This window comes from Cavia porcellus, unplaced genomic scaffold, assembly GCF_034190915.1.
Source record: "Cavia porcellus strain 051 isolate PalLab524CR breed Dunkin Hartley unplaced genomic scaffold, mCavPor4.1 scaffold_25, whole genome shotgun sequence".
Classification (NCBI taxonomy): domain Eukaryota; kingdom Metazoa; phylum Chordata; class Mammalia; order Rodentia; family Caviidae; genus Cavia; species Cavia porcellus.
Window position 1 is genome coordinate 27,416,836 of NW_026947508.1, and position 72,089 is coordinate 27,488,924.

Here is a 72,089-nt window from a genome sequence, read left to right on the forward strand (position 1 = left end):
GCTCCAAAATCTTGACCTGCAGTAATAAATACATGTCCTTCAGGAAACTGAGTCTGTCTACATTCATAGAGAAAAATTGTAGAATCATAAGAAGTGAAAATGGGAAAGACCAGAGAAGTTTTCTTCAAGCTTTCATGTGGAAAATCTAATATGGAAATCTGAGCTGTAAACAGCCACCACCGCCAGTCCTTCGCCCTCTGCCCCTTCACAGACCTGTCACTTCTTCATTGGTACAGTGTCTCCATCGCCCTGTGTCGGTTACGGTCCCATTTACCTTTCGAATACTTCATCATTGCACATATTTTTTTTCTTTTTGGTGTTGGGAATGGAACTCAGGACTTTGCACCTGGGAAGCAAGTGCTGTGCTGCTGAGCGCTGTCTCCAACCATTTACTTTCCTTTTGTGTTCTCTATTGAGCTGTGTTTAATCTGCTGCTATATCCACTCACTGCATTCTTAATTTTGCTGCCATATTTCTCTATCATAGAATTTCTATTTAGTTATTCCAGATATCTGTCAAAATTGTCCAAGTTATCTTTCTTTCTTTCTTTCTTTCTTTCTTTCTTTCTTTCTTTCTTTTTTTTGCCCGAGGATCACACTCACGACCTCTTGCTTCCCAAGCAGGCAATTAAGCCACTAAGCTAAACCCCTGGCTCTCTGTTTCATTTCTTTAAATAAAGAAAAATTGTAGTTTGTACCTGGTAACATCAAAAGGAGTTTTTTTTTCGAACTTTTTCAGAGTTTATGTATCTGCTGTTTCTCATTGTTTTTTAAAATTTTATTTTAAAGAGGGTTAAACTAAACATAGCAAAACAGAGCAAAGATCAGAAGAAAATAATGTAAGGGACACAGATTTCAAAGCAAGACGACAGGAGATCATCACTGTCTATCATATTGTCTCTTGACACAAGTAGTTGTCCATATCTTGTGTGAACAAGATGAATTCATACAAAACAAAATAGTATTAAACTGATCAGAACCAGACAATTTCTCATGGTTTATTTTTATTTTATTCTATTTTATTTATTGTCTTTTTTGAGACTGGGTCTTACTATGCTGTTCAGGCTGGCCTTGAGTTCACTTTATAGCCCAGGCTGGTCTCAAACTTGCAACAATCTTCCTGCCTCAGTTTCCCGAGTGCTGGGATTATAGGCATGTGCCACCATACCTGGCCTCATGGTTTCTTTATACACGTGTAATTGAAAGTGTTTTGTCCTAGAATAAATTATAGCACATTATGGCGGTGGAAGGCCAAATCAGGGATGTTTACCCTGAGGTCACTTCCTCCTTCTCCTATTACAACTTTCTGTTATAACTTGGGCCCCGGTATAAAATCCAAGGAGGCAAGAGACCGAAAATTTAGGTGGCAAAGGCTTTATTTCCAGACCTGGCGACCAGTCTCCGGGAGCCAATTTGGAGACTGTCCCCCAGAGACTGAAGGGAGGACTTTAAAAAGAGGCTGGAGGAAAAGGGTGGGGGGAGACAAAGAAACCTGCAGAGCCATCAAACTTGTTGATCCGAGTCTGGAAACTTTATTGCTGTCCACTTAGCTCTGACAATCTCGGGAGTTCCTGGTGTTTCTCAAATTACTCCCATCCTACAGACTGACACATCTCGGAGTGGCACATCTGCAGCAATGTTTGGAGAAGAAAGTGGGGAAGTTAATTATCCCAGGACAGCTCGTCTTCGCTAGTGAGTGTGAAGGGGTCACGAGTTATGAGATGCTGGAACTTAAGTTTTACAAAGATCTGATATCTAACTCATTTGATACATACAGAACAAAAGGAAAGCACCGTTCGGGGTTTGGGCCATAGTATTACCCGGTAATTTCTTTGAAGCTAAACAGTTCTTAAACTTTGGGGCAGGCTCATTTTATGACAGATCATCACCGGGTCGGGAACAGGTCACCAGAAACCCAAATTCTTTATGGCCTAGATAGATAGGTGAGGGGAGAGGGAGGCAATAAGGCGCCATACAGAACAGAAAACGGCGGCGGTTATGTGTCAAGGTCAGGGTAAAGGGTTAAACTCATACGCAAATCTCTCTGCACACAAGCAGGTTACTTTAAACAAATGTAAATTAATTGTCATTCTAGTCTTCTTTAGCTCTTTAGCGGAGAATAGAGGCGCCTAGCAGTGATTAACAACCCTTGTTAGCTTGTTTTAGCACACCTTCTGTAGTTTGTAGAGGGCAACAATGGTTAACATATCAATTAGGTGAGATTCGTGCAATTCTTTACAGAGGAGAGTGTTGCTCAACATATCAATTAGGTCACTTAACATATCAGTTAGGGAAAAAGGATAAAACAAACACATTTAGTAAGCCACTTTACAGGTTTGCTATAATGCACATATAATGAAGCTATTTTCTTAGAGTACAACACTTCCCTTTTCCCTTCCTGTGCACAAAGAAAATTCCAAACAGTTCCTTGTGAGTCATCAATGCCCACCCTAAATACCACCCTGGTCAAAGGTAACATATGTCTCATACCCCATATCCCAGTTGAAGCAGCCATGGGTTGCATGTTTCCTTCCACTTCCTCACCTCAATAAACCTGTTCAAACCTGTTTCTGTGTGCATGTGTTTGTGTGTGTGTGTACTGAAACCCAGGGCCTTGGGGCTGGGGATTTAGCTCAGCAGCACAAGCGCCTGCCTTGCAAGTGTGCAGTCCTGAGTTCAATCCCCAGAACCAAAAAAAAAAAAAAAAAAAAAAAAAAAAAGAATCCCAGGACCTCATGCATGCTAAGCACATGTTGGAAGAATTGGTTGGGAGGCTATGATTATAATGCTTTCCTCAGATCTTTGATTTTGCTTTTGCCAGGCACCTGGTGGCATTGCAGCCAGAGACCACTTTACACTAACATCATGATTTAAGACACGAAATTTTATTCTAGACTACAAATTTCTATGAAGTGGTTCTACTTTAAATTCATCCTTTATCCTATATGGGGCTCCTCTATTGTAAGAAGGGTCTCATATCACTTCGCACTAGTTATGTGCCTTCCTCTTTTCTCTTTTTTGGAGGGGGTACTGTGGAGTACACTCAGAGGTGTACTACTGTTGATGTACACCCTCAATCCTTTTATTACTTTATTATGTTTTGTTTTGAAACAGGGTCTCTATAATTCCTCAGGCTGGACTGAACTTTCTATCCATCTGCCTCGGCTTTCTCAGTAGCTGGGATTACATCTGTACACCACCATCCTCATTCTCTCTCTCTCTTCCTCTAAAAGGTTTTCTGTCTCCAGTTGGATTATCTTCCTGGTTGCTGATTTTTCGGATTTTGGTCTGATAATTCCCTATTGTCTTGTCATCTTTTAGATGCTTTGTAATTGGCTCAGTTTTGTTCCCATCAAATTCATATGATGGCACTGATCCCCATTAATAATGTGACTCTTCAGAGAGAGCTCTATAAAGAGGTAATTAAGTTAAAATGAGTTTATTAAGATATGCGTTAGTGCCAATCTGTAAGGAGACTGAAATAACGGCACATGAGGAACCACACAGAGGCTGACACAGTGGGGAAGAACAGATTTTACTCCTCCACCTACAGGCAGGCTGATATCAGAAAGAATGTCAGCAAGGATCTAAGGCAAGGACTGAATATATTATACGTTTTTAAGGTTGGGGGGGTGCAACTTTAAGAAATCTCAAAAAATCTGGATAAAAACGTTTACGTTTAAGGCTGTAGGCAATCATCCCTGGTTGGTACACAGCTGACCTCGGGACTGTAGGGCGACCTTAGTCCTACATTAAACACTTTATTGCCCTTGTTTCTTGTTTGCCAGGGGCAAGCTACTGTCAGCAATGGAGAGTACACTGTTTGTATTGGGCAGCTCAGTGTCACTCTCAGGCCAGTGACGGTGACCTTATAAGAAGAGGAAATTTGGAGCACAGAGACCCTGAAGTTATGCAGGTACAGAAAGAGAAATCCGGAAGGGAGGCGATGGGTGGATGGATGGATGGATGGATGGATGACAGAGACGAGCTTCCCCACGTCACAGCCGGCCGACTGCGAAGTCCATCTGACCCTGGGGGAACGCGGGCCACCAGGCCGGGCACCGCCGCTGGATCAAGGATGCCGGGAGCGCGAGCTGGGAACTCTGCGGCTTCCGGCTTCCGGGTTCTCGGGCGCGCGCTCCCCGAGGCGGCGGGGCGGGGCGGGGCGGGGCGGGGCAGCGGGCGCGCAGAGCGGGAAACAGAGCCTGGGGCAGCGTCCACCCGGGATGCGTGGGGCTGGGCGAGCCGGGGCCGCCGGGGCGCGGGCGGGGGCGCCTGGCGGGAGGGCGCCACAGCGGAGCAGAGCTGCCGGGCGCCGCCGGACTGCGGCCTGACGGGCTCAGGTGGACCTGGCCGCTGATGCCGGCCCGGCATTAGAGCGTCGGCCGGCGCGCTGTCCTCGCCCAGGTTGGCGGGGCCCGGTGGGGGTCGTCCTGCCATTCCCCGCCCAGAGCCCCCCGCCCCGGCGGTCCTGGGTGGAAATTTGGAGAAGACTCCCGTCCTGTCGGGAGGCCAGGGCTCCTCGGGCGACAGAGCGCGGTCTGCGTGCGCGCGGGCGCTGCGGTCTGTGCCTGAAAGCCGGGCGGAGAGCGGCGCTGTGACCCCGGCCGGCCCTCGGAGGAGAATTCGGCGTGGCGGTCGCTGTTTCGGAAAGAGGGCTGCACCTCAGTGGGAAGTTTCTGCGCTTCGAGAATCAGATTTTTTATCTCGTCTAGGGCAGTCTGTTTACCAGAACTCCTATCTGTAGGTTGCCCGCAGTCACGTCCCTTTCCCCTTCCCCAGAAACTTCGGAAAGTCAGCCCGGCTTCCTCCCACGGCCCTAGGACCGTGGGGTCACCGTGACTGGACCTGGTGCCGGCGCCGCCGTCTGCTTAGATGCCGGTTCTTGGAAGAAATGATGGATTGGGGCGGTTCTTAAGTTTGCCGGCCGTAGACAATTCTGCAGTAACTCTTGACTGTGTATCCTCCATTTGAGCACATGCCTCCTCCCCCAGTTTTAACGTTTCTGAAACCAGGATTCTTTTGACCAGCTGTTGAGCAATAGCAGATGTGGTGAGTTGCCTTGTACTGGCCAAAATGCAGTTAGGTGATTTTCCATCAGTTGAGATATGCGAAGTGAAATTTAAATTCAGATTTCTAGTTATTTTTGTAAAAATAATTTAAAGGTAATGCTATAATATTGCATTAAAATAAAAAAATTTAAACTAGCATAGCGCTTCCCACGTGTAATTACCGCTTTCTGGCAGGCAGAAGCTAGAGGGTCGAAAAGGTTGAGCTCATATTATGCAATTTAGTGAGACACTGTCTCAAATTTTAAAAAAACTTAACGGGTGGGGTAGCTCAGTGTAAAAGCCCTGGGTTCTGTCTCCTGTACCATCAAAAATGTATAAAAGAATGTAATCTCATAGATGATCACGAAACTGAAGCTCAGAGAGTTAGCCTCACAGCTTCTAGGTACAAGTGTCAGGACTCCAACCATCTGATTTGAAAGCCTGTCTGCTTAACTCTCAAGTCCGTCTCTAGGCAGAAGATGCCTGTAGCTCACAAGATGGGAAGACAAGGCAGAGCTTGCGCTTGTTTTTACATCTTTGGGTGTTTATGTGTCTTTGTGTCCATACATATGCAACTGGGAGATAAAGCTGTAGCCAAGTAAATTGATTATATGACATGTGATCAAAATAATACCTCTTTTTTTATAACTTTATTACAGTAAAAGACACATTGCCATTAATACTCCTGAATACTCCCTGTCACCTCAAACACACTCATCCCATCATTCTTACCATTCTGAAGCAGTTATGCAAATCTTTTGGTGTTTTTATAAAGTGTAACAAAAAACACAATGAATCCTGCTGTCAAATGCCATTCAAGAGAAAGGCAGGTGTGTAAAAACATTGTATGTCCTCATGCACCTTGTTCACTGATGTGATACCATGCAACTTCGGCTCTTCCTCCCAAAGTCAAAATGACCATGAAAGGTAAATGTTTTGAATTGACTCAGGACATCAAGGCAACCATGATAGCCCAGATAAAGACACTCATGAAAGAAAATGTTTCAGAAAATACTGAGAATGATGGAATAAGTGTTTGAAGGAAAGGGGAATATCTTGAAGGGTCTGGTTGCAAAATCTTTTCTTCTAATTTTTTAAAAAAAGTTTAAACATTAATCATATTTTTAGATCGTACTTTGTACTCCTGGGTTGATGCTGCATCTTTGTTTTATATCTTTTGCAGGTTCTGGAGTTCTGGACATATGACAGGATCTTCTGGACTGCTCCCCTCCTGCCTTTTGCTCCTCTGGAACAGTATAGAGGCATGTACTTAAAACAGCCCACCTCTCAAAGAAACAACCTGAGTTTTTCAGAGTTGTTGAAAGTCACACCAACCTCGAGGAGCCCCGTGGTCCTCACGCTGCAGGGAACGTGCCAAACTCCTGAGGGCAGCAGTTGTCATCTTAGGGGCCCATCTAGCTGTGAAGCCTCTTGTCAGAGGCCAGAACAATTTCCTCACCTGAAGTGGACAAGCTTGGTCAGGCTGGCATCATCATGCCACAACAGCTCCTGATTACCCTGCCCACTGAGGTCGACATGTGGGTGAAGTTGCACCATCCAAGGAAGGCCAAAGAAGGGGCACCCCTGTGAGAAGACGTGACTAAAATATTTCAAGGAGAAGGTGAGCGTAAACCGAAGGAGGGGGGAAGAGTTCTCACTGTGGAAAGAACCTTTATGGAGGTGATTTCGTTTGGGAGGAAATTGGGGGCCAGGCTTTTAGAGGATGTTATCATCTTGTCACTGTGATAGAATACCTGATACAAACATCTTAAACTGGAAAGAGTTATTTTGGTAACTTTTCAAAAGTTTCAACTGCCTTCATTGCTTTTAGGCTTATGGCAAGCCAGAAACATGGCAGAAGGATATGGCAGTTGAAAACTGCTTGCCTCATAGAGCCAAGAACCAGAGAGAGGGGAAAAGCTATAAAGGACGGGGCTGGGGACCAGACGTGGTTCCCAAGGTGAAAACTCCATGATCTCCCCTCAACTACGCCTCATCTCCTGCTTCACCTCCCAATAAGGCCTTCAGATTATGATCTCAGCCTGTAATCAAGCCTTTAGACAATGAGTTTTGGGGAATTTTTCAAATTTAAACCATAACAGAAGAGTTACATTGGTGGCTTTTAGAAAGGGGAGAACTATGAAAGAAAATACTAGTCTTGTGTCCAGGACCACACTTGATTTAATGGTCTGGTGAGGAGTAAATAGACAAGGGAATTTATGTCTGCTGTGCTATCTTTAATGCTTTGTAATCCGCCAGTATTTTTGTTGTGTTCTAGCAGTATCAGACCGGGACTTTAGTACAGTATCTCGACAGATGGAAAAATGAATAAGTTTGTCTAATGCTAATTATTAATTGATCTAGATAGTCAGATTGAAATAATAGAAGGTAGTCTAAGAAAAGCAGTTTTTGAATACAGGAGACTGGAAGCTTTCTTCTGATTGCATAGATAGGAGAGATTTTCATAACACATGTAGCACTGAATGACCTGGAAGAACTCTTTTAGGTTTTTTTTTTTTTAATAGAAGATTTAGAGAAAAGATGGAAAATTAGATATCTTGGGGAGTGGTTCAGAGAATAGGGAATATTTAGTCTACGTGAGGATTAGGATTATGGTACAGATGATGTCTCGGGCTTAAAGGGGAAAGTTGTCCTTTCCACTGACCATGCAGCTTCAGGAGGGACACAGGGAGTGGTGAGAGAGGTAGAGGGCAGCTGCCTAACCAGCCAAATCAATTCTGGAAGTTTGGAGATGACCATTACTGAGAAACTATGCCTCAGGCAGATCACAGAATGCCTTGAAGTCCATGGTGAAGATTTTAAGTTACTCTTGTCAGTGAGGAGCCTTTGAGGATTTTTGAACAAATGGGTAGCTTAATAGATCTGGACCCACATTGGCTATTGGGAAATATGAAAGCTCAGAGCAGTACACTGTAGGTCATCCTCATAAAGGGAAAGCTTCAGCTGCGCTGAAGTCATCTTAAAGGTCCTTTATCAGTGTTTTCAGAGAGAAGCCTCTTTCCGGTGCATCTGCAGGCAGTTTTTGCGTGTGAGGGATGTAGGTCTCATGGTTCTTTTCCTTCCCCAGCTCTGCTATCTCAGGGTACTGGTGAGACCCAGGAAGAAAATTTAGAGGATGAAGTGATTCCTGGACTCCTGACAACAGAATCCCAGGTATGTTGGTGTTTTCTGTACCTTTCTTGATATTGTTTCTTGGCTTTTAAGGATATTGTCTTGGCTTTTGGTGGAGGGGTGGGTAGGGGTGAATCAGACTAACAGAATCAACCAAGGGAACTCAGTACAAATTGCTCCCCAGAAAACTGGACTTCTATGGTGACAGTTTCCCTGTTCATAGTAGCTTCCCTCCCTGTAACTTGTTACTCTTGATAAACTGCATCTAGATATGATATCTTATTAATTTTGGTAGAGAAAACAAAGTGAGTGATATTGCAGTCCCTAAAAAACCAACAAATACCATTTTAGAACTAAGGTAAACGTTCGTCAAAGCTCAAAAACAGTATTTGTAAATGAAGTTAGGCATGATGACGAATGCCTGTAATCCCAGTCCTCTGGGAAGCTGAGGCAGGAAGATTTTAAGTTTGAGCCCATTGTGGGCAACTTAGTGACTTAGTCTCTGTCTGAAAATAAAAACCAAAGAAAGGGCTGGGGTGTAGCTCAGTACAAAGATTTTGGCTTTCAATCTCCAGTACCAAAATAGAGAACTACAAGAGAGAAGAAAGTTGTGACATTCTTAGTGATACTTAGTGGACTATAAGAGATACCCTTGGTGTAGTATTTGAGAAGAAGCCAAAGGAGAAATAACGTGAAACAGAAATGATGAGACTATGCTGCATACCCCTTCAGTAGGCAAGGCAAGAGCAGAAGAGGCCTGAGAGCAGTCAGGACTGTCAGAAAGTAGCCTTTACTATCTGGCAGAAATGAGAGTGAAATAGAAGGAAATTATCTATGTATTTGTTTATATGGATATTTTATTTATTTATGTACTTATTTATTAGTCTTTTTGTTCTTTTTCTTTTTTATCGGTACCGGGGATTGAACTCATGACCACACACTTACAAGGCAGGTGCTTATGCCGCTGAGCTAAATCCCCAGCCCCTATTTATTGGTCTTTTTGAGACAGGGTCTCACTGTGCATTCAAGCTGGCCTTGAGCTCACTTTGTAGCCCAGGCTGGTCTTGAACTCACAACAGTCCTCCTGCCTCAGCCTCCCAAGTGCTAGGATTATAGGCATGCACCACGGCACCTAGCTTTTTTGTTTTTATTTTTAAGAGACTAAAACCAAATAAAATAAAACAGAATAAAGCTAGTCAAAACAAAACAGTGAAAGGGATACAGGACTTCAAAACAAGATAATAGGAAATCAACAATGAGTACCATAATATATCTTATTATCTTCACAATAAATGCCCATATCATCAAATATAATAAAATCAAGTCAAACGAAACTGAATAAAACCAATCAAAACAAGACAAGGAAAATGATACAGGACTTTAAAATAAGATAATAGAGTATTAACAATAGCTACCACCTTCTTTTTTTAGACATTTCCTCCTTTTTCAGACTTTCATTTTCACAATATCTGTTGTACATTTTGGATCCCACTAACTCCTTCAGTTTTTTTGTACTAAAGAGGTAACATGATGTTCACTTATGTGAGTCTGAACCATTTCACCCAAGAGCAAGATTGCAGGTTGCCTCCATTTACCTGCAAGAGCTTCGTGGTTATCCTTCTTTCTAGTGAGTAGCTTTGCATTGTATAAAAATGTTTTATCTTTCTTATGCAGTCTGTGGGTGACGGACAATAAATACTTTACTCCAATCTTTTCTTGAGTTGATGGTTTGGGTTGAGAAGTCTGTCATGATTCTGATGGTTTTTCCTTTATAGGTAATGTTTCTTTTCTCTAACAGACTTTAATATTCTGTTTTGGGGCTGAATTTCTGGGATTTTGATTGTTGTTTGTCTGGGTGTAGATTTATTTTGGTTATGGCTAGTTGGAGTTCTACGTGTCTCACTTACCTGCATGTCAGGTCCTTTGCTCATGTGTGGAAAGTTCTCTGCTATTCCTTTTATAAATAGTCCTGTGTCATATATGGTGACTCTTGCTTTTTTGCTGACATCTGTCACTCTTAAATTATTTTTCTTTGTGTCATCTTGCAGCTGTCGAATTGTTATTTCCTGGTCCCTTGTTATTTTTAAGAGATCTTTCAAAAAAAAAAAAAAAGCTTTCCTTTTGCAATCACTAGCTGCCAAATTATCTTCGAGGTCTGAACATTTATCTTCAGTTTCTTTCAAGTGGTTTTGCCAGCCTTCAGTGGAGTTTTTAATTTCTTGGATATCTCTTTGAATCTGTTTCATGCATTCCAATTCTTCTCTGTATTGTTCATTAAAGGTTTCTGTCATTCTCCTATGCTCCTCTTTCGTTTAATCTATGTCCTCTTTAGATACGCTCAGCAACCCTTTTATTATGTTTGTCACTTCTTTTACCTGAGATATTATTTCTGTTCTGATTTCTTTTTTTTTGTCTTTTTCCTTTTTATCGGTACCAGGGATCAAACTCACGACTGCCTGCTTGCAAGGCAGGCGCTTATGCCGCTGAGCTAAATCTCCAGCCCCTGTTCTGATTTCTTTTACAGTCTCGTCAAGTAGTTTCTTTATTTCAGTTGCCATCATCCCAGAAATTTCAGGTGTACAACTTCCTGTTTCTTTTATGTCCATGTTTCCTGGACTTGTTCTGTTTGGGCTGGAGGTCTGAGATTGCCTTTTGCTCCTTTGTCTCGACATTTTCCTGGGTTCCTCCAGAGAAGCAGGTTGTGAAGTCTCAGGCCCTTCCTCATTTGGCTACTCATCCACAGTGTAGGAGGGTGGATCAGGCACCTGGGTTTCTCCTAACCCAGGGAAGGGGGGGGGAGCGGGGCTGGCTTCCCCAATGCATTACTGGCTCATTCTCTTGTCCTGTGCAGGCTACAAGGCCTTGAAGGTGATGATGGGGCTGCAGACTTGTGGGGATGGGGCTGGCTGTTTCTTTTGCCCTCACACGCTGAGTTCCAAGGGTAGCCTTAATGTTCATGGGGACTGGGTTGGCTGCTTATCCCAGCCTGTGAGGCTGCCTGCAGGAGAATCCCGATGACGGCCACCATGAATGCAGGGGCTGGGCTCAAGAAAGACCTTTTTAAAGAGAGACCATTATAGACAGAAGACTTTTAGGTGAAAAGAAATTGAAATCTAAAATTAGTACATTTGATTTTATCTGAAATTAGATAGTACAGGATTTGATTTATCTTTGGGCAGTGGTTTTAGCTCTTTACAATCTCAGTTATCTCAACTAAAAAGTTTTAGATAATAATATCTGCCTCCTAGGATTGAAATACATGCCAGAGTTATTTATAACAATAAGTAGTGGTCTGATTATTTAGAGTTCTCTATTCCACATATTCAGAATCCCTTCGTGACATTTATCAGATACTAGATTCTTAGCATTGGTAAAGGATTACATTTTTAAACACTGAAGTACAAGTGACATGCAGTAAATTACACATAAAGTATATAATTTTGTTTCAGTAGATGTATGTACCATGTAGCCAATCAACAAATAAAAACATTCCAATCATTTGAGAATGTTCCACTATGCCCCTTTCAAATGGGTATTCCACCTTACCTGCTAGAGTGCATGAAGTCTGTATTTCTTATACTGCATTTGTTTCTACAAGTATCATAAAAGAGTTTAATTTAAAAAGAATACATATTCTGTAGTAGTTACAGTGTTCTATAAATGTCTGCAAGTTAAGTTCATTAATATGTTCAAATCTCTGATATCTTTGATGGTTTTTGTCTATAGATCCCTTTAGTTTTATTAGCTTTGCTTTATTTTGGAGTTCTGTCATCAGATGTATGAATACTTATGATTGTTGTCCTCTTGAATTGACTTCCTTATGAAATGTCTCTCTGATGTATGCTGTACTAGTGGTATTGTGGGATTCAAGGAGTATGGAATCCCTGACGGATTCTCAGGATAAGGCTCCTGCTTGGATCAGTTCTTGACCATTCAGAACATTTGCACCAGAGAAGAAAAATAATTGTGGAGAAAACATGAATTTCAGAAGTGGAAGATGAAGTGTTTGAAGTACACACACTTGAGCCCTGCACGAAAGCTGTGGTTAAGGGACTCAGCAAGGTTCCTATGAGTCAAGAGGGTGATAATGTCTGGCCACATGGGGAGGCAGTCTGTAGAAACCAAATCCATGTAAATTATCCATTTTAGCCACCACCCTTGTTAATACTAATTTTGATAAGGAGAAGATTTGCATCTAGACCTTGACCAGTAATAAACTGGGAGAATTAAAAGACTTGAGATCCCTGGCTCAGCTTGGGAACTGAAGGACTCAGCATTGGAGCATCTCTACCATGGCCTGGGCTCCTCTCTTCTTCACATCACCACACTCTGCACAGGTGAGATGGGGCAAATGGTCACTGTCTCCATAGAGAACATTGTTGCCACACCCAGACTCCAGCCCTTTCCTTCCTCCTAGAACAATTCCCCTGTCTCCCAAAGGGATTCTTAATGGAGGTCTGTGTTTCCAGGGTCTCTCTCCCAGCCTGTGCTGACTCCGCTGCCCTCTGCATCTGCCTCCCTGGGACAGACACTAAAACTCACCTGTACCCTGAGCAGTGGCTACAGTAATTACTATGTGGACTGGTTCCAGCAGAGCCAGGGGAAGGGCCCTCGGTTTGTGATGTCAGTGGGTACTAGTGATATTGTGGGATCCAAGGGGAATGAAATTTCCAACCGATTCTCAGTCTCAGGCTCTGGCTTGGATCAGTACCTGACCATCCAGAACGTTCAAGAAGAAGATGAGAATGTCTACTACTGTGGGGCAGACCACGGCAGTGGCCGTAGCTTTGTATAACCCACAGTGACACAGTCAGAGGGAAAGTGAGACAAAAACCTTTGACTGATCTATCCTGTGCTTTCTTCCTTCCCCACTGTCCTGCCTCAGACAGGTCAGAAGAAGCCTCCTGATCCTGCTTGAGAAACTCTTTATTTCTAGATCTCATGATTGGCCTGAGTGTGACCTCAGAGTGTCTTGGGCTGTCCATGACAAACAATGCACTCCGCATTGCTGGCAAACGTTTGCATGTGGTAAACAAGAAGCAAGGGCAGTGAAATTTTAATGAGGGACTAAGGTCACCCTGCAGTCCCCAGATGCCAACTCTGTGTACCACCTGACCTGATTCCCTTACACCTTAAGCTCATACCACATTGATTTGAGATTTCCTTGAAACTGCACCTCCAACCTTAAAACCTTCTGTATGCAGTCTGCCCTTTAGATAGTCATTGTTAGTCCCCCAAATATCAGCCTCCTTGTAAGTAGAGGAACAAAATCTGATCTTCCCCACGATTGAGTCTCTGGGTGGTTCCTCATGTGCCATTATTACAATAGAGAAGATTTAATTTTTAATACACGGTCCGCTACTCATAAATATTTTCTTAGAAGCATTTTATATATTTGAGTTTATACATGGAAATCTGTAGTTGTTTTCACTCACCAGGGTCCTGAAAGAATTTTATTTTACAGATGATAGAGCTGATCACAGGTGTATTCACAACATAATACGTATCCATATCCTTTTGTCTGATTTTTCTATATTCAATACTGTGGCTGGTAGTCAAATTGTAGCATGGAGAGAAAAATAGTCCACCCTACAACTTTAAGAAAAGGAGGTTTCATTAGGCCTCATATAGTTTAGAGGAGGTGCTTCATAGTCAGGTAATTTCATCGCAGGAAGAAAATGATGAAGGACCTGAGAGAGGAAAAGATGATCATCTCATGGATGCCTGGAAATAGAGTGAAGAAGGAATCTGCAGAGAAAGATCCACCCTTTAAAGTCCTGTCCCCAGTCACCTGCTTCTAACCAAGCTCCACCCCCTAACAGCACACTCAGCAGCTGAACTTATTGCTAGATGAATCCACTAATAAGTATAGCACCCTCCTAACCTATTATCATTCTAAAAGTCCCATCTCTGAGTGCATGAGAGTTTCAAGGAATATTTCAGATCTAAACCACATCAGTGATCTTTCCAAAGAAAGATAGCTCTGGTATCCAAAGAAAGATAGCACTTACCAGGAGTTTCCAGGGCTTGACCTTGACTCATAAGGTCAGATGCACACACATGATGCATATGGGCTTCACCCAAATTGTTAGTTCACATCATCCACATCTCCCAGAGCTCTCAAGATATGCTGTGTGATGTGTGTTTGTCTCTCTTGCTTTCTCTGTCTCTATCTTTTGTCTCTCGCTGTTCCTTTGTATGTGCATTTATTAGAAAATGAGTGAGAGAGAGAGAGAGAGAGAGAGAGAGAGAGGATCTACAAAGGAAGATGGGCCACTCTGATCTTGCTCTGGACCTGAGCGCCTCATTGCTCTTCACAGAGTGGATTTGTTGATGCAACTTTGCAAAATTCATTGTTAGAGCTTATGCCCTTTCCTTGTAAAATGTGTCAGTTTCTTATAAGTAACACATTTTCTTTCCCATGAATAAAGACAAAGATGTAATTTCCTATGCATTCATAAATTTCACTGTTTAAACAGGCAAAGATACATATGTATTTTAAGTTCCAAACCATTCCTTGCCAATAGAGAGCACACTCATTTTTGTGTGCATACTTTGACATTTCCTGCCTATTAAATCCTTTGTCCTTTATTAAAATATATAAAAAATTCTTTTGCCATGATAGGAGTCAATGAACCTGAAGATTATTCTATAAGTAATGTGAGGCTCTGTTCATCACCACTTTTGAAACTCCTGAAACTTTGTCTGGGAACTAATAGGTTACATGGCTATGATTTCACACAGCTATTTCTCAGGAGCATAGGAACTCATCTTGAGGGATCTATAGAAAATCCCAGATGAAGAACCGAGAACTCCACTCTTGTAAAGAGTTCTTAAAGAACAGAATAAGAGATAGATGACAGGAAGCAAGGAAATAGTTTTATGCAAGTAGGAAAGAGACAGAGATAAGAAGGGAAGAGTGATTGAAGTGAAGGAAAAAATAAAAAATTAAGATGCAGAAACTAAAAATTAAGCTGACTGAAGTTGAGAAAATTTCATATGTGATCAAAATCCGTGTATATATTTAATTTTTATAAATGTCCCCAGTTAAAGACACATTGCCACACATCTCTCTTGAAATGTTTCTCTTACTTGAAACTCACATCCCATTTTTCTTGCCATTTTCAGAAACACTTTTAGAAGCCCCCTTTTGTGTGTGTGTGGGGAGGTTTGTTTTTATTTTTTTGCACTCTTGTGGCTACTTTTATGTACTAGAATTACACAACATGTTTAACTTGAATATTGTTTTGATTTTGGAAGGGAACAAAAAAGCTTGGTGCTGGATTTTCCAAGTACATGGGTGAAAATGACGCACCATGACGTTTTTGTGGCCTGCCTTTCCATGGAATGGAACTCAGCACCAGGTCACAGGAATTTGGATCACACCTCATAAATTTATGAAAGACTACGTCCTGATATGCTTCAGAAGGTGACAAGAATCATACCAAGTGGGTCACATGTAAAAGAAGTATTTTGTGAGGAATTAGTTGTAGTTGTGTTTTAATGTTTTTTTTTTTTTAATTTAAAGGAGAAAAACAAAACAGTATAAGGGTACAAGTAATACAGAATTACAAAAAAAAAGGTAGGAAATCAATAGTTAATAGATTACATATTGTCATCTTAGAAATAGTTGTTCAAGATACAGGATTAAAGCATGCAGTGTGGACATGCAAACAGTGAGACTGCAAACAGTTGTGTTCAGTGCTCTAACAAAACCTCAGTAATATGGTCATCTATCTTTACACACCTAAAACACACTTGCAGTTGTATCCTTTAGAGCACTTGTTTTTCCTCTCTTTTTTACAACAATTTACACATTTTGGATTTTATTACTCCCATAGTTCTTATTACTTTTTTTTTGGAAAAGAACAAAACCAATTATGACAAAGCAGTCAGTCAAAACAAAGAATAGACATAGCACATGATGTAAAAACAGAATACAAGGTTATCAACAATGGTTACCATAAATGCCTCTTGTTTCCTTAAAAAGAATCGCCTATATCATTAGGTATATTAAAATTGAACTGTGATTTTTTAAAAAAATAATTTTAATGTTCAATTTCTACTCTGATCAGAACTCATACAGAAGTCCCTTCTTTCATAGGGAATGGCAAATGGAACTTCAAACTACAGTAACATTTCTATTATTAAGATCCTCAAAAATGAGATACCTTGTTCAGTCCAACATCTGTATTAAAGAAACTACAAAACCAAAGTGAAATCAAGTTACCAAATAAATGAGAAGGAATTCTTGTTCATAGAGGAGAAGTTTCAATATTTCAAAATGTTGTATCTTCCAAATATGATTCAGTGTAATTTCAAACAAGATTTCACTTCTGCAGACATCAGTATGATGACTCTGAATATATGGAGATGAAAACAAGCTTATAGAGTTAATATAGCATTGAACAATAATAAGAATATTGGAGAACCGACATTACCTCACCATAAGACCTATTTTTAAACTATGGCATTCAAACACTTATAAGCAGTGCAACACATCATATGCCAGTGTGATATTGATAAATAGATATAATAAATATGCAAAAGCAATAGAATAGTGAGGTCAGAAATACACCCATGAATAAAGTCAAATGTTCTTTGAGAAAAATGCAGACCATATAATACACAAAGGATAGTTTTTAGCCAAGTAACACTAAAATATATAAGCACAAGCAGCAAAGTGAATTTAGATACAGAAGATATACCATGCTGAAAATTAACTAATACTGAATTACAGATCTAAATATAGGCATCAAAATACAAGACAGCTGGAATTTAATAATGAAAAATCTAGCTGACCCAGAGTTGGTTGTAGTTTTAGATATGGTACTAAAGGCGTGTTTGTTAAAAAATTGATAACATGAAATGAGCTAATACTAAAACTTTCTTTTCAGTGAAAATCAACACCAGCAAAATGAAAAGAATCCATGTAATATACTGAAGAAAACTACTTAAGTTTCTCATTTAAAGTAGCATAAATTCATAAAATATGTAGGAAAATAGACATAAATTGTATTGTCCTATGTTCATAGTTTCAGTAATTTTGGTTCATAGTATACACACAATGCAATATCTGCACATACTTTCTATACAGAAAACAATATCTGTACACAAAAATGCATTCAATTATGTCAGTTGAAAATGAAATAAAACTTAAAAGCACACATCCATAAATGTGCATTAAACCTAATGCCAAAACATAAAAGTAGAAGTAAGCCTACAATAGGACATGTATATCTTAGTAGAAAACAGAAAAGATGCACAGATTCCAAATAAGCATATAGAAAAGTTAGTCAGGCCAAATATCGTGAAGGAATAGTAGAAGAAAACTGTAAGACCTATCATTGCATTTCCACTAAAATAACCACAAATCAAAATAGCAAAAGCACCAAATTTCAATGCACATGTGGACGAGCATCAGAAACAGAATGGTGGTCCTCGTAAAACACTGCAGTTACTTGAGGAAACACTTTGGTGTATTTTTACAAACATAAGCATACTTACCTCATGTTTTAGTATGCCAATTCTTTAGTGTTTAAATCAATTTTTTGGAAAAAATGCACACATGTGTTTACAATAACTTTATACGTGATAGCCCAAAATGAGACTCAACCATGATGGTTTTCTGCAGATAAAGGAATAAACTTACATCTATCCAAACAGGGAAATATTAGTCAGCCGACATGTAAGTGAAGGGAACTAGCAAAGTGTAAAAGGCACAGAGAAAACTCAGGTGATTAGTACTACGTAACAGAAATCAGTACAACAAAAGGGTACATACTGTGTGACTCCAACTCTACAGTGGGCTGGGAAAAACAAAACTGTGGAGGGAGTCAAGTAAAAAATGGTTGCTAAAGAAGACAAGAAGGGAGAGAGAGGTGGAGGAGGAAGAATGGTGAATGGTTCCAGAAGAGATAAATAGAAGGAACAGAGTAATTTTAGGACCATGAAAGTACTCCGTGTCATATTACAATGATGTATGTATCATTCATTTTTTCCTCAAACCCAGGGCGTACATACTGAGAATGAAAGTCAATTTAAACTGTAGACATTGAATCAAAATAATGTGTTAAGGTAGGATTATCAATTATTAAAATGACATAGCTCCTTTTTAATAGTATTATGTTTATTGCAGACCCATTCTCTTTGACACTAACTTGACTGCTAAACTGAACAAATTTCAAGTCATTCATCCTTGTCCTTTGCTGATGACTCTCAGTGTGGTGTCTGGATAGGTGCACCCAGCACAAACTGCAGCTTGGTGATGGAGCTGGCTTGAAACCTCTTCTGGCCTCTCAATTAGCTCACCACCTTTAGAGTCGGCCCTTCCAAATTTTAGTTCATGTAAAAACTCAAGACAAGTTCTTGGCAGGGATGCCACTTCCAGTTCCTTTTCCAATGGAATTTCCATGTCCATTTGAAACCTCCCAGTCCTGGTTTGTTCTGTCCTTATTTCTTATAGCTTTCTGCCCTTCTGATTTATCACCAGTACTGCTTATCAGACTCTTTACTTTAGCATTCTAAAGGCTTCTCAGGCCAGCATCTCTAAACCTTTCCAAATTTCTCCAACAGATCAGTTCCAGTGTCTTCTAAATTGTATGGTCAGGAAGAGTCACATCGATGACTGAACTTTTCTGGTTCCAATAGTCTGGTTTTGTCACATTCCTTTTGCTGGGACACAATACCTGATACCCAACAGTGGAAGGCGAGGTTCATTTTGGCTGCTGGTTTTAGAGGGTCCCATCTGTGCTGACTTACTCCGCAGCACAAAATCATGGTGGGGGCATGGTCAGCATGAAAAGGTATTCATCATCGTCCTCATGATGGCAGGAAGCAGAGAACAAGAAAGGGGGAGGCTTGGACAAGGGAATACCTTTCCCTGTCACGCCCTCTGTGACTCACACCTCCCACTAAACCCAGCTGCTAATATTCTAACCAACTATCATCTCATCAATAGCTCAGCTCCCTTCTTAGCATAGCATCCCCAGGCTACAAGCAGTCCCCCAAAGCCTCACCTCTGAAGATAGGAAATTTTGGGTGGTCTTTTTACATCAAAACCATAGTATTCCATCTTGTCCCGCTGCAACATCTCAGGTCAACTTTTCTATGCAAAGTGCTTTTAGTCTTTCTAGAGAGTTAAAAAACACCTAACAATTTCAGCATTTTCCAAAAGTACAAGTTTGAAGTTTCCTTGAAGGCTCATGGTGAGGCTTAGATATCACTTCCCTAAAACTCAAAAATTAGTAAGAAATGTTTCAACATACAGTGTTGCAGGGTAAATCTTTCTTTGCTATTCTGTATATCACCTATAGCAACACCCTGAATTAGAGTGATATCTTACTTTGTCTAATATAGGTAAAATGATTCCAAGAATTCTTGATTTCTCTTATTGAGATATCATTAGAGGTACATGTTTGTTTAATCATTTGCTTTTGTTCACTCCATCTTTTGCTGTGAAGCATACTAATGGTAGCAAAATATTTCAGTGAGGTTAAGCTGATATTTCACTGATGCCTAATATTCTACTAAGAAGTATTTCTGACATGCATTGCTCATTTCCTTAAGAGTGCAAAAACATGTTCTGTATGTTTAGAAAAATGATTTAAATGTGTAATTATCACATCTCTGGAGCCATTTGGTATGAGTTATTGCGTATAGAGGTAAGAATATTGAAATCTAGTTTCCACATAAATGTTTTACTCCTTATAATTTATTTAAAAATATATCTGGTGCCAGGGATTTAGCTCAGTGGTATGAACACCTGTCTGGCAAGCATAAGATTGTGAGTTCAAACTCTGGTAAAAAAAAAAAAAAAAAAAACCCAAAAAACAAAACAAAACAAAACCCTCCATTTTCTTGAATTGGTTATTTTTCTGAAAAATACTTCAGTGATATCTCAACTCTGGTTTAACTCAGTTATTGATTTACCCTCACACCAATATGAAATCACTTTCACTAAATAGATTTGAAAACAATTGGAATCTAGTACTGTAAATCAACTCATTGCTCATGTTTGCCCAGACTGCTTTTTAAACTTCTAAACACTTGATACAAACTGTAAAATTAGAAAATTTTAGATCAGCAATCTAATTTCTTCTAAGTAGCTGCTGCAATATTGCCAGGTACTGTGTTGAATCTGTAGACTCATACTAGACTTATTAAGTCTTCCTCCACTTGAGGAACTTTTAAACGATGTTTTTCACTTAATGAAAGCCTTTTTTGCTGACACTTAGCTGTTTTCAGCTGTGCAGCATAGTTTGCACAGTTGAATCCATGCTGACATAGTTAGATTTGTTGTTAAGATTTGATACCCACTGCTGCTTTCTTTGTTACCGTTCAAAAAGGTAACAAAATACCAAAGATCTAAAAGAGTCAAAATTAAAAGAAGTACAAAAATGATGGAAGGTTATCCCCCGTAAGGTTGACAAAAACAACTCCCTCTAGGTCCTGCCACTTGGAAACTCTGACCTGTATTTATGGGCGAACCAGAAGTACATCTGTTCACCCAACAGAAAAAAAGCGTTACTTTTTAGGTTGATGAGATTTAAAAGCTTAAAACAGTGGATTCCCTGAATTATTTCTAGAGTTTTGGCAATTTAAAAAGACAGTAAAAATAATGAAATGCTTAAAAAATATTTAGCATGTGAAAATGCTTTTCATTATCATTTTGCTGTATAACATGTTAGTAAATACACTATAAATACACAGTGTATTATGTCTTGCTTTGCTTCTCTTCAACTGAGGTCCTTGACACTGAGTCACATCTACAACTTGTTGTTTGTTTTGTTTGTAGACAGTATCACTAACTCAGGAAGTTGACCAGGTTGGGCTTGGTCTTTCCATCTTCCTGGTTCCAACTGTCCGAGTGCTGGCCCCAACTGTCAGTGTGCCACAGTGCCTGTCAATATTAGATTTTTTTTCCTATTCTCTTGACAACTTGAATATTCCTCTATATTTTCGAAGACTCAGTTTCTTAGCTATGTGCCAATGTCTAATGTGCCAGTGGGGTTTTACTAATAGAGAAATTTTTTCCAAGTCATTTTTCTTCTGTCTTGGTTTTGGGGGATTGATCATGTGATTTTTTTTCATTTATTATTCCAGGATTTGGTTGAGAGTGCTTCCCCTATCCAGCTAGAACCTCCACAAAAGGTAGGTGGTGTCTGTCCTCTTACTGTTAGGTGAAGGCAGCTCCACTTTGCAGTTACAGCTGCCTGAAAGAGAAGAATATTGAAATTTATGAGCAGCATGAGTCAAAGCTCCATTTGGATTGGAAATAAATGTTCAAAATAATTTTTTTCTGATTTTTCCCAGTGTGCCGCTTATACTGCCAGGATGCAGGACATTAAGAAGATCGGATGTGTAAGAAAAGACATCATAAAAAGAAACTGCTGAGAAAGTCCGCTCTTTAGGTACATCAGTCTTCATTGTGACGTTACCATCATGTCTCAAACCCCTCCAAGTTTAAAAATGTCTTACTGACCAATACATTTATTTGAAATTACTCCTGCTACACATTTTCAGGATATAATATTTATTTAAAATCATTCATGCACATTAAAGCAAAAAAATCACCAATTAGTTGTTAAACCTATAAGGTAGCTAGGCAAATATATTTAACTGAATTACAGCCCCAGTCTCTTCAACAAAGAATTATTGATTTTCATTTGTGTAGTTTATTATGTAGTCAAATGTGAATTAGAACTGGTTAAATAATATTTTCTAGGGTATTTTTATTATTTCATTAATCACTTTATAATTGCTAGCATTTTCATTAACATCATGTATCAAAGTAAAGGCAAGTAAAGTTTTATTTAAATAATATTCTCTCTATATAACTAATTTCTGAAGTCACACAATTTTGTTACTAATACTGGGTTAATTCAGAACAAAATTGGCTAGGTCAATTATAAGTACTTTTCGCACTGACCCATGTATATAGTTTAGCCAAAATATTTTCACAACTCTTTTTACTGACCTTTTCAAATTTGTCTCATTTTTGAGTATTTTTGTTCCATTAATATTGAATGTGAATAAAATACAATATTAACAATTAGAAATCTTCTTATACCTTAGACAACTTCAAAAACTAAATATTGAATTTCAAAAGTAACTTTGTATGTTACTTGAAATCTTATTGCTAATTTTAACACTTTTATTCTTTTTAGAAATAATTTCAGTGTCACTATCAACATATTTTAAGACCATTTTTATCTTTACGATTCTTAATTTAGAGAGTGTATTAATTTTCCATTGTACTCTACCAGAGTTTTTATTTGTGTTTTCTTTATAAAAACTAGTAAAGCTTTTCTTTATGCTGGAACTTTGAAGTATCTTTGAGACTGGGTCTCATTAAATCACTAATTTGCACAACCAGGTTCGAAATTGCAACTATCCTTCTTCTTCCTCACGTAGGGTTACCATTACAGGAACTCGTCCACTCATCTAACTAAAAAGTATTGTTTCTTGGGGCTGGGGATTTAGCTCAGTGGCATAAGCGCCTGCTTTGTAAGCAGGCAGTGGTGAATTCGATCCCTGGTACCGATAAAAAGGAAGAAGACAAAAAAAATTATTGTTTCTTATAATTTATAGAGTGTTGTAGTCATCTGGTCACAAATAGGGTTCAATTTCCAATATTTGTTTCAAAGGGCAAAAGAAAATATAAATGTAAAATTGAATCCATATTTGATTTTATAAAAAGAAGCATTAAAATATAGGAAAGATAAAAAATTTACTGGTAGAAATCAGCTGAACCTGAGCAGTGCATTTGATGGTAGTGCCTAAAATGCTTTTCAGTGTAGAATTTAGGGACACTTCTCTGCAAATTTAAGATGTCTTACATATCATAAGGAAATACTAGACCCTGAAAGAACAACATAAATAAATACAAAAATTAGTAGAAAAAAGTAGATACCTATGTCATAGGAAAAGAAACACTAATGTTTCAAATTAAAGAAAGAAAATAGTAAAGTATGATGGTTCTTCATAAGAAGTGTTAGAACAGAGAAGCTGTGCAAGGTGAAAAATAGTTCTGTATGATAAAAGCTCTAAGTTTTAATGTAACACCATAGAATTACTTCTGGAAAGACATACAATCACAGAATCACACCACGTCTGGAGAAAAAGTTGAGCCCTTACAAAAACCAATCAGTAGCAGAGTGTATTTGCAGATTAAAAGCAAGAAAATCAAAGTCAGATTAGCATTTGGAGTGTCATTCCATCGGTGATGATTGTATTAATTTTACAGAGGTGAGGGAGTGGGCAGTTTCAATGGAGAGGTCAGTTGGAAAATACAGAAACTGAATGACGGGGAGCTGCACTGTAAGCCAGGAGAAAGGGGCATGGGAAGGATTTGACGAATGGGGAAAATTACTGCAATAAAATCCCAGAAGTTTGTGGGCTATTGGGAAGATGGAGAGAGATGACCCTGGATTCTGATTTGTCTGTCAGGAAGGAAGGTGTCATTAGCCAAGACTGCAAATACAGAAGGTGAGAAAGATTATGATGTGAATAAACTAAATCAGATTTAGACAAAAGACAGCTTCACAAGACAGCTTAGTGGAAATGCACTTCAGAATCACCAAGTTCATGAAATTCTAGGTGGAGGAATGGTAAAACCCGGAGAGAAAAGAGGATTAAAGAATGATATTCACCAACACTGGAAGATCAGACTGCAGAGAGGAACAAGCCAGTGACAAAGAGGGGATGGTCCTGATGGTGAGAAAGAATGGCTGGATGAAGAAAATCACCAATAACAAATACTGGAAAGACAGTGGGGGGAAAAGGAACTCTCCTGCACTGTTGGTGGGAGTGTAGAGTGGTGCAACTATTGTGTTGGTCAGTCTGTTGTTTCCTCAGAAAGCTGGGATTGGAAGTCCCATTTGACACAGCTATTCCACTTCTAGGCATATTCCCAGAAGAACTGGAAACATCATAGCACAGTGATATATGTGCAGCCATGTTTATAGCAGCACACTTTGTAAGAGCCAGATCTTGGAAATAAACTTGTTGCCCATTAATTGAGGAATGGATAAAAAGATGTGATGTTTATATAATGGAATACTACTCAACTGTAAAGCAGGATTACATTGATGCTTTTATAGGTAAATGGATGTGACCTGAGAGCATATTCATAAGTGAAATGAATCAAACTCGCATGTGTAAATACTACATTGTCTTCCTAGTATGAGAAACAGAAAGAGCAAATTAGATACAAAATCTTCAATAAATATTGTGAAAGGGTAAGAAACTGCTCAAAGAGGAAAAAATAAGTCAAAGAGGGAAAAGAAGAAAAAAAGGAAAAAGAAAAGAAGTTTTAAGTGTGTATGTACGCACTTAAGATAGCTAAGATGATTGTGCTCCTGATTCTTTTAGTTCTTTTGAACTAAGCAGTTAACATTTATAAGACTGGATCGACTTTGCATGTTTATATCTGGTAATCTGAGTAGCTCCTTGAAGATAACTATGCAAAATAGCAACCTCAGTTATGTTCCTACCACCTTGTTTTGAGGACCGATATCATCATTGTTTTGAGCTCTTTGTTGTGGGGTTTTTTTTGTCTCTTTTGGTTTTCATTTTTCTAGTAATTTGTTTTGTTTTGGATTTGGTTTTTCTCTCTAATGCAAGAAGGGCAGATATACATGTACGGACCTATATATGTCTAGAAATTCTCCTAAAGAATTTATAAGAATGATTTTATTGTGTGTGATGGTAAGAACAGCTACTTGGAAGAAAATGGGACATTATGGTTTCCCTTGCTGATTTCCTATCACCTTGTTGTGAAGGCCAGTATAGCTTTCATTCTTTGTTTTGATTGATTTTAGTCTGTTTTGCATTATTTAATTTAATATGTGAAGGTATGGACAGCTACTTTGAAGAGAATAAGAGATATTATTGTAGCCATTGCTGATTTTCCTATTGTCTGGTTTTGAAGGCCTGTAATGCTTTTATTCTTTTCTTTTGATTAGTTTTGTACTATGTTGTCTTGTTTAACTTCATTCTGTGACAATACGAACTGTTAAAAAAGAAAGAAATATTGGCCACTGTTGATTTCTGTTGTTTTATTTTGAAATCCTGGGTTACTTGTATTATTCTTTTCTGATCTGCTTTGTGTGTTTTGCTTTATTCTGTTCTCTTTAAAATAAAAAAAATTAAAAAGGCTTATGAAATAACTATCACTTGTTTTATTTATTTAAAGAGAAAAAAAGAAAGGAAATAAAATTTTAAAAAGCAGTAAAAAGGTACAAATAATACAGAATTTCAAGGAAAAAATACAGTAAGACATCACTAGTTAATAGGTTACATATTGTCATCTTTCAAATAGTTGTCCAAATTATGAAATTAAAGCACGTAAAGTGAACATTCATACAATGAGATTGCAGACAGTGCTGATCAATGATCCAACAAAAGTTCAGTAATATGGATTTCCATCCTACACACTCAAACATATATGCAGTTATATCCCTTAACCACCTTCCTTTCCTCTCTTTTTAATAACAATTTCACTTTTTGGGTTTTTTTTGCTACCACAATTCTTATTTTTTTGGAGAGAATACAACCTAACATGGCTAAACAAAACAGAGTCAGAACAAAAGGATGGGCATTAGCACATGATGCAAAAATAAAACATCAGGTGATCTAAAAGGGTTACCATTGTGCCTCTTGCTATTTTTTTAAAAAGTTACGTATATCATCAGGTATAATAGAATTGATCAAAACAGTACAGAACAAGACCAATAAAACCTACCGTGGAGACCTTACAGGATTTCGAAAGAAGGTAATAGTCAAGCCATAATGGACATCTTAGTGAATCTTATTGCCTTGAAAGTGGTTGGCTATACCCTCAAACTTGATACCATCAAACAAAAGAGAATATAGTAAAATCTCATAGAACAAGATGGGGAGAGTAATACAATACTGGGGTTCATATCAGGTAAATAGGAAAACAAAAAAATTACTATAATATATCCTGCTATTTTTTAATTTAGTTTTCCCTTAATTGGAAAAAAATGCAAGAAAAAAATAGATTAATTTTAAAAAGAGTGGGATTGAGGTAAAAGAGGACATTGTATTAGAACAACACAGGTCAGAACCGAACAATTTAAGCATCATTGGTTTCACCCCCAGATAATCTAACATAATAGTAGTCAACATAGTGCCTCCTTCCTTGAATTATTTGAATATAACTTCATATGCTATTCACTTGTTTTATTTAACACACATATTTTCAAATTGCAACTTTACTAGACATGAGTATTGTAACCATTTTAGAAAATAGTTCACCAAATCTCTTGTCAGCCTGCCAGCAGCACATGGCAAGCCAATTTTGACTTTCCTCTTTGTTTATATTTTTATTATTCACATTGTAATAAATATCAGTTTTCTTGCTTAATTTTCCATTTCAGGAGTTGTTGTTAAATTTTTTATTCAAATACAGTAAATAGTAGAGATATTAAGCACTTTCAATTCCATGTATGATTGATTATTTTTATCAGTTTTAGTAAATATATGTCATGAAATATATATATAGTACATTTAAGTCATTAAGATACACACTAGAGACATTATGGTTTTGTTGTAGTTGCCGATAAGTATTTTTATTCTGTTTTAATGGTTATCAGCTTACATTTAAATTATTAATATTTATACTTTTAGTTTATAAGTGGTTGCTATATATGCTCTTTCAGTTTTGATTGATTTTTCCCAAAAGTTACATACAACTTCCATTTTAACTTGCAGTTTTAATTTTTTAAAAATTATTTATTCCACCTTCCTGACAAGGTAATTAAGGGAGCCAAGAGTCATGTAGTCATGGAGACGGCTGAATCCAGCATGTTTTATTGGCAAATTGTCTAGCACTGGGATTGGTAGTATGAGTACAGCACCCTCCCAGGGCAGTGCTGACATGTAATATAATATAATATAGTATAATAGGAGTTTTGATTTCCCCCTCTTTGCTCTTTCTACTTTGGGCTGTTTAGGGCCAACATGAACAACTGACCCTCGGCCATGCCACCCAGCCTTGGAGCCAGCTAATTATGCATTGAAACCAACAAAACTGTGAGTTAAGACAATCTTCTCTTTCATAAACTTGACCATCAGGATAGCAGTGAGAGGAAAGTAACTAAGATATAGCTTGATTTCATTTTTAAACAATATTAAATAATAAATGTTATGGTTGCTCTTTGTATCTTACATACAATTAAAGAATTTTAGATGTTTTTAGAGTTTATCATCACACGTAATTCTGCAACTGAATATTCATCACGTTAATGGAATTTAGATGTACACAATAAAATACTCTAATTAAGACAGTCTTTCTTATATGCCTTTCTCAGCTGTTTTATAGTCTTACATTTAAAAGCTGTAGGTCAACACTATATTAATGATGTAGAAGCTTTTTTTTCAGCTTTCTCCTGTCATCTCTTGTATATAAATTTTCAAAATGTGATCAAGTCTAGCTTCTGAGTATCTACTCATTGTGCCATAGTCTCAATGAAAGAACAAAGAACATGTGCCTTTTAATCAATGTTCCTGAACATTTAAAAACCATGTATTATTATAACTCATTAGCTGGAACTTAGTCACATGAGCATACATTGCTTTTTGAGACTCTAGAAAAGATGTGTTTATTCTAGGCAGTCAGATACCTAGTTCTAGCTCAAAGGGTTGCTTTGTGAAATAAAAAGAAACAAATTAATTACGATTTAGTTAATTTGGGCACAATTATCCTCTGTAGTTACACACACACACACACACACACACACAGTGAACTTCACATTTATTGTGCTAAGGAGAATATACTTACCCTTTTTCTATCCCAAATATTGCTTCTTATATTTCAAAATTCATCCCATTTTCTGAAGTCTGAGACTGTAATGTTACGTATTCCCCCTACATATGTAATATGGATGATGAAATGGAAACAAAGGATTCTAAAGAAACAATCTCTGGTGAGGAAAATGGGCTAAAAAAAGCATAAGTTGATAGTTGTCTATGATGGGACTCTCATTCTACACTTTCTTATTTGTGTAGATTCTATGCTTCAGGGAAATGCAGTCTTTTTAAATCACAATTTAGAAAATCTTCTTGTAATCTCGCCAAAGAACTTCTTTGTGTGGTGCATCCAGGGGTCCACAAGTCAGAAGGCTGAGAAATTCATTCTTTTCTTGATGTCTCTCTCTCATCTACAGTGATTTTAGAGGGTTAGGGTTAGGGTTAGGTATGCATACAAAATAGAGTATATCCAGCCATAAAAATGTCACTTGTCAGAAAACGGATACAAGTGGACATTGTTGTGCTTAATAATATGGGAGACTTGGAAAGATAATTCATCATGTGTTGTTTCTATTATGAAGTACATTTAAAAAAAGATATGAAAATAGAAGTGACATTACTATTATATAAAAGGAAAAGAATAAAGCTTTCCAGAGGCATTCGTGAGGTTGGATATCATCAAGATATATTATACACATTTATGAAAATAGCACAAATCTCTTATATTTTGAAAATTAATATGTGCTGATAACATACATCTACCAAGTTAAAATATTACCATGTAGTATTTTACCTGATGAAAGTGCAAGAGCAAAAATGCTGAGAGAAAGCATATCAAGCCACAAGTGAAGTTTCCTCCGAATCTGAGGATACGTGTACCTATATCTTGCCATGAGAATATACTTAATTAATGGATTTTAGAATAATAGTGTCTTTCTCAGAGTTGTAGCTTGGCTATTGAAAATTTATTTCTAGAATTTTGGAAAGACACGACATAAAGTGATTATCTGAGGGCTCATTTGTAACCTACTCTTATTATTGTCATTTTTCACTGTCTTACAAGTAAACCCAACCATGATTTTTGAAAGACGGTTAGGCAGGAATAGACCAATAGAGATTTTTGCAACCTTCGAGAGAAAATTTAGTCATTGAAGAAGAGCCAAATCCAGTTCAGTTTTACCAAGTGGAAAAAAATCTGTGTAGTCTGTAGAGTCAGTTGTGAAGGCAGCAGCATGTCTGCTTGTCCTAACACAATACACCCTTCCTGGTAGACCCCTAGGGCTCAACCTTACTATCCCTCGTGAAGTGGTGTGCAGAGTACAAGTTACGCTCCAAGACAATGTGGTTAAGGTAGAGCATAAAACAAAATAAATGAATTGATTTAAGAAGAAACCATATAATGTAGTTCCGCTACTGTTGAAATTTAGAGCAGATGCAAGATTATAAGTATAGAAGCTTAAGTTGATTTGTAAACATCAAAAGAACTAACACACTATAATCAATGTAAAAATCTGTTGTCAGAAGATCTTTTTTAAGAAAAAGTAATTCTCTGTTTTTGGGAGAATATACAGAAAAAAGTATTGTTCAATTTGGCTACAGAATTGGCCTAGGGCAGCCACTGACTCAGTGGCTCATCTTTGATCTGAAACAAATGGAGAAAAGAACATGCTGAAAGCTGTATGTTAGCGGAAGGTTAAAGAACATCTGTCTTGGCACTGATATGCTCCTCATGCCTGCGTCCTCAGACCTCGGCAGACATTACACCTCACAGCTGAATCCATAGCTGTGATAGGATCCTTGAAAATAACCCTTTTAACCTTCTGAATGCTAGATGAAGTGCTGCATTTGTTACCACTGGATCGCAATAATACCAGGATTGGTTAATTCTGCATATTGCCAGAGATGCTCTTAAGTAATGTACCACAATTTATCTTTCCTCTTCAGAGGATTAATCTCCAGGAAGGAGTTTCTGTTGTGAATTCAGGCTAAAGATGCTTTCTACAGTTATGTAAGAATACACAGGATGATTATTTGCATTGAAAGAGTCTGTGAGATTCAGTCTATGTTCAATGTATAGGTGGACATCTGGGCCCAGCCTCAAGTTTTTATTCAAGGTGTGAAGTTCAGAAAGTCATTCCTGCCTGGAGGCACTGAGGACTGGTCAGTCATAATCACTGCAGGGTGAATTCCTCCTGCCCATGAGGTCAAATTCAGAGAACAACACAAAAAGCACATCCATGGTCCTCCCTGTCCTTTGCTCTACCTATCCCTTCCCGCAGGCAATCATTCCCTTGCCTACCACTGCAGTCCTCTCCCACTACCAATTTTCCCTTCATGTTTCATTTGTCAACCCAGTTAAGAGCAGAGATTCTGACAGAATAAGACAGAACATGAGCTCCTTGTCTAACTAGAAAGCCATGCTGTCCCTGGTTTTACTCATTTAAATTGTCGCATTTAAGAGAATGCAAATAAATATGTAAGGCATTCCCTGATTTCAGAATTCTCATTGGTACACTACAAATGGAACTTTCCTTGTTATTTTATAATGGCACACTGGAAACGGTAAGGTGATGAATTTGCTTACATGTAGTCTTGCTCTGCATGGCAATGTGCAATGGCAGAAAGACAAGATACTAAACTATACCATGTTATTCAATCATGAGATGGGAGCAGGATATTCTGGAGGTTAGAGAAGGAGCAGGTCACACAGGCTTCTCAAAAAAATATGCCTAGATGAATGAGAAAATTGATGCAAGTGAGGACAAATTGATGTGGAAGAAAATTCTAGATTAAAAAAAAACATAAGGGTCATGGCAAGACCTGAAAAAAAGAGACAGAGACAGAGACAGAGAGGTAGAGAAAGAGAGAAAGAGACAGAGAGAGAGAGGAGGTGAGGGGAAGATGGATACTGCTTGGGATAGTCAGAGGCACTGAAGAAGGTCTTTAACATGAAAGGAGTCATATGGGGCTGGAATTAAGGGATGTCCAGGGATGGAGGTATACGTGTGAGAGACAGGAAGTGATAGTTTAAAAATGCACAAGTTGATTAAACCAGTCAGGAAGGGAATATAGAATGAGAACAACACTTCAAATAAGGAAGTCAAAGAAACAAATGAGCCAAAGGACACTAAATCCAAGAAGGAAAATGAATAAATTGAGAGACCAAGAGCACACACAAGAACATGTGGTATGTGGACAATTAAAGTGTGTAGACATCAAGGTGTATAGATAAATTTGGCATTAAAATATCTAATGATGGCAGAAGAAACCATCCTGGTGAACAAAGGACTTTTCTCCCTTGTCAAGATAATTTCAATGAATTATGAGATATGTGGTCTGGTAGTGTTTTAGGCTGTGTTTCAAAAAAGCACTTCTTAGACATTGGGGGACACAGCATACCATTATCTCCACATTGGTTTTCCTTCCCCACCCCCACTTAACACCATCATCCCAGAGGTAACCAATGGGAAGTGGTGGGGCTGTCAGGATGGGCACATGGCAGGCTTCTGGGGATGTGTGGCACTGGGTTGTTCCAGGACAGAGAGCAAAATAAGAGCCCCTGAATATCTCTCAGCACAGGGAAACTGAGCCCATGATGCTTGACAAATCGTGTTTCCGCGATTTCCTCTCAATTCACCCCCTAACCAGCTCAGCAGTGGGCCACTCCCGTTGCTAAGGTTCTGGACCAAACACTGAACATTCCAGGCCAGTACTGTGGCTCAGCCAACTGGTCACGCAGCCTTGCGTGATGTAGTGGGCAGACACTATGAGTCTTTTGACCCTTCTTTGGATTTCATGGAGAACTTTTTGTTCTGTTAGAAGTTGGTTGGCAGTGAGCAGAGAAAAAGGGCTTGCTCTCCAGCTCGCAGGACTCATGAAAGAAAAGTGCCAACTCTTGGACCAACTCGGCCAGCTTCAGAAAGAATAGGAAGCCTTAGAGACAACTCTCAAGGAGGCCGGCCCAGAAGAGGAGGCCAGGGCAGCACAGCGTTGGAAGGCAGCCAAAGAGAAGGTGTTGCTGTTGAGGAACAGATCGAAGATTCGAGGGCAGGTAGACCGCCTCCTCAAAGAGCAAAAAGAGCATGTTCGACAACAGCAATCAGAGATGGCAGAGACAGCAAACAGGATCGGGTCCCTGGCAGAGGAATTAACATCAGTGACTTCGGAAATAGCTAACATGAAATTCGCCTTGTGGAACATGGGCAAAGAGCGGCTCCAGAGAGAAATGACAGTTGCTCTGAGTGAGAATGCCCAACTCCCCGAAAGCCACTCACAGCTTTCCCAGGAAGCTCAACGGGGAAAGGAACGAGGGGCTGAAGTCAAGAGCCAACTGGAAAATGGTCCTGTCTCAGGTCATCAGCCAGTGTCTTTGGAGAAACCAGTGTATGGTGCTCGATTAAATGCGTCCTTAAAGACCACGGAAGAGCAAAGAAACCAACTTTGCACTCAACTCTGGGAGGCAGAGAACACTGAGAAAGAACTGAAAAAGTCTCTGTATAGTCTCCAGACTCAGAAAACATCTCTGGAGTCAGCCACGGCACAGCTGCAAGGCGAGCACCAAAAGCTTGAGCAGAAGGTCAGAGTGATGGGTGAGGTTCACCACCAAACTGTGCCGCCAAGCCACACCAAACTGAGACAGCAGGCCAGAGTCCGGGCAGAGCAAGGAAGGAAACTGCCCATACGGGAAGAGGAGGTGGGCCACACTGCTCAAGAGCTGGAGACCTACAGGAAAATAGCCCAGGACATGCAGGAGGAGTGGGAGAAAACCATTCGCTCTCACCAAAGGCAGCTGACCTGCATGCAGAAAGAAGCCCGCAAGAACTGGGCTGCAGCTGCCACTGCTGGAAGCCTGCTCCGGGAGTTAAGGAGGGGAAATGCTCGCACCAAAGAGATCCTGCGTGCCATGGAGATGAAGGCTCCCCACTTGGGCCAAGATCCTGACACGCATGGTGTGATGAAGAGCTCAGCTAGAAGACAGCATTGCCTGCGTGGTCCTTCCCGTCGAGGGAGGCCAGGCTTAGGAAGGAAATCTGCTCACCTTAGTCCTCCAACACTGTGGGAGGAGCCGCTGGCATGCTAGGCTTCCTCCCAGTAGGTCCAGGAAGCCCAGCCTGGGGCTTTGATCATATTGTAGTATATAAGATAGTACATGTCTAAAATTTTATTTATGTATAAATGTAGAACTTATGATGTTTGTAGAATTCTTAAGCCATTGTGATTTACTTAAATTTTACTGATACCCTTATTCACATTAAGCTTTTGCTTCTTTATCTACAGAATATTTTTGATAGCAAGTGGACACAGAAACTATAAAGCATACACAATAGAAATTCAAGCTTTTCCATATTTCAGGAGATATGTTTAGAGATGATAAAACTGTGTAGTCAAAGCTCATTTAGAAACAAAGCTCTATACTTTTAAATGCACACAACTTAAATTTGAATTGTATTTCAAATTCATGGAATACTTATGGATGCCATAGAAACAAATGTGAGTTTATTGTGTTAAATTAAGTAAAATTATGGACAAAATTAGTAGAGAACACTTCAAAATGGCCCCAAATATTCTTAGCCATTCATAACATCATATTTTACTGTTGACAGGGGTTTTTTTCATAGAAAAAGCAGACTGATTGCTTCCTATCTGCAGATTTTCAAATGTATAGGATCCTATCCTATAACCCTTTTCCCAGATGGTTGGAAATAGCAATTTCTCATGTGTTCAATTTTGTATTTCTCTATGACTTCATGTATTGACTATTTCCTTTTCTTTTCGAAACAGCAACAAAAACTAAGATATATTCCCTTTCCTTAATTTCTAATGAAGTCAAAAAGGTGAGGATTTGCTAAGCAGTAATATCACATTCATTAAAGACATGATAAGGCTTTCAAAATAACTTTTGATGACTTCATTAAAATTTTTGATGAAAAAAAAAGCCTAGAAAATTCTAGCAATACTCTGTCAACCCTGAAAAAATTTTAAGTTCTCATAATAGGACTCATTAGTCAAATATACTATTCTTGAGGAAATAATGTAGAAAAGAAAATAGAAAAGACTATGTTGGAAGCAAGATAGTGTGTTCAGAATATGTCTGTAGGTCTAATTTGTAGTTGTCTCTGCATTTTTTGTGTTGGACAATGTAGCGAAATTACCAAGCTGCCCTTTGATAAATTGTTTCATTTTCTGATATAAGATATATAATTCTAAATTAGATTGTTTATTTAATTGAATTTTATTATTGTTATAGTATGTATCTAGAAGACATCATTCTTAAGCATAAGAGAACATATCTATCTGTGTTTTCAGTTCTTATTGAAACTAGGGTGTCATTTTATGCCAGAAATGCTCTGCAACACTGAGCTACATCTCTAGTCCCAAGAGTAAAATAAAATACATAATAAGTCCTATGAAGTAGGAATTTTTTTATTACCGGGAATATTACTGCTGTAGAACAATATCTGAACTCAATTAAACAAGGAGATGTCATTTACACTTGGCTCCCAACAGTAAAAACCATTTATTAAATGTTAAAGTCCTACTCAAACTTTTTAAATTGAGAAGTAGAAAAATTACAGGCTAAGCACAAAAATATCATAACAGTTTTGTGTGTCTATCATTTAATGTAGTATACAATGAATTTCAAATGCTTCCAAATAGAAGCTATTATTTTTTATAAAATATCTCTTGTTTAATTGTTTTTAAATAAAATGGTATACAGAAAATTGATCTGATGTGCATGCTTAATACAAATACTAAAAAATAAACCCTTTATCATATCTTAGTGCTATATTCAGGTTATATTGAACAGAATTTAATTTGAAATTTTCTGTTGTTTCTCTGACACCCAAAGTTGATAACATATTAAAATTTACAATTCAATTTCCAAAAATGTACCAAGTGAAATAGGGAAAAATCATATAAATATTTAAGTCAGGTGTAGACCTTGAGACATACAGGCATCACGCTTTAAACCCATTAGTTTTTTTTATCAATATTGTGTCAGAAATGTACTACGCTTCACATATGACACTAATAAGATTAGAAATGAATTTAAAGAAAAGCAAAGAAATAAAAACATTAAACACTATTGTACCTTGCCATGGTTGGTAGTAATTCATTACCAAATTTCACACAGTCAACAGGTATCTAAAATGAATATTTTCAAAGAAATAGTGGCTCAGAAACTAGCGGAAGTATGAGGGTATGAGGGTCGCAATGGCCGCGTCACTTAGTAATAGTAAACTTATTGAAAAGCCTTTTTGAGGGGCTGGGGATTTAGCTCAGCGGCATAAGCGCCTGCCTTGCAAGCAGGCGGTCGTGAGTTTGATCCCTGGTACCGATAAAAATGAAAAAGACAAAAAAAAAAAAAAAAGCCTTTTTGAGCAAAAACTGTTGCCTCTCGGCCTCTCCATATACAAGGGAGTGTGTCTTCTGCTCAGCTAACTAAATCCTCGCAAGGACAATCATGTGCAGGTGAGCAGGCAGAGCTGGTGTCACAGGACTGTGCGTGAGTTCATGCCTAGAAGGACCTTCTGTGTGATTTAATGTTCTTCTGTGCCACTTTGGAATTGTTACTTTTTCTTCCCTGAGAAACTCACATTTTCATTTTCCCTGGAGCATCCCCTCTTATGGACCTTGTGGGCCTAGGAGGTGCCTTTGCAACCTCTACTGGAAACACTCACGGGCTCTCCTGGTGTCTCCAAAGCTCACGTGGAGCAGTTGAACTACACAATCAGCAAGACCCACAACTGAGAGTTCTCCCATATTCCATGGGTTGGACACTTTGATGACACCTCTCCTCTTGATGCACACTGTTCTCTCATCCATCTGCCTCAGCAACTGCCTCAGCCATAGAGAAAGGAGCTGCCTAACAGAAGATCATAGCGAGAATGGTGAGTAAACTCTTCCCTTCTCTCTTTGTTGAGAGAAATGGCGCAACCCACCGTGTTCCCATATGACCCTGGCAGAGTCTTTGCCTAGGACAGCCAACTAGCTTGTTTTCTGAGAGCAGAAAAGATTTGTTGGACACCTTACCTTCTGCTGTTTTCCCTCTGTCACAGACAAAATTACAACAAATTTAGCTTAAAGATCTCAATTGGCTTTTATTTCATCCTCTCTAGTCAGGCAACACCTCATTCCATAAAATACAGAGAGGGCTCCAAAGAGACAAGCTGAGGAGCTGGATGTACAGACAGGAAAGGGCCGAGGGAAGCCACCAAAGAGAACAAAGGAAAAGTCGTCATTTTGTAAAAGGTTAAAAGGCAAGAACTTCCCAAAATAGGCAGTTTAAGAAGTTTGACTCTTTTCTTTCTCTTATACTTCTTGGAAGTTCAGATAAACTACTGTTTTGTCTTTAAACCTCAGCATGAATGGTTTCATTTTGTTCTATTTTGACTGATACAGGAGTTCTTTACAAAATAATTCCTGTACACATTTATGATTATTTTGGATTGCTAGGGGTTGAACCCGGTCCTCACACTTCCTTAGTAAGTACTCTTTGTCAGTAACTGACAATAAGGATTCTGCTTCTATGAATCTTGTTTATATCTTTGCAACTAAGCAGTAATACACATACAGCATTTTGCTACATTGAATTTTTGAAGGCATCTAAACTAAGATTTCTCTGAGAACACAGTTAAGAGCAGAGCTTCTGATTGAATAGGACAGAACACAATCTCATTGTCTAACTAGAAAGCCTTGGTGTCCTTGGTTTTTGTATTTAAATTGTATTAGTTAAGATGATTCAAATAAATATGTAATGCATTTCCAGATTTTAGAATTTTGTTGATATTTGGACATTCCCAAGAAGGGCTGTATCTCATTGGTAGATTAAAATGATACTTTCTAATTATTTTATAATAGCTACTAGAAAGTCCCCAGAAACAATGTCCTATAACTGAGTAACATGAAGATTAAGGATGCATACAATTTGCTTGTAAGAATATATATATATATATATATATAGATAGATAGATAGATAGATAGTAATACTAATAAAATGTTTTTAAATATTTTTGACATTTTGTAAAACTTTTCAAATTCCATAAAATGTTTTTTTTAACTGTAGATATTTTTTCCCATTTGCTGCTTTAATTTGTAAACTCTCATTGATTTTATTTCCAGACCATTTTCAGGAGCTGCATGGAACCAAAGCACATAAAGGTGCAGAGCCGATAGAGACATTTCAGAATTTATACAATAGAAGGATCAAATAAATTTCTGGGGACAAAATGTAAAAAGCATATGATGCAAACTATTAAAAAAAAGAAAAAGAAGAAAACACTTTTAGTGGATATTTCAAGTCACCTTTGTCACTGGTCCAAAATTTTGTGTCTCTGAAATAAACACAAAACAGTGTCAATACATGGCTTTGAGACTGAAGCGAATGTGACTAACACCTCATTATTTGGTCATGCTTTTCTTCATTCTGGTTGACCTTTTCATTTCCAACATTCTTTAATACTTGCAGTTTAAGAATCTGGTCCATTTTTGAGGAAGAGCAAAAGGAATAAAACATGAAAGTTATAAAGCATCATGTGCTTTTCACATTTTGTCCCCAGAAATTCATTTGATCCTTCTCATTGTATTCCATTGTTCAGTAAATCCTGAAATGTTCATTATAGTGTGCATACACAGTCAATAAAGTAAATATAACATATGAACAGCATAGATATATTCACATACAGTTACCAAATGACACAGCCATATGTTTCAGGTTAATTTAAATGAAGTATTCCTTTATGTTACTCATAAATACTATCCAAAGTCATTTCCTAACTTTTTAATAAGAACAAGAGCAACGATGAACCTCACATGAAGATGACCAAAATGTTTCTCAAAATGTGTGTCTCAGAGTTAGGGAGTGGAATTTGAATACTTAAACTTTTGTGAATTTATTCTTCATAGATGACCATGGTTTTTACTAAAATTGTTCATGTTTTGTAATACATCTGTCATTCTACAATGTTTAAAGAAAGACCGGAACTCTTTAAGAGAGTATTAACTCTGAGTAGAGAAGCCAAAGCCACAAATAATCCCAATATGTAAGGTGCCACACAGAGCGCTTATGTGTAGGATGGCCAAGCGGGGCTGACTGCATGCAGTCACTGACACAGTTTGGACGGAGCCTGGTGTTTCACCTTCTTGTGTGTCTACCCTTTCTCTTCAGTGTCTCTATCGGCTCTGCACCTTTATGGGCTTTGGTTCTATGCAGCTCCTGAAAATGATCTGGAAATAAAATCAATGAGAGTTTACAAATTAAAGCAGCAAATGGGAAAAAATATCTACAGTTAAAAAAAAAACATTTTATGGAATTTGAAAAGTTCTTTCCTAAGTTGTACAGAATGAGAAGAAGATTTGAAGTCATTCTTGAGAAAAAAAAGTCATCGCACAAGTCTACATCTATCATACAGTTAAATGTATTATTAGTAGCACCAGGCCTCGAGTTCAAATCCCCAGTACCAAAAAAAATAGTTTTACAAAATGTCAAAAATATTTAAAAACACTTTATTAGTATTATTATCTGTATATATATATATATATATATATATATATATATATATATATATTCTTACAAGCAAATTGTATGCATCCTTACTCTCCATGCAACTCAGTTATAGGACATTATTTTTGGGGACTTTCTAGTAGCCATTATAAAATAATTAGAAAGTATCATTTTAATCTACCAATGAGAGACAGACCTTCTTGGGAATGTCCAAATAGCAACAGAATTCTAAAATCTGGAAATGCCTTAAATATTTATTTAAATCCTCTTAACTGATACAATTTAAATAACAGGAAAACCAAGGACACTGAGGCTTTCTAGTTAGACAATGAGATTGTGCTCTGTCCTATTCAATCAGAAGCTCTGCTCTTAACTGTGTTCTCAGAGAAATCTTAGTTTAGATGCCTTCAAAAATTCCATGTAGCAAAATGCTGTATGTGTATTACTGCTTAGTTGCAAAGATATAAACAAAATTCATAGAAGACGAATCCTTATTGTCAGTTACTGACAAAGAGTACTTACTAAGCAAGTGTGAGGACCGGGTTCAACCCTCAGTAGTCCAAAATAATCATAAATGTGTACAGGAATTATTTTGTAAAGAACTCCTGTATCAATCAAAATAGAACAAAATGAAACCATTCATGCTGAGGTTTAAAGACAAAACAGTAGTTTATCTGAACTTTCAAGAAGTATAAGAGAAAGAAAAGAGTCAAACTTCTTAAACTGCCTATTTTGGGAAGTTCTTGCCTTTTAACCTTTTACAAAATGACGACTTTTCCTTTGTTCTCTTTGGTGGCTTCCCTCGGCCCTTTCCTGTCCATACATCCAGCTCCTCAGCTTGTCTCTTTGGAGCCCTCTCTGTATTTTATAGAATGAGGTGTTGCCTGATTAGAGAGGATGAAATAAAAGCCAATTGAGATCATTAAGCTAAATTTGTTGTAATTTTGCCTTTGACAGAGGGAAAACAGCAGAAGGTAAGGTGTCCAACAAATCTTTTCTGCTCTCAGGAAACACAGCTAGTCGGCTGTCCTAGGCAAAGACTCTGCCAGGGTCATATGGCAACATGGTGGGTTTTGCCATTTCTCTTAGCAAAGAGAGAAGGGAAGAGTTTACTCACCATTCTCGCTATGATCTTCTGTTAGGCAGCTCCTTTCTCTATGGCTGAGGCAGATGGATGAGAGAACAGTGTGCGTCAAGAGGAGAGGTGTCATCAAAGTGTCCAACCCATGGAATATGGGAGAACTCTCAGTTGTGGGTCTTGCTGATTGTGTAGTTCAACTGCTCCACATGAACTTTGGAGACACCAGGAGAGCCCGTGAGTGTTTCCAGTAGAGGTTGCAAAGGCACCTCCTAGGCCCACAAGGTCCATAAGATGGGATGCTCCAGGCAAAATGAAAATGTGAGTTTCTCAAGGAAGAAAAGGTAAGAATCCCAAAGTGGCACAGAGGAACATCAAATCACACAGAAGGTGATTTGAGTTCTAGGCATGAACTCACGCACAGTCCTGTGACACCAGCTCTGCCTGCTCACCTGCACATGATTGTCCTTGCGAGGATTTAGTTAGCTGAGCAGAAGACACACTCCCTTGTATATGGAGAGGCCGAGAGGCAACAGATTTTGCTCAAAAAGGATTTCAATAAGTTTACTAAGTGATGCGGCCATTGCGACCCTCATACCCTCATACTTCTGCTAGTTTCTGAGCCACTATTTCTTTGAAAATATTCATTTTAGATATCTGTTGACTGTGTGAAATTTGGAAGCAATTAATTACTACCAACCATGGCAAGATACAATAGTGTTTAATGGTTTTCTTTTTTTGCCTTTCTTTAAATTCATTTCTAAACTTATTAGTGTCATATGTGAAGCATAGTACATTTCTGACACAAAATTGATTAAAAAAAAAAACTAATGGGTTTAAAGTGTGATGCCTGTATGTCTCAAGGTCTACATCTGACTTAAATATTTATATGATTTTTCCCTATTTCACTTGGTACATTTTTAGAAATTGAATTGTAAACTTTAATATGTCATCAACGTTGGGTGTCATACAAACAACAGAAAATTTCAGATTAAGTTCTGTTCAATATAACCTGAATATAGCACTAAGATATGATGAAGGGTTTATTTTTTAGTATTTGTATTAAGCATGCACATCAGATCAATTTTTTCTAGCATTTTATTTAAAAACAATTAAACAAGAAATATTTTATAAAAAATAATAGCTTCTATTTGGAAGCATTTGAAATTCATTGTATACTACATTAAATGATAGACACACAAAACTGATATGATATTTTTGTGCTTAGCCTGTAATTTTTCTACTTCTCAATATGGAAAGTTTGAGTAGTACCTTAAACATTTAATAAAGGGTTTTTACTGTTGGGAGCCAAGTGTAAATGACATCTCCTTGTTTAATTGAGTTCAGATATTGTTCTACAGCAGTAGTATTCCTGGTAATAAAAAAATTCCTACTTTATACTACTTATTATGTATTTTATTTTACTCTTGGGACTAGAGATGTAGCTCAGTGTTGCAGAGCATTTCTGGCATAATATGACACCCTAGTTTCAATAAGAACTGAAAACACAAATAGATATGTTCTCTTATGCTTAAGAATGATGTCTTCTAGATACATACTATAACAATAATAAAATTCAATTAAATAAACCTGGGCTAATTTAGAATTATATATCTTACATCAGAAAATGAAATAATTTATCAAAGGGCAGCTTGGTAATTTCACTACATCGTCCAACACAAAAAATGCAGACACAACTACACATTAGAACTACAGACATATTCTGAACACACTATCTTGCTTCCAACATAGTCTTTTCTATTTTCTTTTCTACATTGTTTTCTCAAGAATAGTATATTTAGGGCTGGGGATTTAGCTCAGTGGCATAAGCGCCTGCCTTGCAAGCAGGCAGTCATGAGTTCGATCCCTGGTACCGATAAAAAGGAAAAAGACAAAAAAAAAAAAAAAAAAGAATAGTATATTTGACTAATAAGTCCTATTACGAGTACTTAAATTCTTTCAGGGTTGACAGAGTATTGCTAGAATTTCTAGGCTTTTTTTCATCAAAAATTTTAATGAATTCATCAAAAGCTATTTTGAAAGCCTTATCATGTCTTTAGTGAATGTGATATTACTGCTTAGCAAATCCTCACCCTTTTTGACTTCATTAGAAATTAAGGAAAGGGAATACATCTTAGTTTTTGTTGCTGTTTGGAAAAGAAAAAGAAATAGTCAATACATAAAGTCATAGAGAAATACAAAAGTGAACACATGAGAAATTGGTATTTCCAACCATCTGGGAAAAGGGATATAGAATATGATCCTATACATTTGAAAATCTGCAGATAGGAAGCAACCAGTCTGCTTTTTCTACCAAAAAAAAATCCCTGTCAACAGTAAAATACGATGTTATGAATTGCTAAGAATATTTGGGGCCATTTTGAAGTGTTCTCTACTAATTTTGTCCATAGTTTTACTTAATTTAGCACAATAAACTCACATCTACTTCTATGGCATCCAAAACTATTCCATGAATTTGAAATACAATTCAAATTTCAAATGTGTGTATTTAAAACCATATTGCTTTGTTTCTAAAAGAGTTTTGACTACACAGTTTTGCCATCTCTAAACATATCTCCTGAAATATGGAAAAGCTTGAATTTCTGTTGTGTATGCTTTATAGTTTTTGTGTCCACTTGCTATTGAAAATAGGCTTTAGCTAAAGAAGCAAAAGCTTAATGTGAATAAAGGTATCAGTAAAATTTAAGTAAATCACAATGGCTTAAGAATTCGAGAAACATCATAAGTTCTACATTTATACATAAATAAAACTATTAGACATGTACTATCTTATATATACAATATGATCAAAGCTGAAACAGAAGTAATTAAAATATAACTCCTGATTTCAAGAAGTGAAAAAATAAGCGTCAGCATGTCTCAAGTTCAGCACAGCAAGAAAAGACATGTCAGAAGATGCAAACTGAAAGAAAAATATAGTGCCTTCCTGACTAATCTGTGGGTCCCAGAGGTTCTGAACTCTGCTCAGCCAGGCAAAAGGTCCCAGGCACCAAATTTTAGGGGTGTGTCCCTGCTAGCTGCTTGGCATCCAAAGGATCCAAGCCCTGTCCAGCCAACATCCCAGCACTGTCAATCAAGGGAATACCCAACCAGCTGCACAGGTCAAAGAGGTACTGAGCCCTGAACAACCCAGAGACCAGGAGGCATCCATCAGGGAGAAACCAGCCTGGGTGATGAGTGCTGGAGATTTTGAGCTCTGCCCATCAGAGTCAAGGCCTCAGTTCAGGGATGCACCCAAGTTAGCCATGTGGGTATCAGAGGAGTGAAGCTTTGCCTAATCCAGCATCCCAGTATAATCCACAGAGAGGGTTCTTGACCAGTTGCAGAGTTCCCAGGGGAAAACTACTAAGTGAAAGACAAAATGCAGTCTCAGTCCTGCAGGACATCAAGAACAAACCCAGGAGACAATGAAATGGAAGACAATGGAAACTGTGCCACTGAACTCTCTGCAATGAGAGCAACTGAAGTAAAGAAACAACTCCATGAAGTTAAGGAAATCAGGTAAGAAGTAATCCCTCACATTATAAAAATAAGAAAGGACAAACATATGAAAGAAATATTGAGTATCTAAAGAAGATGTAGATTAAAAAATAGAGCAACATGAGAAAGTGGTGAAAATTCTGAATGAATAATATAACAGAATTATGATACATGGAACAGATTCAGAGGGATATTCAGGAAATGAAAAATTTCATTGAAAGTTGGCAAAACCACAGGAATGAAGTGGCAGATACACGCTCAAACCTTGAACACACAATGGGCACTTTCAATTTTGAAAGAAAAGACCACTTAAAAATAACAAGGAACTAGGGAATAATTCAACAGCTGCAAGATGATATAAAGAGAAATAATGTAAGATTGATTGGTGCCAACAAAAAAGCAGGGTCAACACAAAGGACAGAAGAAGACCATTCGAGGAAATGAGGGCAGAAAACGGGTAAAGAATCCGATCTACAAATCGTTAGGAATAAAGAACTCCAATTTGCCATAATCAAAACGAATCTTCACCCAAACAGACAATAATTAAGATCCCAGCATACTTGTGGGTTCAGCACAAGTATAGAATACTAAAAGATGCCAGAGAAAAGAAATTTCACCTATGAAGAAAACCTATCGAAATCACAGCAGTCTTCTCAAAACAAACTTTCAAGGCAAGAAGAACTCGAGTGAAATATTTCTAGTCATAAAAGATGAAAACATTCCAACCAAGAGTGATGTACCATGCGAAGCTATCTTTCAGAATTGATGGAGAAATAAAATACTTCCATGACAAACAACAGAGGAAGAAAATCATGACCACCAAGTCAACACTACAAGGAGTACTGAAAGGTACTTTAGAAAGAGATAAAGATGAATACAATTCCGAGAGCAACAGCAGATGGAAACTACCAACCACAGCACACATTAAACAGAGAGAAAAGTTAGAGAACAAACAATGACAAGATATTATGACAAACATAAGTCAGTACATGCCAGTTACACCCACAAATGTAAATAACCTCACACCAACAATAAAAAGAAACAGACTGACATAGTGGTTTAAAAAATAAAAGTCAACAATGTGCTGCATAAAAGAAACACATTTATCTCAAAAAGAAACTCACAGAGTAAAAATCAAAGGAAGAAAAACAACACTCCATGCAACAGGAACCCAGAAAAAAAGTGAAGGTAACTATTCTGTTTCCAGACAATGCAAACGTCAAACAAGAATGATCCAAAGAGATAAACAACATCACTACACACTTGCTAGGAAAAAACTTCATGAAAAAGAGATAACATTCATAAATATAAATGCAAGAAATATGGGAGTATCCCCCAATGTAAGATGTATATTAATAGATATAAAAGTCAAACAAACAATAACACAGTTATAAAAGGGGACTTTAACACCCCATTATCCCAACAGTCAGATAAACCAAACAAGAAATCAGCAAAGAAATAACATTACTGAATAAAATTTGTGAACAAATGGAGCTAGTAGGTATGAGCAAAGTGTTCCACCCAACAACATCAGAATGCATAGTCTTCTCAGATGCACATGCATCATTCTCTAAAACAGACCATATAGTAGCCCAGAGAATGTGCTTAAGTAAATGCAAAGGAATTGAAATAATCTCATGCACAATATCTGACTCTAGTGCAATAAAATTTGCAATTAATGACAAAATGCTAACAAGAACCACATAAAAACATGGAAATCAAATATCACTCTCCTAAACAACCAATGGATCACAGGAGAAATTAAGGAAGAAAGTAAATAATATTCATAATCCATAATCAAAAGAAAATGCAAATATAAAGTATCAGAACCTGTGGGACAAAATGAAAGCCGTGTTTAGAGGGAAATTTACAATACTAAATTCTCACATTTTGAAAATGGGATGAATGAAAACAAGCTAATGCTGCACCTCAAACTTCTGGAAACCAAAGAGAAAATCAAGCCCCCTGTCCAAAGAAGGGAGGAAATTATGAAGATCAAAACAGAAATCAATGCAATCAAAACTAAGAAAACAATAAAACAATTTAATGAATTGAAGAGTTGGTTCTCTGACAGAATAGATAAAAGTGACAAACATCTGGCCAACCTTATGGAAAAGAGCAAAGAAAAAACTCAAATCCATTCAATAAGGAATGAAAAGCATAAAATCACAACAGACCCTGGGGAAATACAGAAGATCATCAATATCTACTTAAAAACATATATTCTCACAGGTTTGATAACACAGAAGAAATAGATTCCTAGAAACACATGAATAATCAAATCTGGATCAAGAAGGTGTAAAACTGCCAAATAACTCAATTTCACTGAAAGAAGTTGAAAATACAATTGAAACCTCACCAGAAAGAAAAATCCAGATCCTCATGGATTCACTGCTGATTTCTACAAGAAATTCAGGAAACATGTACTGCCAACACTCCTTGAATGTTTCAATGAAATTTCATGGGAAGCAGTTTTTCCTAACACATTCCTGGAGACAAATATTACCCTGATATCAAATTCAGAGAAAGACTCAACCAAAAAGAGAATTACAGGCCAAACTCTCTGATAAATATACCTGGAAAAATCCTCAGTACAAAAATGGCACACATAAGGCAACAAATTATCAAAAGTTTTAACAGCAAAATCAAGTGGAATTCATCCCAGGAATGACAGGGTGATTCAACATAAAGAAATCAATAAATGTAATACACAAAATGAACAAAGCTGAAGATAAGAATCCCATGGTCATCTCAATAGATGCAGAAAAACCTTTGACAAAATCCAGTACTAATTTATGGTAAAAACCCCTTGGAAAATTCACATAGCTGCTGTGTTCCCAATCTGGCTTTTATATCCATAAATTATAAACCAATTGTCAACATCTTACTCAAGAAGAAAACCTTTGACTTAAAATCAGGAAAAAGACAAGGACTCCACTATCACTGTATATTATGTACAATATAGTTCTGGAATCATTAGAGAAATTAGAGAAGAGTGAGAAATGAAAAGAAAAAGTGTGGGAAAGGAAGAAGTCAATTATCATTCTTTGCAGATGACATGATGCACTATGTAGAAGACCCCAAATTTTCATTGAAAGACTTCTAGAAATAGCATCCGAATTCAGTTATATACCTGTAAACAGAATGAACAACTAAAAACAATAGCATTTTATACACAAACAGCAAACTCACTGAGGGAGAAATAAGGGAAAAGACACCCATCAAAATAGCACCCACATAAATTAAACACTTAGCAATAAATCTAACAAAGGAAGCAACAAAATGTATACCTTGAAAAATACAGTACTCTTTAAAAAATAATTATTGAGGATTTCAGAAAATGGAAAGACATTCATGGATAAGCAGAAGAAACAATGTGAATCTGTACATTCTCCCAAAATTATTATATATATTTAATGGAATTCCAATCAAAATGACATTAGCATACCTCCTATATCTAGAGAAATCATTCCTAAAATTCTCCAGGAACCAGAAGACAGCTAGAATAGCAAAGGCAGTTCTGGACAACAAAACAAAGACAGGAGACATCACAGTCCTTGACCTGTTCTGTGACTCTGTTTTCGGGAGAATCCAGTGGAAGCAATGGCATCATTTTCATGACTATGGGAAGCTGTGACAAGGCCGAGGAGTCCTGGTATATGACGGAGTCACCAACTCTGTAGCCTTTGACAAGTCTCTCCTAGAGCCAAACATCACTCACTGAATGTAACCTCCAGATTTTGATGCAGAGGGAACTAGAATTGGATTTTTGAGATTTAGATTGAATATTCACTTAGCTGAAAAAGCTGATATTTAGAATTACTTCTTTTATTTTATTTAGACGTTTTGTTTGCTTTGTTTGAGATAGGTTGCCCTTGCACAAGTCAGGCTGGCTTTAAAATCATTTTGTAGTCCAGGCTGTGCTGAAACTCGTGGAGATTCTCCTTCCTCAGCATCCAGAATGCTGTGATCACAGGCTTCAAGGCCTGGCTGATAGCATGTAGACACTGCTTCTCCCTGAGAGCTTCTGGTGGTTCCCAGCTGACTCCATAGCTCAGAGCCCCTGATGTGACTTCCTGTCCCTGGAAATGCCTGTTCCTGAAGCACCACCTTTGCTTTTCTGAACTAATAAATTTTAGATAATATTTTGCATGCGTGTTTAATACCTTTTTGCTTCCGTTTTCTTTCCTCCTGTCACAGAAGATTGCAGTTGAAGATTACAGATTCCCTGCTTTTATAAGCAGTTGCACAATTGTAGTAACTTTTCAAATATTGGTTTCCAAATTAGTATTTTCAAATTTCAGCCATATTGTATCTGAGCTACTGAGTACAGAGACATAGTAACTAAAGGTAAAATGTGTTTGATTACTTTATCTACTGTCAAATTGCCACTTCGTCTACAGTGTTTTCTATGTTAGTGTGATTGTTGTCTGTAAATGGAAATCCTTCTCTAAGTTTTAAAGGAGGCTACATATTCGAAATGTACTAGTTCTTAAACTGTCTTAGTAAGCCTTAGGATTCATTTGTTACTTTTATAAAAGGTCAAGTAAAAGCACAGTGACAGTGTCAGTAAAAATAAATAAATGGTATGTATTTTGTCATGCTGAAGCTGTAATGCTCTTTTGTATCACTGCAGACTCCAAAATGTCCCTGGATGCATTTTCAGTTATCAGTAGGTTTTTTCTAAGGTTAAGTATTCTATCTTAGTGTCTCCTGAGGAAAACTGAGGATATCCGTATATTAATAAACAAAACAAAGCAAAACAAAAAAAAACAAAAAAGCTCCCTATCCCCTGCTGGTAGTTCTTACTCCTCATGTCTGTTACAATCCACTTTGTTGTCTTACTCTTTCTGATTCGCCTGGTCCTCGAGGACTGCGAAGCAGCAGCCGCAGCCAGTGCCCTACATTTCTTAGTGCAGACCACCTGGCTACTTCATCTTGGATGTTTCCTGGAGGCAAAAAAATCCAACTGGAGTAAGGCACAGCGTGCCAGGCAGAAGGGTGTTTGAATCCATTCCCTCCACTTCTAGTTTTGATATGCCCAGGTGATAACTGGAATGTCTTAGTGGAGACTTACAAACTGAACTCAGGTGTGTGCTTCCCACAGCTGTGCTAGCCTGGAGTGAGGCAGGAGGGGAGTTCCCTGTGGGGGTTGTCAGTGTATACCCTGTAAATGTACACTGTATTCCTGTTTATTAACTTGTATATAATACAGATTTAGGAACTGAGCAGCTACAGTTTTTGGTATTAAATTCTCTTGATTCACTAACTACTAATCCGGATCAAGAGCAGAAATGCAGACAGTGAGGGGGAATAGGTCACTGGGAAGAGACTTTTCTCATGGGAAATGCGGGCTGTGGGTTGGGGAGGTACCTATGATGTGGAGACTCTCTTGGAGGAGGCAGAAGAGCAGGAGGGAGCTTCTGAGAATTTGGCCTCTGGGAGGGGTTAGAAATGGTGGTGGGAAGGCTGGAGGAATCAGGCTCTGTCCAGTGGTTTTGCTTAGGACAGGCAGAGCTGAATGTGGCCTTTCTGAGAGCCCCAGGCTGGGGTTCCTGGACCTTCTGGGAGGAAGCCTAGCATGCCAGCGGCTCCTCCCACAGCGTTGGAAGACTAAGGTGAGCTGATCTCCTTCCTCGGCCTGGCCTACCTCGGCGGGAAGGACCACGCAGGCAATGCTGTCTGTCAGCTGAGCTCTTCATCACATTATGGGTGTCAGGATCTTGGCCCAAGTGGGGAGCCTTCATCTCCATGGCACGCAGGATCTCTTTGGTGCGAGCATTTCCCCTCCTTAACTCCCGGAGCAGGCTTCAGGCAGTGGCAGCTGCAGCCCAGTTCTGGCGGGCTTCTTTCTGCATGCAGGTCAGCTGCCTTTGGTGAGAGCGAATGGTTTTCTCCCACTCCTCCTGCATGTCCTGGGCTATCTTCCTGTAGGTCTCCAGCTCTTGAGCAGTGTGGCCCACCTCCTCCTCCCGTATGGGCAGTTTCCTTCCTTGCTCTGCCCCGACTCTGGCCTGCTGTCTCAGTTTGGTGTGGCAGCGCAGCACAGTTTGGTGGTGAATCTGACGCATCACTCTGAACTTCTGCTGAAGCTTCTGGTGCTTGCCTTGCAGCTGTGCCTTAGCTGACTCCAGAGATGTTTTCTGAGTCTGGAGACTATACAGAGACTTTTTCAGTTCTTTCTCAGTGTTCTCTGCCTCCCAGAGTTGAGTGCGAAGTTGGTTTCTTTGCTCTTCCGTGGTCTTTAAGGACGCATTTAATCGAGCACCATACACTGGTTTCTCCAAAGACACTGGCTGATGACCTGAGACAGGACCATTTTCCAGTTGACTCTTGACTTCAGCCCCTCGTTCCTTTCCCCGTTGAGCTTCCTGGGAAAGCTGTGAGTGGCTGTCGGGGAGTTGGGCATTCTCACTCAGAGCAACTGTCATTTCTCTCTGGAGCCGCTCTTTGCCCATGTTCCACAAGGCGAGTTTCACGTTAGGTATTTCGGGAGTCACTGATGTTAATTCCTCTGCCAGGGACCCGATCCTGTTTGCTGTCTCTGCCATCTCTGATTGCTGTTGTCGAACATGCTCTTTTTGCTCTTTGAGGAGGCGGTCTATCTCCCCTTGAATCTTGGATCGGTTCCTCAAGACCAACACCTTCTCTTTGGCTGCCTTCCAACGCTGTGCTGCCCTGGCCTCCTCTTCTGGGCCGACCTCCTTGAGAGCTGTCTCTAAGGCTTTGTGTTCTTCCTGAAGCTGGCCGAGTTGGTCCAAGAGTTGGCACTTTTCTTTCATGAGTCCTGCGAGCTGGAGAGCAAGCCCTTTTTCTCTGCTCACTGCCAACCAACTTCTAACAGAACGAAAAGTTCTCCATGAAATCCAAAGAAGGGTCAAAAGACTCACAGTGTCTGCCCACTCCATCACACAAGGCTGCGTGACCAGTTGGCTGAGCCACAGTACTGGCCTGGAATGTTCAGTGTTTGGTCCAGAACCTTAGCAACGGGAGTGGCCCACTGCTGAGCTGGTTAGGGGGTGAATTGAGGGGAACTCAGGGAAACATGATTTGTCAGGCATCATGGGCTCAGTTTCCCTCTGCTGAGAGATCTTCAGGGGCTCTTATTTTGCTCTCTGTCCTGGAACAACCCAGTGCCACACATCCCCAGAAGCCTGCCATGTGCCCATGCTTAGAGCCCCACCCCTTCCCATTGGTTACCTCTGGGATGATGGTGTTATGTGGGGGTGGGGAAGGAAAACCAATGTGGAGATAATGGTGTGCTGTGTCCCCCAATGTCTAAGAAGTGCTTTTTTGAAACACACAGCCTAAAACAGTACCAGACCACATATCTCATAAGTCATTGAAATTATCTTGACAAGAAGAAAAGTCCTTTGTTCACCAGGATGGTTTCTTCTGCCATCATTAGATATTTTAAGCCCAAATTTATCTACACACCTTGATTGTCCACATACCACATGTTCTTGTGTGTGTTCTGGGTCTCTCGATTTATTCTTTTTCCTTCTTGGATTTAGTGTCCTTTGGCTCATTTGTTTCTTTGACTTCCTTATTTGAAGTGTTGTTCTCATTCTATATTCCCTTCCTGACTGGTTTAATCAACTTGTGCATTTTTAAACTATCACTTCCTGTCTCTCACATGTATACCTCCATCCCTGGACATCCCTTAATTCCAGCCCCATATGACTCCTTTCATGTTAAAGACCTTCTTCAGTGCCTCTGACTATCCCAAGCAGTATCCATCTTCCCCTCACCTCCTCTCTCTCTCTGTCTCTTTCTCTCTTTCTCTACCTCTCTGTCTCTGTCTCTGTCTCTTTTCTTGAGGTCTTGCCATGACCCTTATGTTTTTTTAAATCTAGAATATTCTTCCAGGTCAATTTGTCCTCACTTGCATCAATTTTCTCATTCATCTAGGTATATTTTTTTTGAGAAGGCTGCGTGACCTGCTCCTTCTCTAAACTTCGTGAAGTAGTTTCTGTGTAGCTCTTGACAAGATCAGAATGCAGAAATTTTGACTGTTCAGTGCATCAGACATTATTTCTGAGTGCTTCTCTAGTCTTGTTAAGTCCCACTTCCCCATTTATCCGTCTTATTTTGTTTTAACAATATGGCCCACCAATGTTGTAATCTACACTATGGATAGAGCCAGCTTCACCCCCAGGATTGATGTTGGAGATGGTCAAGGAGTGCCCAGTCCCAGAGCTGGAGCCCGAGAAGCAGTCATGAATTCCATCCTCTTACTGAAACTTCCATGTCTCTTAAGCCACATCACACATTGAGGAGCCTTCCGCAGTGCGGAAACAATCCAATGTCCTAGGCTTTGTGCTCACTATGCCGGATGCGGTGAGTCAGGGTCCAGTGCTCTGCCCAGTCACACTTTGTGTGAATAGTTCTTTCCATACAGCTGTGCAGGACACAGGGCAGTCCTTTCACAGTCTGGCCAATGTAGTGAGACCCTGTTCACCAGTAATAAATACAAAGAGCTGAGATTTGGGTCTCTGGTAGTATAACCAGGGGCCTAGGCCTAGGACAAAAACAAACAAACACACAAACAAAAACCACAGCATACTATTAAGTGATCCTGACAATGACGTTATCCTAGAACCACAATAAATAAAATGCTAGAAACTTGCTGGATAGTAACCACAGAAATATGTCATTCAACACACAGTTTTGGAGGTCAGTCATCCAGAACCCACAGGCAGGCCGTGTTCCCCTTGAGACTTCTAGCAGACTCCTTCCTTCCCTCTATCTGGGTTCCAGTTATGGTGGCCTTTGGTGCTCCTTCACCTACTGCTACATAAAGTCAGTCTCCTTCTCCGTTTTCTCATGATATTCTATCTATGTATCCCTGTCTCCGCAGGGCATCTGCTTATGTAGACTCCAGACATAATGTACTAATTAATACTTTCTCTAACAGCACCTCTTCTTACTGACATCTGGAATGATACTAAATTTTAAAGAGATCAATTTATGTAATAATTGACAGTGGCATCCCATCATGTCTTCTATAAGGAGAGTTTTTGCCATATAACATTAGAAAACAAAAATTTTTCCCAAATTTTCATAGGTTTTAGTATTTTATAATGTTACCTCCTTGTTTGCAAAGCCTATATTATAGGTTTGGGCTGTCAGTTATTTTTCTTTGTCTCTCTTGTTCCTCATTTTTCTTGTATTTTCTTTTATTCTTCCTTCTAGTACAGAAAGGATAGATGTACTTGTATAGGCTTACACATGCTGCGAAATTCTCCTTAAAGTGTTTACAAGAATTGATTTCCATATGTGTGAAGATATGAACAGCTACTTGGATGAAAATTAGATATTAGGTAGTCATTGGTGATTTCCTATCATCTTGTTTTGAGTCAAATAATGCTTTTATTCTTTGTTTCAATTGATTTGAGACTGTATTCTATTATTTGATTTCAATATGTGTGAAGGTATCGACAGTTATTTAGAAGAATTCACGAGGCACTATGGTGGCCATTGTTGATTTTCTATTGTCTCATTGTTAATACCCGTAATGCTTTCATTCTTTTGTTTTGATTGGCTTTATGTGATTGTGTTTTGTTTGAATTTATTGTGTGTGTAGGTAAGGACAACTATTTAGAAGAGAGCAAGAGATATTAGGTAGTCACTGTTGATTTCCTGTTGCCTTGTTTTGAAGTTGTGTTACTTGCATGTTCTATTCTGAACTGCTTTATTTTGTTTTGTTTTGTTGGATTGTCCTTAAAATTATAAAGACAAAAGTCATGCACTGCCTTTGTAGTAAAATGAAAATTAATAAAATGCAATTTATATTAATATCTTAAGTGTGGTAGATTGTTTTCTTCTCTCTTAGATGTGAAAAAGACATTACTGAAGCTGATTTGAATAGAAAAATACAGTGACTTCAGTCTTCAGATCTTAAAGCACAATCACTGTTTTTTTGGAAAGAAAATTAAATGACTAAATTCTGTTTTTGTATGAACTATGTCAAATGGAACAATTCATGCACATCCTTCTCCTTCAGAATCAAACATCAAACAGCATCAATGAAGACAATTTCCTATACCTTTCTCATCACAGACAGTCAACAGGAGTCTGCCAGATTGTTTAAAGTGAGTCACATGATCCTCCTTGTATTCAGGCTTAGTACAATCTAGGTTTATGTCTTAATTCCCCGTCTGGGTCTTCATGTGTGAGCAGTACTGTCACAGAGCATATGACAGCACTTAACTTCATCTTAAGGCTGCATCTCAAGGGTGTTAAGTGGACTCTGCCATGAGAGGGAACATGCAGACCTGACAGGTGACTAGGAGTCCCTAGTGTTTGTGTCGAAAATCATTGTGAGAGTTTCACAAATTTCTGATTGAGCCAGAGTGGAGTATGACCATCAGTGCTCTCTACAAAACAGTAGCCACAGTGAAAATGACAGATACTCGACAAATAGAGTATTTGATGGAACCAGGATAACCACAGCCTGAGAACTGCGGCCAAAAAATAAAAATCAACACACATGAGAGATGAGCAAGAAAGACAGAACATTTGCTCCGAAATCAGCTGTGTGAAATCTGTATGAATCCGGGCAGGGAGTGAGGAGAGATGGAAGGAAGAGCAGACATTTGCAGGCAATAGGGGGGCTTTTCAGGTATTTCTGAGCACCTGCAGCTGCTGATGACTTTGAGATGATCCTTTTACATCCCACTCTGTGCTTGAGGCCTATTTCTTTGGTGTCATGGACAAATATGAATCGTTTACCAAAAACCTTAGTACAATTGTTTACAGGATCATGACTTCAGGATTCTGCTCTCCTGCCAGTGACGTTGGGTGTTATGAGCTTTATGTTTTGCCAAATATACAGATGCTATAATCCATTGTATAATGTTGTATTTTTCTCTGTATGCAATCTATGAACATCTTCCTGTGTACTTTAAATTACCATTATAATATTTATACTACATAATTGAATGCAAATATCTTATAAATAATTGTTATACTGTACTGTATGGGGCACACTGATAATAAAAAAGGCAGCATAGCTCCATGCAGCTTAAAAAAGTGGATTATGAATGATGGCAAGTATTTCTTCGTGAATATTTCTTATTTATGTTTTCTCTACTGTATGTAAGTTCCAATTTGTAAGTTTAAAAATTTCTCCCATTATGTTTTGGGGAAAATGATACAACACAAAACATAGCTATGGGTATGTTACCATATAAATTATTTCAGGATTGTAAATGATACCATAGGACTTTAAAGGAAAGACTGAAAAAGTTAACCTAAGAAATTACATTTAGTTTGATATTGCTCACCCAGCGCCAGCCTGTTGCGGGTAGGGTAGAGGCATTGTCTCAGTGGGGGCAAAGCTGGACACTAGGACTGTCACTGGCCAACACAGGATGTTATAAGAGAGAAGATATGATAAGGAATCTTGCAGGTCCTGGGACAATGGGGTAACCCAGAAATATACACCAGACTACCTAGTCCTGACCTAGATCCCCAGTCTCTTAAATGGCCAAGGCTTCAATAAAATGAGACAAGTGGCATGATTTTAGGGCCCCAGGAGGGTCAAACCCATTTAATTAAGACTCTGGGAGGTAAGACAAAAGACTTCTCTGGACATCCCAAATTTATTAGGTCCAAAACAAAGAGTGGGGAAACTGAGGAAAGTGCAAGAAATGAGCAACACCTTGGGAGTCACTTCAAAGACTTCTCCAAGTAGTAAAAGATGCCAACTTAGAAGAATCATCTTAGCTCCAAGATGACATTTATGGTAGCAGTAAGACTTCAGCAGTTAGATTCCTTCAGCTGTAGTATTTCTTTACTTGATTAGTGCAGGAGCCAAGGTGTCCTCAGCTGTGGCCTACCTTGCACTTTTAGGTATCTCTGGCCTCACAGGCCACTCCAGGCCTCAGCCAGGACCAGTGATTCATAGTTCACTTACTATGAATCAGCTCCTGTCACCAGGTAAGGGGCTGAGGCCTAGGACAGACAGAGATAAACATAGAAAGCAAATTATTGAATTTTAACTCATACTCAGAGCTCCTTCATGGTGGTTTCCAACACTGGAAACCTCGAGGACGTTGCGAACTGAGGTGCAAGACAACTTAAGAACTTTGGCAACTGATGTTTCTGAACATCTCCTAAGTCATTAATTGATTCCTGAGTCCTGAAAATCTATATATTCAATACAATTCTCACTCTGGTTAAAGATTTCAGAGATACATAAATGGGCGAAGATAAAATTCATTGTGAGTTGTTGCAGTGGTTGACACACAAGATCCCCTTCTCAATCCCCAATGAGGAGCATCTCTCTCAGATGCCAGACATGATTCCTAGTCTTGTGTTTGCATGAAGGAGGTACTGAGGAGCACAGGGTGAGTCTGCACAAGGGTGTTTATGTCTCACTTCCGCATAGGCTGTATCACTGTGGAAATGGTTCCTGTATCACCGGGCACAGTAATAGGTGGCCTCATCTTCCGTCTGGGCCCCTGTGATGGTGAAGGCAGCCTTCTCTGCAAGTCAGGAGCCTGTGAATCGGGCAGGAACCCCCGAGTTTCGGTTGCTGGTATCATATATTAGCCCCTTTGGTGTTTCAGAGGGTTTTTGTTGGACCCAGGCATCATAGTTACTGGTTGTTACAGCTCCAGTACTGGAAGCACTGTGAGTGTGACTGTCCCTCCAGGAGAGATGTACAGTGAAGATTCCTGAGTGACCACAGCCTGGGATTCGACTCCTGAAAATAAGTGAGGACCCTGATGCTCAGGAGAGGAGACAGAGGCAGCAGTGCTGCCTTCCACAGCCCCAGGCAGAAAATCCCTGCTGACCTGTGATGTGAGCCAGAAATGTGAGCAGGAGAGGAGCCCAGGCCATGGTGCACACAGCCAGGACTGTGCTTTACAAGTCTGCTTAGCACACAAGCTGCCCTCCAGCTTGCATTATAAGTATTAACACCTTGCTGGGGTGTGGGGGAGGAAAGGTGAAGGCAGAGTAATCATGCAAATGAGATTGCCCTGCCAAGGAGTTCATCAGCTTGCTCAGGTCACACCTACTGAGTTAACCCACAGTGACTATTTGATCAATGAACCTACAACCTAGAAAGATTTTGAATTGCTACCTTTTGTCCCAGGGCTAAGTCCCTCACGCCCTCTAGTGTCAGCAGTGTAAATATCACTGATAGAAAGTGTTACTGCTGCACAGTTTCCTACTCAATAACCACTTTCATTAGATGTGGAGGTTTCAGTTTTTTCAGTACATCAAGTTCACTGCCTGGATTTCAGGGGAACCTGCATGGAGACATTCTGGGCAGTGGTGCGCTGAATAACTTACTCCTTCCTCCAAGTCATAGACATCAGATCACTTGAGTAGAGGAGTGATATTGTGTATTCTTTTTGTCTCTGAATTTAAATTCCTTGGAAACTCACCTAACAATGAGCAACTTTAGAAGAGCATTTTTACAATTTTTTGGTCTTTTTCAGATAGGGATTCATGATATAGTTCACACTGACCTTGAATTTGGTTTGTATCCTAGATTAGCCTGTAATTCGCAGTGATCCTCCTGCCTCAGCCTCCCAAGTGCTGGGATTGCAGGCAAGTGCCACCATATATTGGCTTTCATAAGATCACTGACACATTCTATCAGGTCTGATGCATTTCTGAGCTTATCTCTGAATGATGTCTATGTGTTGTTATTGAAATATATGGTGAATTGTTTAAAAATTAATGAAATAAAAAACACACTTTATCCTCCTCAATACATTTCTCCTTCCCTCCAATTCACTTCTCCGATCATTCTTGCCCTTTCTGAAAATCTTCTTCAGTGAAAGTTTAGAAGTTTTGATGAAAATATAGTGACTGTTGCAGAAATGCAGGTCCACAGAGGGACATGCGTTAAGGTGTGTCCTTAATCCACCTCTTCTGTAGATCTGACTCCAGGTGATTTCTGTTCAAGGTGACCAAAAGTATGACAGTTATAATGCATTCAGGACATCAAGGCAGCCATAACAGCCAACCAGGAACATAAAAGGAAACTTACAAAAGTAGTTTAAAAAGTGGCAAGGATGATATGATAAGTATTTAAAACAAAGTTGAATATTTTGAGTGATTTAGTTTTTCTGTGTTTTCAAAATAGTGTACAAATACACTGATTTTCACTGAAAACTTGATCAGCCTTCACATCCACACACAGTGTGTGTGTATATGTGTGTGTGTGTGTGTGTGTGTGTGTGTGTGTGTGTTTGCTCATATGGCTCCCATGGCAGAACTGTCTACATCACAGTTTCAGGGCATCTGTCTTCTCTGGACTCTTAAACCCAGTAAACACCTAGTAATCTGCTGGAGCAGTGCTCCCAGCCCTGTACCATGAACCTCCAGAAGTTGATGAGCCCCATTCAGTGTGAGGGTGGATTGTGAAACCCAATCATTTCAATTCCTGTGGAAGGAATGTTTTCTCATGTCTTGCCACATGCTAAAATTCCCCTAGGACCTCATGAGATGATGAGCTCCTGAAATTTCACTGCTCGTCTCCTATGTAGATCATTCATTGAACTTATTGACTCTTGCATTTCTGTTTTGCTTAACATGATCCCTTCGATGGAGTGTGTAGAATCTCTATACCTCCTAAGGTAACAGAAGCGGAAGTCAGTGTAGCTGTAGGACAAAAGGTTTAAAGTACCTTTATCGGTTCTATGTGTGTATACTACGTTAGATTTTCTGTCACTTTTTTTTTACATTTTGTTTCTTGATATGAATGAGAAAATATAGATTTGCCAAGTCATCAGCTATTTACATTCAATGTAGCTATCCTATGTTGGGCTTCATAGAAAAAAATCTTTGAGCTGGAAAATCTCATGCAGGGATTTTATTTATAATAATCTATCAAGGAGAGAGGCAAGAGTATCTCAAAAAAGGATGCATTGACCTGTAGTGTAGTCATGATAAAGATTTCAGCTCATCCTTTGTAAATTAATGGAGATGTGATGAGAGTTCTCGCCGATACTTTGCAAATTTGATCAAGGTGTATATTGTACTCATAATAAGCAAATCCTTTGCGTGGGTCTTCCAAAGTTAAGGTTGTGATGATGGGGGGTTCAAGCTTTTTAATCAGAGGAATCTCCAGAGAGCATATCACGTGGTATCCATCAGCACGCAACACTCCTGACAGTTGGAGGAAGGAATGTTAGGGAGCTGAAGGAGCAACTGGGGTCACGATAATATATATCAGGTTCATACTAGATACGAGGTTCACAGCTTAACAAGGCTGTGTTCCTTAAGTGTTAGCAGAGCTTACAGAGAGGCAGGATACAGGTAAGAATGGTATCAGGGAAAAAAAGCTCCCAGCAAAGTCCTGTGAGTTTAGCTTCCCTTCGAATTGAGGGTTTCTGCCAAATGGGCATGGGAGAAATGTCTAGGGATTTGGCTGAGCCCTTCCCCTTCCTAACGTTCTTAGAACTTCTGTATTTTTGCAAGGGAAGTAAAGACTGTCCATAACCTTCTGTCTGAGCTCAAGAAGACCCTGAATTTTTGTCAGATAATTCACTGCTCATCCTGATTTTCAGGAGTCATGAACTTTTTGCCTTGCCCAAGATGAGCCCTGGTCCTGGAGGCCCAAGTCTGTAAAGTGAGCCATAATTGGACAGAGAAAGAAGCAGCACATCTCAGTGGACCCTGGGACTTTGGCAGAGTTAACAACATGTTATCAGGTACAGATTGGTTATCGTGTCAGAAAAACCAGTGGAGACAGACTGTAAGTAGATAAAAATCACATGAAAAAGGAATATATTAAAATTCTAGGCCACAAAAGATCCTGCTATAATTAAGGAAAATTATGTTTAGGAATAAATTTGGAAGGTACATTCACAGGAAACTAAAAGTTCCGTTAAATGAGCATCTCAAAACATAAAATATATATAAAATTGGAGAAAAGTGAGAAGAGATTTAGTGATTTATCCAGCTGTCCTTATATAAAATTGAGCATTTCACTGGATGTGATACCAGGTGCTTGTAATCCCACCTCTCTGAAGGCTGAGACAGGAGGATCACTGTGAGTTCAAGGTCATCCTAGGCTACAAAATGAGTTCAGTGTCAACCTGTATTAAATAGTGAGAACTCTTCTCCAAAGGAAGCAGAGGAGGAGGAGGAAGACAAGGAAAAGGAGAAGAGGAAGAGGAAGAGGAGTATATCAGAAAAACAAAGGCTAGCATATGTTGTTTAGGAAAAGTTAAATACCAAAACTTAGCTGCATTGAATCGAGTATTTAAAATTGTTTTATTATGTGTCTGCAGTACATAATGATTACTATCACAGTGGGACATGTGGTACAAACATCTAACACATCTTAATTCTTTTTCTTACACCCATTAATACCATCCATCTCTTGGTCTCCTGCTTTTTGCAAATACATATCTGCCCATTTCCAGTAATCATTCTTTCAACTGCTCTGTATTTATGATTTTGGTTACTCACATAAGAGAAACTCTGTAATATATAATAATATATATAAGCCTAAGCCTGATTTGTTTTACTGAAACATGTCTCAAGATTCATCTATTTTCCCATACATGACCTATATGTATCATTCTTTGCAGCATAATAGTACATTACGGCGTATAGACAGCACATTTTCTTTATCCATTTATCTGGTTATAGACATGTAGGTCACCTCCAAGTTTTAGGTATCATGAATTGTGCTGCCATCAACATGGATGTGCGTATGTTACTTCAATACGATGTTTTAACACTGTTGGGAAGATTACAAATAGAGGGTGTCATTTGTTTGTTTGTTTGTTTGTCTTTTTGAGACAATGTTTTGCTGTGAAGTTCAGGCTGGCTTTGAATTCACTTTGCAACCCAGATTGATCTCAAACTTGGAATGATCCTTGTGCCTCAGCTTCCTGCGTGCTGGATTTCAGGAATGCACTACCATGCCAGGCTTTGAAAGAGGAATTTATGGATGAAATATAATTCCTTCTTTATTCTAGGACTATCTGTACTGATTTTTATAGTGGGAGTAATACTACAAAACATAGCAGTAAAATTAAAAATAAAAATAAAATGATAGTGTACAAAAAATATTTTGCTGAGGTGCTTAGTTTGATTAGAGACAGATGATAATATCGATTAATTTAAATTTCATGTTAAAAACCATAGTGAGATATTAGTATATATCTCTAGAGTCACTATAAGGTAAAAGATTGAACACACATACCAATAATATGCAGATACTATAGTCCTTTACATAATATGATGCAATATTTGTGCATAATCCATGCAATCTTCCTCTATGCATTAAATCACCACTAGATTGTTTATATTAGTAAACTGTACTGATGTATAAAATAGTTATTTTATTGCAACGTTTGGCAATACTGATAAGAAACAAGGCAGCTTATTTCCATGCAGATGAAAAAATTACTTTATGCCTGATGGGAAATAGTTCTTTAGTGAATATTTCCTATTTATATTTTCTATATTGTGTGTATCTTTAAATTTAGAAAGATAACATGAGTCCCAGTATTACTGGGGAATATGGACATTATATATAGCTTACTGACAAGTTTGTAATCATGTAAATTACTTTTGCTATGCAAACAAAATTATACGAGTTGAAAGGAAATGTTAATGAAATTCACCGAAAAAACATTTCGTTTTTTAATGTTTTACAATGTTGGTAACACAATGTATAGTTTTATATTACAAAGTTGCTATATTGTTGTGATAACCAGTTTTCCACATAGTTGCCTATAAAATTCTTTTTTTTTTTTTTTGAGTCAGATCCTCACTATGTACTGCAGGCTGATCTTGAACTTATAGTGACCCTACTGTCTCAGGCCCCTTAGTGCTTGGACTGCAGGCAGTGCCATTGTGCCTGGTTCTATACCATTTATTTAATTAACATAATTTAGTTAATAAAAATAATAATTTGTATAAAATATTTGGTCCATAGTGTGTAATATGCTGATGTAAAACCTGTGTGTAAGCCATACCAAATGTAGTATTTTTCACAAGGAGTAGATATTTATTATGTCCTCATGTCTTTATCTAGTTTTACTTAATATTCTGCATGCACTTCAGGGTATTAGAGTCCCTCTCTTATGAGCTGGGAATGAAGAGCTCAGAATCATGCATAGATTTTTTTCATTCTTTTGTGCTTAAGTGTTGCATGTCACATACTCTATAGGATGAGCTTTTTCCCAGAATCATTGCTCTGTGTAAAAAATATGAATGTCTTTTATTTACTGAGCTGAAAATTTAGAAAATTTCACATTATGTAGATCATGAGCCAGTCCCTTGACACATCCTCTGGAAGGGCTCAGTATGTTCTTGTGGAGGTGCCCCATAAGCATGGTAAGTGTCTCAGTCTCCTACTTCAAGATTCAAATAATGTAGATTTTAATCAGCTTTTAGTCTGTTACTCTGGAACAAGTAATTTCAAAATTAAATGATTTAAACACTTAGCATCTCTTAGTTTCCGTGAATTGGAAATCAAGGAATTACATGGTGCTGGATGGATCAGGCTGAACATACTCACTTCAGTCAGAGACAACCTGTCATCAGGGCCTGCATAATCTGAAAGCTTGGCTGGAATGGGAGGGTCCGCTCCTGATTTCAGTCACATTGTTTTGTGGCGGCTTTCTCTTCCTCCATCACTGTGTGTCATTTTCCAGGGCAGGCAATCCAAAAGATGCAACCAGCACCAGCTATAATCTTTATAATCTGATTTCAGTGGTTGATTCCCAGTTGTTAATTATTCTACTGTTAGAAACCAGTTATACAAAAGTGTTAAAAATTACTTCTGTTTATTGACTCCCATGTCCTTTCCTACGTCATTGCAGTTTGAAACCATTGAGTCATACCTGCCAGAGTCTGAATCAAAGTCTTACACATGATATTGCTTGAAACTTAGACTAACTGCATAGTTTAGCCACGTGGCACCTGCCTGCTTTACAAACAAATACACCATGAAAGGGGATTTATCATTCATTAATGAAACATAAGAAATATCTTTGGACTCAAAACTCAAATGCTCTCATCTCTTCTACTTCAGTAGCACTCAGATTTCTGACTGCATTGCTGAGTGACATGTCCTAAACACACAAATGCTTCTCCAGTTCTTCCCTAGGAGTTCTCTCCTCCCTGTCAGGGTGGTGGCCTGTGCTACTGATTGTAAACAGGCACCAGGTTGAACTCACTCTGCTCCTTAGCTGGGCAAAGCACAGACCAAATGGAGCTACTGTCATCTCCTAAGTTACGTGTTTTCTTTAACTAATTCCTTCACCTTCACATTTACTACACCAGTCATTCAGCACAGCCCGCACTCAGAGAGGGGTTACAGAAGGGCATACACTGGTTAAGGTGGAGTTCACTGGGGCTCTTGCAGTGGTTGTTTCCCGCGGTCCCCTTCTAATTCTCTCTCAGATAGCAGACATGACTCTGAGTCTTGTGTTTATATGAAGGAGGTGCTGAGGAGCACAGGGTGAGTCTGCACAAGGGTGTTTTTGTCTCACTTCCCTAGAAGCTTATTCACTGTGGAAATGGTTGCTGAACCGCAGGACACAGTAATAGGTGGCCTCATCTTCAGTCTGGGCCCCTGTGATGATGAAGGCAGTCTTGTCTCCAAGTAAAGAGCCCATGAATCAGGCAGGAACCCTGGAGTACTGGATGCTGGTACTACATATTATCCCTTTTTGGTGTTTTCTAGGGCTTTCATTGGACCCAGACAGCATAGTTACTGGTTGTGACAGCCCTAGTACTAGCAGTACATGTGAGTGTGACTGTCCCTCCAGGAGAGATGTACAGTGAAGATTCCTGAGTCACCACAGTCTGGGATCCACCACCTGAAAATAAGTGAGGACCCTGATGGTCAGGAAAGGAGACAGAGGCAGCAGTGCTGCCTTCCACAGCCTCAGCCAGAAAATCCCTGCTGACCTGTGATGTGAGCCAGAAGTGTGAGCAGGAGAGGAGTCCAAGCCATGGTGCAGACATCCAGGACTGCGCCTTTCAAGACTGCTTAGCACTCAAGCAGCCCTCAGCTCTCTCACCCTTCTGGGGCAGGGTTCTCATACAAATCAATTTGCCCTGCCAAGGAGTTGAGCAGCTAGGTCAGGTCACACCCACTGAGGTAACCCAGTGTGCATATGCATAATGGAACTCACTGTCTGCAAGACATTTCATATTTTACTTTCACTTTGGCCTTATAGTGTTACATATCACTGCCCTCAAGTGTTGTCAGTGATAATACTACTAATGAAATACTACATTTTTGCTGGTCTCTTTCTATTCATCCTTTTTTCTTTTTCTTTGGGCCTGGAAGTTGTAGTTTTCTCAGTAGGTCAAAGTTAGTGGCTCAAGTGGAAACAAGGTAGAGAAATCTGGATGTGAGAGAGCAGAGTAAATTACTGGTTCTCTGCTTTCCTCCATATCATAAACATCAGATACTTTGAGTAGCTGAGATCTTGAATTCCTTTGGTCTCTGAATTTAGGTTTGTAGGAAATTCCCATACTATATTTCCCAGAAAATTAGACCTAACTGGGAAACAAGCTGTATTCTCATTGATAAGGATTTTGTAATATAAGCTGTACTCCCCAAATGAGCTCTAGTTAATTAAGATTGCCAGCCAGACAGATGCATTTGATATGTCTGTTGCAACACAGAGAAGACATAATTAAATTATACAATATTAATAGTAGGATGTTGTACCCCAAAAACAAGTCCCCAAGACGTGGTTTAAAAAAGGGCAATACGTTGTTGAAAAGAGTGCTTCATTTAAGCTGTCACCAGTGGAAGGAACAGTGCAGTTGGAGTTTGCAAAGCTGTGCAACTGGGTTAGAGTTTTGACATACTTTTATAGCAATTAAACCACAAAGGAAACAGTGAAATAATGTCAGAAGGAACGGGGAAGGCCTCTGTTTCCCTTGGCTTGTGGTCAGAGATGTTTTGCAGTGGGTGGTAGCCCTTTTTTTCCTCACAGGAACTCACAGCCCTTGGACTGCTAATTCTAGGAACATTAGTCTCTGATTGCTGTAGTCAAAAACATTCTGATGGCTCTTCTTTTCAGTCCAGCATCCCAGTATAATCCACAGAGAGGGTTCTTGACCAGTTGCAGAGTTCCCAGGGGAAAACTGCTAAGTGAAAGAACAAAATGCAGTCTCAGTCCTGCAGGACATCAAGAACAAACCCAGGAGACACTGAAATGGAAGACATTGGAAACTGTGCAACTGAACTTTCTGCAATGAGAGCACCTGAAGTAAAGAAACAACTCCATGAAGTTAAGGAAATCAGGTAAGAAGTAATCCCTCACATTATAAAAATAAGAAAGGACAAACATAGGAAAGAAATATTGAGTATCTAAAGAAGATGTAGATTAAAAAATAGAGCAACATGAGAAAGTGGTGAAAATTCTGAATGAATAATATAACAGAATTATGATACATGGAACAGATTCAGAGGGATATTCAGGAAATGAAAAATTTCATTGAAAGTTGGCAAAACCACATGAATGAAGTGGCAGATACACTTTCAGACCTTGAAGACACAATAGGCGCTTTCAATTTTGAAAGAAAAGACCACTTAAAAATAACAAGGAACTAGGGAATAATTCAACAGCTGCAAGATGATATAAAGAGAAATAATGTAAGATTGATTGGTGCCAACAAAAACGCAGGGGTCAACACAAAGGACAGAAGAGACCATTTGAGGAAATGAGGGCAGAAAACGGGGAAAGAATCTGATCTACAAATCAGTTAGGAATAAAGAACTCCAATTTGCCATAATCAAAACAAATCTTCACCCAAACAGACAATAATTAAGATCCCAGCATATTTGTGGATTCAGCACAAGTATTGAATACCAAAAGACGCCAGAGAAAAGAAATTTCCCCTATGAAGAAAACCTATCGAAATCACAGCAGTCTTCTCAAAACAAACTTTCAAGGCAAGAAGAACTTGAGTGAAATATTTCTAGTCATAAAAGATGAAAACATTCCAACCAAGAGTGATATGCCATGCGAAGCTATCTTTTAGAATTGATGGAGAAATAAAATACTTCCATGACAAACAACAGAGGAAGAAAATCATGACCACCAAGTCAACACTACAAGGAGTACTGAAAGGTACTTTATTTTTTTTTTAATTTTATTTAAGGAGAAAAGAAAAAAAAAGCAGGGAAAGGGTACAAGTTATACAGATTTACAGAAAAAAAATGAACAGTAGGAAATCACTAGTTAATGGATTACATATTGTCATCTTAGAAATAATTGTTCAAGTCACAAAATTAAAGCTTGTAAAGTGGACATTCCATCAATGATACTGCAAACAGTTCTGTTCATTGATCCAATAAAACTCTGTGATATCATTTTCTATCTTATACACTTAAATATACATGCAGTTATATAGTTTGGAGCACTTTCTTTTCCTCTCTTTTGTACCATGACTGTTACACATTTTGGGTTTCATTGCTCCCACGGTTCTTATTACTTTTTTGGAAGAGAGTAAAACCAATTGTGACATAACAGAACAGAATCGGTCAAGTCAAAAGGGTGGACATAATAGATAATGTAAAAACATAATACAAGGTGATCAACAATGGTTATCATAATGCCTCCCGCTATCTCTAATAGAATTGCCTATATCGTTAGTTATGATACAATTGAACAAAACAGTAAAGAATAAAACCGACAAAACCAAAACATTGGAGACATTGTAGGTCTTCAAAAGTAGATAAAAGTCAACAAGAATGGGCGTCATAATGAATCTCATTATCTTCACAGCTGATGCCTAAACTTTCGAACCTGATACTATCCAGCAAAACAGAATAGGGGAACATCAGTTAAAAACCAGATGGTGAGAGTAATACAGGGCTTTAAATCAAGGTAATGAAAAGTCGAAGTGGGTTACTATAATATATCCTGCTATTTTTTTTCCTTTGATTAAAAGGATAAAGATAAAAAAGTAAATAATGGAGTGGAGATTGAGATAAAAGAGGGCATAACAACGAAACAGCGCAGATCAAAACATAACCATTTAAGCAGAATAGTGTTTCACTACCAGATAATCCTAACCTAAAAGTAGTTACCATATTGTTTCTTTCTTTGAAATCCTTGAGTACAACTTCGTATACTGTAGCACTAAGTATATCAAAACAATGTAAAACCATTCAAGAGAATGACAGCATTACAGAGTATTTAGAATCGACTAACAGAAAATGAACAATGGTTTCTGTATAATCTCCTTGTCTTTAAAAGGTTTTTGCTTATACTATCGTACATAATAAAATCCAATAAGATACAGCCTATTTAGACCATTGGAGACAGAAGGACAAAAGCTAGATGAGACTTCAAAACAAGATGATACTAAATCAGTATTACCTATTAAGATGTCATTTTCTCCAAAATAGCTGTTCCTATCATCCAATCTTCTCTGCCTCATTTCTGTTGAGCTCTTTTTCTGTCAGTAGCTGTCAGTTTGTCTTCTTCATTTTGTTCTCTGCTCCATTCGTTGTGGCCTCTCTGCCATTATTTCTGGATTCTTTGTATTTTTCTTTTTTTTAGAATATCCTGCAATACTCTCTGTAGAGTTGAATTGGTGGTTGCAAATTCCCCCAGTTCCTCTTTATCCTGGAAGCACCTTGTTTTTCCATCAATTTCCAGGGACAGTTGTGCAGGATATCTCAATCTTGGCTGGAGATTATTATCTTTCAAAGCTTGAATTATTTCCCCCCACGCTCTTCGTGATTTGATGGTTTGTGCAGAGAAATCTGCTGTAATTCTGATGGGTGTTCCCTTGTAAGTGGTCTGTTTCTTGTCTCTTACAGCTTTTAATATTCTGTTCTTGTATTGAATTTCTGGAATTTTTATTATTATATGTCTGGGTGTTGCTCTGTTTGGGTTGTAGGTAGCTGGGGTCCTGTATGCCTCATACATCTGAGTATCTTTACCTTTTGCTAAATTAGGAAAATTCTCCTGGATTATTTCTGTGAGTAGCTTTTGTAGTTCACTTGTTTGTGTCCCTACTTCTTCTTTTATGTTCTTAATCCTTAAATTATGGATCCTCTTATCATCTTCTTGTCTTTGTATTATTGCTGTTTGTTTCTTTGTTATTTTTAAGAAGTTTTTCATTTCATTCTCCCATATTACAAGTCTGCCCTCCAGTTCAGATAGTCTGTCCTTAGTTTCTTTCAAGCTGTTATTCCAGTCTTCGATAGACTTCTTAGTATCTTGGTAGTCCCTTTGAACCTGCTTCACGTATTCTATGCTTTCTCTGTTTTCTCCATCAAACAATTCTCCCCTTTTTTTTTGTTCTTCCATTCCACCACCTGTTTTTTCTTGGGTGGTACTTAGCATTTCTCTCACTATTCTGCATACTTCTAGCTTCAGGTCGTTGATAACTTCATTCCTGAATTGGTCTATGAGGCTCTCTATATGGCGCCTTATGTGTATTGGTGCGGTGTCTGCTATTGCCTGATTCTCAGAATTGGGGGCCGAGGAGCCTTTCTTGCTGCTGCCTCTTCCCATGCTGCCTCTTCTTCTCTGTTCCTTATATATGCAAGCTTATATAAGAGGCCCAGCTTCTCTCCCAGTCAGCCACAGCCTGATCGAATTGCGCCAGTTAGGTGTTCCCGCTCACCACTGCACACCAGGGAGTTACGGACCAGGCAGCCTACCCGTCTCCCCTCCCGGCCACCGTCAGGCTCTGGGATCTGGGTTGGGACAGCCTACCAGGTCCGCCGGCAGCGTCACGCAGGCCAGGCACTTTTCACCAATCCCGCCCGAGAGGGGGATGTGTGGCTGGAGTCACCACCGCGCCCTGCTCCCGCAGGACTGCTCGGGCCCAGAAAGTCCTCTGCTGGAGTCAAACTGTGGTAGAGTGTCAGTTTCTCTCACTCACCTCACCACAAGTCAGTGCACGCCTCCCTGCCGTTCGCAGATTGCCGTTCTCAGAGCTTCTGCGCGTCTCTCCTTGCTGAGCCACTGTAGAGGCAGCCAGCCGCCGCGCGGCGGGAAACCCAAATCGTGGCTTACAATGGCGTGGGGTCCAGCCTCCACACCGAGGCTTTTCTGATTCTGTTTTAGCGCCAGGACTGCATTCCAAGTTGGTTTCTCTCAGCCCAGTTCGTTCCTGAGTCAGCAGAGCATATCTCCACTTGCTTATGTCTCCTTAGTCCGCACCATTCCTGGCTTCTTAGCCGAGTCTTTCAGAGAGCCTCCGGTAGTTGCTGTTATCTGTCCGCCATGTTCTCCCGGAAGTCCTGAAAGGTACTTTAGAAAGAGATAAAGATGAATACAATTCCGAGAGCAACAGCAGATGGAAACTACCAAGCACAGCACACATTAAACAGAGAGAAAAGTTAGAGAACAAACAATGACAAGATATTATGACAAACATAAGTCAGTACATGCCAATTACACCCACAAATATAAATAACCTCACACCAACAATAAAAAGAAACAGACTGACATAGTGGTTTAAAAAATAAAAGTCAACAATGTGCTGCATAAAAAAAACACATTTATCTCAAAAAGAAACTCACAGAGTAAAAATCAAAGGAAGAAAAACAACACTCCATGCAACAGGAACCCAGAAAAAAAAGTGAAGGTAACTATTCTGTTTCCAGACAATGCAAACTTCAAACAAGAATGATCCAAAGAGATAAACAACATCACTACACACTTGTTAGGAGAAAACTTCATGAAAAAGAGATAACATTCATAAATATAAATGCAAGAAATATGGGAGTATCCCTCAATGTAAGATGTATATTAATAGATATAAAAGTCAAACAAACAATAACACAGTTATAAAAGGGGACTTTAACACCCCATTATCCCAACAGTCAGATAAACCAAACAAGAAATCAACAAAGAAATAACATTACTGAATAAAATTTGTGAACAAATGGAGCTAGTAGGTATGAACAAAGTGTTCCACCCAACAACATCAGAATGCATAGTCTTCTCAGATCATTCTCTAAAACAGACCATATAGTAGCCCAGAGAATGTGCTTAAGTAAATGCAAAGGAATTGAAATAATCTCATGCACAATATCTGACTCTAGTGCAATAAAATTTGCAATTAATGACAAAATGCTAACAAGAACTCCATAAAAACATGGAAATCAAATATCACTCTCCTAAACAACCAATGGATCACAGGAGAAATTAAGGAAGAAAGTAAATAATATTCATAATCCATAATCAAAAGAAAATGCGAATATAAAGTATCAGAACCTGTGGGACAAAATGAAACCTGTATTTAGAAGGAAATTCACAATAATAAATTCCCACATTTTGAAAAGAAGCTAACGCTTCACCTCAAACTTCTGGAAACCAAAGAGAAAATCAAACCCCCTGTCCAAAGAAGGGAGGAAATTATGAAGATCAAAACAAATCAACCCAATCAAAACTAAGAAAACAATAAAACAATTTAATGAATTGAAGAGTTGGTTCTCTGACAGAATAGATAAAAGTGACAAACATCTGGCCAACCTTATGGAAAAGAGCAAAGAAAAAACTCAAATCCACTCAAAAGGAATAAAAAGCATAAAATCACAACAGTCCCTGGGGAAATACAGAAGATCATCAATATCTACTTAAAAACATATATTCTCATAGGTTTGATAACACAGAAGATATAGATTCCTAGAAACACATGAATAATCAAATCTGGATCAAGAAGATATAAAACTGCCAAATAACTCAATTTCACTGAAAGAAGTTGAAAATACAATTAAAACCTTACCAGAAAGAAAAATCCAGATCCTCATGCATTCACTGCTGATTTCTACAAGAAATTCAGGAAACATGTACTGCCAACACTCCTTGAATGTTTCAATGAAATTTCATGGGGAGCAGTTTTTCCTAACACATTCCTGGAGACAAATAGTACCCTGATATCAAATTCAGAGAAAGACTCAACCAAAAAGAGAATTACAGGCCAATCTCTCTGATAAATATACCTGGAAAAATCCTCAGTACAAAAATGGCACACATAAGGCAACAAATTATCAAAAGTTTTAACAGCAAAATCAAGTGGAATTCATCCCAGGAATGACAGGGTGATTCAACATAAAGAAATCAATAAATGTAATACACAAAATCAACAAAGCCAAAGATAAGAGTCCCATGGTCATCTCAATAGATGCAGAAAAACCTTTGACAAAATCCAGTACTAATTTATGGTAAAATCCCCTTGGAAAATTCACATAGCTGGTGTGTTCCCAATCTGGCTTTTATATCCATAAATTATAAATCAATTGTCAACATCTTACTCAGGATACAAGAAGAAAACCTTTGACTTAAAATCAGGAAAAAGACAAGGACTCCACTATCACTGTATATTATGTACAATATAGTTCTGGAATCATTAGAGAAGAGTGAGAAATGAAAAAGTGTGGGAAAGGAAGGAGTCAATTATCTTTCTTTGCAGATGACATGATGCACTATGTAGAAGACCACAAATTTTCATTGAAAGACTTCTAGAAATAGCATCCAAATTCAGTTATATACCTGTAAACAGAATCAACAACTAAAAACAATAGCATTTTATACACAAACAGCAAACTCACTGAGGGAGAAATAAGGGAAAAGATACCCATCAAAATAGCACCCACATAAATTAAACACTTAGCAATCAATCTAACAAAGGAAGTAAAAAAATCTATACCTTGAAAAGTACAGTACTCTTTAAAAAATAATGAGGATTTCAGAAAATGGAAAGGAGCTTCCGGGAGAACACGGCGGACAGATAACAGCAACTACCGGAGGCTCTCTGAAAGGCTTGGCTCAGAAGTCAGGAATGATGCGGACTAAGGAGACATGAGCCGGTAGAGATATGCTCTGCTGACTCAGGAACGAACTGGGCTGAGAGAAACCAACTTGGAATGCAGTCCCTGTGCTAAAATAGGAACAGAAAAGATTTAGTGTGGAGGCTGGAGCCTGCGCCATTGGAAACCGCGATTTGGGTTTCCCGCTGATCGGCGGCTGGCTGCCTCCACAGCGGCTCGGCAAGGAGAGACACGCAGAAGCTCTGGGAACGGGAGTCTGCGAATGGAGTCGAAAACAGGATGGACAAGGAGGCGTATACTGACTGGTGGCGAGGTGAGTGAGAGAAACTGACACTCCACCACAGTTTGACTCCAGCGGAGGACTTTCTGGGCTCGGGCAGTCCTGTAAGAGCAGCGCGCGGTGGTGACTCCAGCCACACATTCCCCTCTAGGACGGGATTGGTGAAAAGTGCCTGGCCTGCGTGATGCTGCGGGCGGACTTGGTAGGCTGGCCTAACCCAGATCCCAGAGCCTGATGGTGACCCAGAGGGGCGACTGACTCCCGCGTAGGCTGCCTAGTCCGTAACTCCCTGGTGCGGTGCGGTGGGCGGAAACACCTAGCCAGCACAATTTGATCAGGCTGTGGCTGACAGGCAGGGAAGCTGGGCCTCCTTTGTAAGCTTGCATATATATAAGGAACAGAGAATATGGGGAAGAGAAGCAACAAGAAAGGCTCCTCGGCCCCCAATTCTGAGAAACAGGCAATAGCAGACACCGCACCAATAGACATTAAGTGCCATATAGAGAGCCTCATAGACCAATTCAGGAATGAAGTTATCAACGACCTGAAGCTAGAAGTATGCAGAATAGTTAGAGAAATGCTAAGCACCACCCAAGAAAAAACAGATGGTGGAATGGAAGAACAGAAAAAGAGGGGAGAATTGTTTGATGGAGAAAACAGAGAAAGCATAGAGTACGTGAAGCAGGTTCAAAGGGACTATCAAGAAATTAAGAAGTCTATCGGAGAACATGGCGGACAGATAGCAGATACTACGGAGGCTCTCTGAAAGGCTTGGTTTAGAAGTCAGGAATGGTGCGGACTAAGGAGACATAAGCCAGTAGAGATATGCTCTGCTGACTCAGGAACGAACTGGGCTGAGAGAAACCAACTTGGAATGCAGTCCTGGTGCTAAAACAGGAACAGAAAAGTCTCGGTGTGGAGGCTGGACCCCGCGCCATTGGAAGCCGCCGAGCGGCAGCTGGCTGCCTCTACATCGGGCTCGGCAAAGAGAGAGACGCGCAGAAGCTCTGAGAA

The 72,089-nt window shown here is 38.9% G+C and overlaps 1 protein-coding gene and 1 gene segment (V, D, J or C); both read left to right on the forward strand.

Moving 5' to 3' along the window:
• The first annotated feature begins 4,876 nt into the window (after positions 1–4,876).
• On the forward strand, positions 4,877–35,308 carry LOC106028001 (melanoma inhibitory activity protein 2-like). Of its 4 annotated transcripts, XM_063236048.1 has the most exons (8): positions 4,877–5,051; positions 6,234–6,671; positions 8,139–8,224; positions 12,035–12,519; positions 15,443–15,630; positions 21,287–21,334; positions 21,497–21,594; positions 27,163–35,308. In XM_063236048.1, exon 8 carries the CDS (start codon positions 32,064–32,066, stop codon positions 33,036–33,038), a length of 975 nt encoding a protein of 324 aa, XP_063092118.1. In that variant the 5' UTR covers positions 4,877–5,051; positions 6,234–6,671; positions 8,139–8,224; positions 12,035–12,519; positions 15,443–15,630; positions 21,287–21,334; positions 21,497–21,594; positions 27,163–32,063; the 3' UTR covers positions 33,039–35,308. The 4 variants fall into 4 exon arrangements, with proteins under 4 accessions (XP_063092118.1, XP_063092117.1, XP_063092119.1 ...); XM_063236047.1 differs by lacking the exons at positions 12,035–12,519; positions 15,443–15,630; XM_063236049.1 differs by lacking the exons at positions 4,877–5,051; positions 6,234–6,671; positions 8,139–8,224; positions 12,035–12,519 and having other exon boundaries at positions 12,992–15,630.
• On the forward strand, positions 6,587–12,977 carry LOC134472796 (immunoglobulin lambda variable 9-49-like). The segment is given in 3 exon segments: positions 6,587–6,592; positions 6,882–7,010; positions 12,666–12,977. Coding segments are annotated over 3 exon segments (447 nt in total).
• Positions 35,309–72,089: the final 36,781 nt, after the last annotated feature.

Excerpts from the sequence above, each read along its gene's own strand:
- LOC106028001 (XM_063236048.1), top strand. The coding sequence starts at position 32,064 with ATGGCAGAGACAGCAAACAGGATCGGGTCCCTGGCAGAGGAATTAACA.